The sequence below is a fragment of the Panthera pardus genome, unplaced genomic scaffold, assembly GCF_024362965.1.
Source record: "Panthera pardus isolate Hobbes unplaced genomic scaffold, ASM2436296v1 HiC_scaffold_15, whole genome shotgun sequence".
Classification (NCBI taxonomy): Eukaryota; Metazoa; Chordata; class Mammalia; order Carnivora; family Felidae; genus Panthera; species Panthera pardus.
The window spans coordinates 21,747,146-21,808,093 of record NW_026526710.1 but is presented as its reverse complement, the minus strand read 5'-3'; the positions used below and the strand labels follow the sequence as shown (position 1 = coordinate 21,808,093).

At 49.9% G+C, this 60,948-nt stretch overlaps 2 protein-coding genes and 3 long non-coding RNA genes across 13 annotated transcripts in view; 3 read left to right on the top strand and 2 right to left on the bottom strand.

Annotated features, from left to right (window-relative positions):
- Nucleotides 1-410: 410 nt before the first annotated feature.
- Nucleotides 411-54,133, top strand: PRODH (proline dehydrogenase 1). Of its 7 annotated transcripts, XM_053902245.1 has the most exons (15): nt 413-1,009; nt 5,368-5,576; nt 11,014-11,048; nt 11,545-11,694; nt 13,166-13,230; nt 13,435-13,551; nt 13,930-14,009; nt 14,749-14,830; nt 16,230-16,322; nt 16,418-16,564; nt 17,356-17,531; nt 18,597-18,695; nt 23,728-23,816; nt 53,109-53,193; nt 53,980-54,133. In XM_053902245.1, exons 1-14 carry the CDS (start codon nt 719-721, stop codon nt 53,180-53,182), a joined length of 1,707 nt encoding a protein of 568 aa, XP_053758220.1. In that variant the 5' UTR covers nt 413-718; the 3' UTR covers nt 53,183-53,193; nt 53,980-54,133. The 7 variants fall into 7 exon arrangements, 6 of the variants coding, with proteins under 6 accessions (XP_053758221.1, XP_053758220.1, XP_053758219.1 ...); XR_008422184.1 differs by lacking the exons at nt 53,109-53,193; nt 53,980-54,133 and adding an exon at nt 22,357-22,500 and having other exon boundaries at nt 414-1,009; nt 23,728-23,823; XM_053902243.1 differs by lacking the exons at nt 53,109-53,193; nt 53,980-54,133 and adding an exon at nt 23,893-24,475 and having other exon boundaries at nt 427-1,009.
- On the bottom strand, nt 25,157-31,393 carry DGCR6L (DiGeorge syndrome critical region gene 6 like). 3 transcript variants are annotated; one of them, XM_019435532.2, is made up of 5 exons: nt 31,209-31,342; nt 30,963-31,123; nt 27,170-27,270; nt 26,177-26,317; nt 25,157-25,712 (listed from the first exon to the last, which is right to left on the bottom strand). In XM_019435532.2, the coding sequence occupies exons 1-5, from the start codon at nt 31,316-31,318 to the stop codon at nt 25,629-25,631; spliced, it is 597 nt and encodes a 198-aa protein (XP_019291077.1). In that variant the 5' UTR covers nt 31,319-31,342; the 3' UTR covers nt 25,157-25,628. The 3 variants fall into 3 exon arrangements, with proteins under 3 accessions (XP_019291077.1, XP_019291078.1, XP_019291079.1); XM_019435533.2 differs by lacking the exons at nt 25,157-25,712; nt 26,177-26,317; nt 27,170-27,270 and adding exons at nt 28,409-28,621; nt 30,408-30,580 and having other exon boundaries at nt 31,209-31,393; XM_019435534.2 differs by lacking the exons at nt 25,157-25,712; nt 26,177-26,317; nt 27,170-27,270 and adding exons at nt 28,409-28,618; nt 30,408-30,580 and having other exon boundaries at nt 31,209-31,393.
- LOC128777032 (uncharacterized) lies at nt 31,557-45,463 on the top strand. The gene is made up of 2 exons (XR_008422185.1): nt 31,557-31,988; nt 36,827-45,463. It is a non-coding gene; the product is annotated as an uncharacterized LOC128777032 (long non-coding RNA).
- On the bottom strand, nt 39,112-41,271 carry LOC109258614 (uncharacterized). The gene is made up of 2 exons (XR_002076365.2): nt 41,056-41,271; nt 39,112-39,322 (listed from the first exon to the last, which is right to left on the bottom strand). It is a non-coding gene; the product is annotated as an uncharacterized LOC109258614 (long non-coding RNA).
- Nucleotides 54,134-58,128: 3,995 nt separating the features above from the next.
- The window catches only part of LOC128777031 (uncharacterized), a 14,043-nt gene continuing 11,223 nt past the window's right edge, over nt 58,129-60,948 (top strand). Inside the window, exon 1 of the long non-coding RNA XR_008422182.1 lies at nt 58,129-60,948. This exon is cut by the window's right edge and continues 1,732 nt beyond it. This is a non-coding gene — a long non-coding RNA (uncharacterized LOC128777031).

Genomic DNA, 60,948 nt, shown 5'->3' with positions numbered 1-60,948 from the left:
GAAATCGCACACTTGGTTGCGGATCCAGTCCCTGGAGGCGCGGAGTCTCTTACGGGAAAGATGAAGCTGGGAATAGGCATCCAAGAAGGCAGGGTCTTCTTTGAGGGTGTGGCCACAGGCTGAGAAGGAGGGTTTCAAGCGCGTTTGGCGCCATTGGGTGGCCGAGGCGGCCGCAGAACGTACCGGATGTGGGAACTCTCAATGGTCTGGCCTCCTAGGGGAGAGGACGCGGCGCGGAGTCCAGGGCGGGCTTTCCCTAGCAAGGTGGCTCAGATCCTAGGCTGGGGCGGGGCCTCCCAGGGGGAGGGCGCCACTCAGGGCCTCCCGACGTGGGGGTGTGGCTCAAGGGCGGGAGGCGGGGACCCCCAGGAGAGGGCGCGGCTCAGGGTGCGGAGCCGGGTTTCTAGGGCGGAAGGCGCGGGTCCTGGAGCGGGGCGGGACGGAACGGGACTTCACTAGGAGCCCACGCGGCGCGAGGCGCGGTGCGGGGCCTCCTGGCAAGGGGGCGTGGCTCAGGGCGCTGGGTGGCTGGGGGTCTATCGGAGAGGGCCTTGGCTCAGCATCAGGCGCGCATCCTAAGGCAGGGCGGGCGGGGCCTCCCGAAGAGAAAGCGCGGGTCCTGGGGCGGGGCCTCTAGAAGAGAGCGCGGCTGAGCTCGGGGCGAGGCGGGGCCGGCCGCGCGTACTTAAGCAGTCTTGGCGCTTGCGGACGCCCCGCCATGGCTCTGAGGTGCATCGTTTCTGTGCTGCGCTTCGGCACTCCCCGCGTCGCCCCACTGTCCACGGCGCCCGTGGCTCGCGAGCAGCCCGTGGCTCGCGAGCAGTCCGCCGCAGGCCGGGAGGCCACTTCAGGATGCCGGGCGGCCGAAGGTGCGCGACCGCCGTTGCCCGTCGTGGACTTCGGCAACACTCAGGAGGCGTACCGCAGCCGGCGCAGCTGGGAGCTGGCGCGCAGCCTGCTGGTGTTGCGCTTGTGCGCCTCACCTGCGCTGCTGGCGCACCACGAGCAGGTGCGCGGGTGGGCATGTGGGTGGGTAGGTGCGCAGCGGAGCGCGCTGGATCCTCTGCGTGTTCCGGGATCCGTTATGAAGTTTCACTGTAACGCGGGGGAGCGCCTTGAGCATTGCTTGTAGCCGGGAAGTCAGGAAGGGGAGGTGTTTCCTGCATTCTCTTTTGAGCTTCGTGAATTTTCCTAATACCAGTTACTACCAACTAAAAACAAAGACCAGTTTCTGAATTTTTAAGCTATATGCTCCTTGTGGTGATGCAAAGTTGTCACCTGAAAATTGAGTGTTTTAAATGTTGCCTAAAAGGGAGTCTTGGTGGTATTGAAGGGTCTTGGTTTCTCAGAAACTGTGACTCAGGAGCTCGCCAGACACAGCCACTCCGAACAGTGTTGAGGGAAAATGGGAAGCCCCTTGAACTACAGCTTTTATTACTTCAATATAGTAACTTGTGAAAAGTGTGTGGGCTTTGGGGAAGTAAAAAGCAGAACGCCGTCTTAGCCACTGTCAGTCTGGGTGTATGGTGATGACAGTTATGTCAGGGTGATCCTGGAAACAGTTTGCAAAGGTGCATGTTGGTGCTAAGTGTCTGGAAGGCTCTTTATGCAGGTGGTGTTGATTTCTCAAGCGAGGCTGTGCTGAGGGTATCATACTGCCTCCCTTGGTCCCTGAAGGAGGCGGAAGGGGCAGAAATGGAGTTATGGAGGCTTCTGGAAGTCATCTGTGTTTGCAGTAGATGTGGATGTACTGAGGCAAATTTGTGGCTGTGGAGAGCCCAGGCCAACTGGAGAGGAGGGCAGAAAGGAACACTTGGGGTTCAAGGAGCCTGGTGAGGGGTGGAGGTGTTGAGAACCCTTTGAGGAGCACCAGCGTCTGAAGGGCAGAAAGGAGCAGCGAGTTCTGGAGGTGCAGGGGTCAGGAGGGAGGAGGCATCTGGGGCGGGGGTGGTGGGTGGGAACGACTAGGGGAGAAAGTGGCTGGCCATGAAGTCTCCGTGGAGGACAAAGACAGGGACCTGGCTCCTGCTGTTGGGGCATCATGGGACTGCTGGGTGGGACTGGGATGCATGGGGCAGAAGTGGTGCAGGAGCTGTGCCTGCTGCCATGTGACTGGAAGGGAGAGAGTGAAGGCTGGAGCCATCTAGGCCATATTTCTCTGAGCTTTCTTCCTTTGGATCAAAGCCAGAGAGAAGCCAGCACAGCTGGAGACCGTGGGGGTGCTGTGGGTGACCACTGTCCAAGTGCCAGAAAGTGCTGGAGTGCAAGGACCACTATAGGTACCTGGAGGTGTGGGGAGGCTTATCCCAGGCTCCCCTCCTGTCCCACCTGTGTCCTGGGGGTGCCTTCAGGGAGCCCACTAACGGCACTCTGTCTGCCCCCTGTGGGACCTGTTCCATCACAACATTGCTAGGGGTCACACTGGTGCCAGTGGCCTCGGTGCCTGGTGCTGGAAGGAAATGGGGCAGAGACCAGGCTGCAGGGTTGTAGGCTGCTCTTCAGAACCAGCATTTACCTTGTCCTCTGGCCTGCAGTGAAAATTCTTCCTGCTGAGCAGTGTGGGTCTGTGTGGCACCTTCGGTGGGGCGGGGTGGGGGATCATCAAATCCGTTCCCAGGGAGTGTCAGCCTGCAGGAGCTCAGTTGGAGCTGCTGCATTGGTTTGGCACCCAGTTTGTCCCTTCCTTGCCAGAAGACAAGAGTTTAGAAAACCCAAGTCTTCCATGACAAAGCTTCTGTACTTGGGTATAAGCCAGTGCAGAAGAGGGTAACAGAAAGGGAAGGAGACAGGATGGATGGTGATGGTGGCCTTTGTGGGACAGAGAACTGGCTTTACCCCTTCTTGATCTGCACACATCTGTTTGAGTCTTTTACAGTGAAAGCGAGTATATGTGTTCCTGGTGTGAGTTTCTAAACCCATGAAGGATGCCCCTACCTGGAGAAGAGGGGACGCCACCCTCATCTCAGGCTGTGCCATCCAGGGATGCACCTGATGCCAGGATGGTTTTAAAGGGGCGGCTTTGCTCTGGAGATAGCTTTAAAACTGCCAGCCCTGTCCCATGTGGTTCCATAACCTTCTGTGGTAGGCTGGCCTCCCCTTTGGCAGAGTGAGAGGGTAAGTGACCGGCTCAGTGACCTGGCTGGCCTTCCCTGTCATTCCCTCTGAGCCCCGCCTATACCTGAGGAGCTGGTCAGTGCGAAGTGCAGGGTGTGCGGGAGGTTATCAGCCCAGGGCCCCCCCCCTCCCCGAGCCAAATTCCAGTGTCTGCCTTGCTCCTGCTTCTTCTATTAGCATTGGCTGTGGCTGCTTTTGTGCTTCGTCAGCAGAGCTGAATAGTTATGACTGAGACTGTGTGGCCCACACAGCCTATGTTATTTACCATGTGGCCCTGTATAGGAAAGTTTGCTGGGTCAAGAGTAGATGACTGGCCCATTTCTGCACATGGTGGTTTCTGACAGTTCTCAGAGCTGATATGTACAATGTCGGGGTTTCCCAGAGCCATATAATGATTTTGGGGTGTCAGATTCTGCCCCACCTGCCACTAGGGTGATTTTTGATATAATCAAGACCTGGCTTTTCCACTGGCGAGGCTGCTCTGGTCGATGGACTCCCTGACCACTGGCCCAGGCTGTATGGTGCCGAGACACCCTGTCCTGTTCTCCTGAGTTGGCGCTATAATTTTTTGTTTCTCATCCTCTTTATAAAAACAATGAGATGCAGGACACCTGGGTGGCTCAGTCGGTTGAGAGTGTCTGCCTCTTGATTTTGGCTCAGGTCATGATCCCAGGGTCGTGGGATGGAGCCCCACATTGCCCAGCACGGATCCTGCTTAAGATCCATTTTTTCTCTCTCTCTCTGCCCTGCTCCCCTTTTTTCTCTCTCTCTGTATCTCTTTCTAAAAAAAAAACAGACAAAATCCTAATGAGATGCAATAAAATCAGACACGACTGCAGAGAGGACGCAGCAAGGCAGAGGTGATGGCCTGGAAACCCTTGTCCTTGGGACGCCCTGTGGTGACCTCAGGTGTGGTCCTGAGGTATCTCCACCAAATGCCCGCCTGTGATTCAGGGTGTGTTTGACTTGGGCCAATGTGAGGCTGCTCAGGACTGGTTTGGGGATGAAGGTGTTTGATTTACTCATACTTCTGCTTAAACTAGAGATTGTTCCTTGAAGCCCTGAATCAAGAGATGTTCCTCACAAAAGGGGTTCTGTTATCCATTGGGTTTGACAGACCTCAGGCTTTTTCTGTCTTGGAGATAAGTGGAGGGGGATAGTGGACACATAGGAATTCCCAGACAGGTGGCAGACGTGCCCTCCAAGGAGCCATCCCTTCCAGGCTCAGGGGCCTCCATTGTCCTCACTCCTTCCTGCCCTGGCTGTTTTTACTGCAGGAACTCCGTTCCACCTCCAAGCCTTGGCAAGCCCCCCTCTCTGGGTCTAAGTTAGCAAACATTTCCCACCCGTGCTCTGGCAGTCACTCCCTCACCCCCTGTTCTGAATCACACCGTGAAGGTGCCTCGCTCCATCGAGGTCTCTTCCCGACTTGATGTGAGTTCCTTCTCTCTTTTGTTTAGCCTGGAATTGTACTGGGCACAAAGCAGTGACTCAGGACTTTGTTTAAAGGATGGCAGAAATTGAGGATATGGTGAAATGTGATTAGAGGAGCTGAGTGCTTTATGGGCAACTGTCTTCTTCAGGGGCATGTCCACTCTAGCTGTGGGTCTGCTGTGGCCCTGGATGACTGTGTACTTCGTAGAAGGCCACCTGGCTTATTATTCGCCTAATGTTTGCTCCAGTTGAAGTCGGACTCCTTCTGAATTTAGCATGTGTTCACCTGCTCAGTAACTACTAGAGGGCCGGCCCCTTGCCAGACACTGTTTTAGGGACTGGGAATAAGCAGTGAACAAAATATTAAAAAATCTGGGTGCTTGCCTGCTAGAAAGTTGCACCGAATCCTACCTGGCATAACCCACTGAGGTATGAAGACAGAGGATGTTATGAACACACCCACTGCTATTCCCAGAGAGACCTGCTATTCATTTCTTTATCCACCAAATGATAGTCTGGCACTGCTATGTGCTGCTTGGGTCACCCGTGAGTGTGCAGGGCAGAGAAGTGTGAGTGGCCGTGGGGGCGGTGCTGGGACCTCTGCCCTGCATGATGAGTAGATTGACAGTAGCTACAAGTGGAGAGGCAAGCTGCTTCCGGTGGTGTCCACAGTTACATCAAGGCCCTGAGTTGTGTTTGACTTTGGGAGATGTGTGTCAAGGCTTTATGGTTGGAGCAAAGTGGGTGGGGAAGCAGGGGTGTCCTGCTGGGATGGGGGAGGCCAGGCAGCCAGGACAGCCCTTTCCCTCTACCTTTCAGCTGCTCCATCTCACCAGGAGACTTCTGGGGCAAAGCCTGTTTGACAAGCTGATGAAGATGACCTTCTATGGGCAGTTTGTGGCTGGTGAGGACCAGGAGTCCATCCGGCCCCTGATCCAGCACAACAGGGCCTTTGGCGTGGGCTCCATCCTGGACTACGGGGTGGAGGAGGATCTGAGCCCCCAGGAGGCGGAGCACAAGGAGATGGAGTAAGGCCTGCCTAGGCATCGGGTTGTAACCCCAAAGCATCCTGGGGCCACCTGGGGCTGGGCTGGGAGGAGGTCCCCAAGGATAGGAGGGCTTGGTCAGTCTGCTTACCAGTGGCCCTCCTGTGTTCCGCCTGGGGTTCTTGTATTTTTTGCTCTGTGAGGATGACAGCTCTGGGCTTTCACAAAAGGTCTTGCGTTTACAAGCCTAGAGGAGGGGCAGGGATAGGGGTTGGCAAACCATGATCCACAGCCCAATGTGGCTGGCCTGCCTGGTTTTGTGTGATTTGCAAAGTGAGATTGGTTGTTGCTTTTTTAAATGGTTGGAAGAAAACAAGAATACTATTTTGTGACACTTAAAAAAAATTTTTTTTTTAATGTTTATTTGTTTTTGAGACAGACAGAGACAGAATGTGAGTGGGTTAGGGGCAGAGAGAGAGGGAGACACAGAATCCGAAGCAGGCTCCAGGCTTCAAGCTGTCAGCACAGAGCCTGACGCGGGGCTTGAACTCATGAGCTGTGAGATCATGACTTGAGCAGAAGTCGGATGGTCAACTGACTGAGCCACCCAGGCGCCCCTATTTTGTGACACTTTAAAGGTATGTGAAATTCGGGGCGCCTGGGTGGCTCAGTCGATTAAGCGTCCAGCTTCGGCTCAGGTCATGATCTCACAGTTCATGAGTTCAAGATCCGTGGCAGGCTCTGTGCTGACAGCTCAGAGCCTGGAGCTGCTTTGGATTCTGTGTCTTCCTCTCTCTCTGTTCCTTCCCTACTCATGCTCTGTCTCTCTCTCTTTCTCTCTCTGTCTCTCTCAAAAATAAACATTTGAAAAAAAGTATATGAAATTCAAATCACTTTTGACCTAGAGGAACAGAGTTGAGTAGCTGTGACAGATGCCATATGGCCCAGAAGGCTGAAGATAGAAGCTACCTGACCGTTTACAAAAACCGTTTTCTGACCCTGATGTAGGAGGTGCTCTGGCTTTCTGTTCTACTAAAGCATTTCTTCTGAGGCATTGCTAACCTGTTGGACAGGTACCACTGCCCAACCCTTGCCTAGCTCTTGGGAGGATTTTCTAATTAGCAGGTGGGCCCTGCCTGGTAAGTATGGAGCCTGTCAAGCCTGGTGCCTACCCAGGGGTCCAAGAAGGGAATGTGCAGCCAGGAGCAGTGTGACGGGCTGGCCTGGGGTCTCCTCCTGAGATCACCAACTTGCTGTAGGACCTGTTCTCTGGGCAGTGGGTATAGGGGCAGATGGGTACCTCCCTGACCTACATTTCTGGGCCACAGAAAAAAATTTAGAGGACAAGGTCACCCTCTGCTTCCGGGAGAGGTGGCCTCACAGTAGATCCCGGCAAGACCAGCCCTTTCTGTGCAAAATGACTGGTTCCTGTGCTGATACATGCACCCCTTCATGCCAGGCCCTTGCTTGCATTTGGGACCCTTAGTTCTGATAGCAGCTGTGCCTGACCACGTGAGGCTCGAGACAGGCCTGCTGAGTAACCTGCCCTGTCGCACGCTGGGGTGTTTGCTCTGGCATGGGGACAGGAGGGGAGGGGAGGGAAAGGCATCACATGAAGCTCCTGCCCTGGGAACGGAATGTCCAAGCCAAGCAGCAACAGCAGCAGAGGATTGGCCTGGGGAGCCCAGCCCCTGTCTAGCCATTTGCTGTCTTAAAGGCAGGGTTCTCCAGTTTGGCACCCCTCTGTGTGTTTCTCACTGTGGCCTGGGGCTGCAGCCTTCAGTGAGGCTGCCTGTTGAATAACTAAGGGACTCTGTGTTCCCGCTGTGTCTAAGTTGAGGGCAGAGTGATTTCACAATAGGATTTTCTCCCTCTGGTGTGAAAAGACTTCTTTCCTAGGGTGATCTGGCTGGCTTCCTTCCTGTCCTGCAGGGGGAGCATTGGGATGTGGGCTGGCCTTGCCCTGTCCTGGAGCCAAGGAACCTGTGCCCCTGGGCCATGCTGCTGTTGATACCCATCATGATGTAGCAGCCCTGCTTGGTGGGCTTTGGGATGTGAGTGGTGGTCCCTCCCATCCTAACATGGTGCCCACCATCTGATGCCAGTGGCAGGTGTCCACTCATGCCCAGGTCTGCTGCCAGGCATGTGCCTTTGGAGAGGCCTGGACCAGGGTGACAGAACCAGGCTTGTGGGTGCTGGTTGAACATCTATACTGTCAAGTTGCCTGCCTGGCTTCCTGGGTGTTTAGTCAAGAGTGACTCCTACCGTGCAGCCTTCATCCACGCAACCCCCCATGCAGAGAACTACTTCTGTGTCCTGGTGGGGCCCAGAGGTCTGTTTTGCTAATCCTGTCACGAGGCACATAGACCCTGCTCTGGGGAGTGATATAGAGGCCACTACCCCAAATTAAGCTCACAGGGGTTGGAGTAGGAAGGGTACAGGTGGTGCTGGGCCTGCTGTGGGCATAGCCATGTGAGGCACAGAAAGGATAGAAGTGTCTGAATGCACAGGAGGCCCAGCAGGCCTCCTGAAGTTCTGAAGAGGGGACCCTGGAAGGGATCCCTGGGCAAGAAGCAGGAGGTAGGAGGCTACAGGTGGCAGAGGGAGAGAGTAGCCACATAGGGCAGGGGTGGGACGGTGTTTCTCAGAACACCTGGTAGAAGGCAGGAGCCCCAGAGGGTCTCCCCAGTAGGCTGAGAGCTGTGGGGATAGGGAAAGTGTACCTCCTGATGATTGACTATGACGAGGACATCTGGGGATAGTGTGGATGGCAGGTGTGCCTGTCTTGCCTGTGCAGACACAGGACTGGCTGGCGGTGGAGCCCCAAGGTAGGGGCAGCTCTATAGGACTGGTGTGCGCAGAACACTCAGGTGCTGCCTGGAACCAGGGTCTGAGGGGCTAGGGATGTGGATGTGCAGGCAGGAATGAGCTCCACTGGGCTTGTCTGTGCTTCACTCCTTCCTGCTACCTTATTCCCCTCACTTTCTGCTTTTTTCTAAAAGGCGTCCAGTCAACACATCACCCAGTGTAGTGAGCTGAGCTTGGAGGTAGCCAAGAGATGGTCAGGGCCTCCCTACTGCCTCTTCAACCCCCTGGGCCACTTGTATTCATCTTCTTCTGCCCTCTGCCCCTCGGCGCATTCTCTTCCCTCCTTCACATCCTGGGCCATGCATGTGTGCATACGTGTGCGCGTGCTTGCACTGGGTGGTCTCTTCCGGTCCCTGCCAGTCACGTGACCCTCCTCCCTTCCACTGCACCTGGCAGCTGCCATCTTTGTCTTCTTGTGACCCACCCACCAGGTCTGGTTGACAGTGTGACCCTGATCCTTCTCAGTGCCATCTGCTCAGAGACAGGCCGCTGTCCCCCTGACCACATGGTTGTGCAGCTGACCCAGTTCCTCTTCTCAGTCCATTTCTAAAGTGCTTCCCCTCTGGTTTGTGCCCAGAAGGTTCATGGATGGAAATAGCACAGACTGACTGCTTTCCTGCCACTGAACCTACTGGCAGTGAGGATGGGAGTGGCCCACACCCTTTGGAGGCTGGCTGGGGCTTGGAGGGTGGGTAGGCCAGCTGTGGAAATGTTGAGTGGGCACCTTACACAGCGCTGGGTCCCTGGGGGCCCATGTGAAAGAATGCAGCCTACCTAGAATGCAGGGACCTTGAAGGTGAATACTTGTGTTTCCCTGAGCCATGGGCTGTGTGGTTACAGAGAAGGCCCGAGTCCCCAGCAGCCATCGTCCTTGCTGGTTAGACCCATGCCTTAGTGCAGATGGTGGGTCCTGAGTCATGCTATTTGCCTGGTTGTACCTGGACCACAGCTTGGGGCTGGTCTTACAGGTGCTCCTTATTCCCAGTGGGGATGTTGTGTGTGGGGCTGACCCCCTCCCTTATGTTACTGAGTCAGATATTGTCACACAGGCACACCTCACCCTCTTCTGTATGTCAAGCACATATGTCTAGTTGGCATGAAGTGGCTCTTGTCCCCTGTTCCCAGGTGGGGGTCTTATGGGCTGTGCAGCCATGTGCGCGGCCCCTGTGAACTGTCCCAGCTACTGGGACTCCTGGGTCCTGACCTGGGCATCCTGGCTCACAGTTGCCAGATATGGGCCCTGAGGTTACACAGGAACCAGGGTCTAAAGGGAGGGCTCCCTGGAAGGCGGCTGGCAGCCCTTGGGTGCAGGAGCAGGGAGGTCAAAAGCTGCCTTAGACCTTTGATTCAGCTTGAGGCTACCACAGGTGCAATTAGCTTTCTGTGGCTTCGCTGGCTTTACCTCTGTCTCAAGTGCCCCAGCGCAGGGGGTGGGGGTGGGGGACGGGGAAAACACTGTCCTTTTCCTGTGAAGTATGGGCAGAACCTCAGGAGCCCCCAGGGGTCTGAGCATTTAGGAGTTCACCAGATAAGCCACAGGGCTTCAGCTGCACTTTCTGTGGGAACTGATTTAAGAGGCTTTAAATACAAAGTCAGATGATGGACAAAGCTGCTCGAATGCCACTCCAGGACAGTAATGGTGAGCGGCTCCTTCATCTGAGTAGGCTTAGCCATGACATTTGCTGTCCCAGACGTCATAGCCACTGAGAGGGGGATGGTGTCTGTTGTGATTCTGGCAGGCATTCTGGGTGAGGGGGCACCTGGGTGGGGGCAGACCAGGCAGGGGTGGTGAGGGCATGGCCAAGGGACTGCAGGGAGGCCTGAGGGTGGGCAGAGGCAACCATGTTCTCAGACTGGCCTCACTGATCTGTCCTCATGAGAACTGGGGGGGTGTTATTCCCTTGTGATGGGAGGCCAGGGCAGGGCTTGCATCTTAAAAGAAAAATTCTGATTACTGGTTAGAAGATACACCTAAGGGGCAAGACTGAAGCAGGGTGCTGGCAGGCAGTGGCTGGAGGTGGGGCTAGCTGTGCACCTGGGCAGGAGCCCAGAGCCTGGCCTGGGGTTCCTGGTGGTTGGAGGTGCCTGGATGCAGGGGGCTTAGGGCAGAGCAAGCGGCCTCGTTCCTCAGCTTTGGGAATTTTGTACTTTGGTAGTTGTCGGCTCCGTTCCTTATCAGTCCTGGCTGGCCCTGAGGCTCTGTCTTCCCCTCAGAAGGAATGCCCCCATAGCTAGCTTTCATCAAGCACCTCCTCTTTGCCTTGGGCTATCAGCTAGTTTTATTCACTTCTCACCTACCCAGGAGGAATCTGAGCCTTCTCCAGGGTGTAGAGCCTGTAGGCCAAGTTGGTCTGTGAGGCTGCTGCCCTGCCCTGCTCAGGGGAGGTGACCCTGCAGGCCTGGGGTGGGTAAGGAGGTGGGTGGGGCACCTGAGTCACTCTTACCTGCCCAGGCTAACCCAGCTATTCCTGTACAGTCCGCCATGTCAGGTCAGGTTCAGGACTCCACCCCTGGCTTCCTCTCACCTCTGCTTGCTCAAAGGGAATACGTGCTTGTCACTTGCAGCCTGAGGTGGTGTGACCCACCCTCACCCTCTTGTTCCTTCCCACAGGTCCTGTACATCGGCTGTAGAGAGGGAGGGCAGTGGTGAGTATGAGGAGGCCATTCAGGAACAACTACTTTCACCACCTGCCCCCCTCACCCTCACCACCCCTACTTGGGAGACCTGGGTTCAAGGGCACAGGCAAGACTTGGGGCCAAGGCTCCTCCCTGTGCCTATGTGGCTTCTCCCTGTGTGCACCCAGGCCATTGCTCCAGATCTGCTGACATCCTCAGGGCCTTCCCAGGGGTCCTCATCCCCTTGTCCTAAGTGGGTCTGGGTTCTGCCTTTTGGCCTGAGTTTGCCATGTGACTAGGATTTGGCCAGGGGGAAGGAACACTGAGTGTAGGAGCAGGGAGTGGTGGGCAGCACAGTGGAGGGGGGCTGTGGCTGCTAAGGAGCCTGTCCTGAGGGAAGAGGGCTGTGGGCCATGGGCAGGTCCTGCTGGATGCAGGGGAAGCCCCATGTTTGCCTAGAGTGGGGTGGGAGCCAGAGCACAGCACAGAGCCTGTGTGTGCTCAGGCCATGTGCCCATCCCTCCAGGTACAAGTAAGAGGGAGAAGCAGTACCAGGCCCACCGGGCCTTTGGAGACCGCAGGGATGGTGTCATCAGTGCCCGCACCTACTTCTATGCCAATGAAGCCAAGTGTGACAGCCACATGGAGACGTTCTTGCGCTGCATTGAGGCTTCAGGTGGGGCCGGCTGTACACCTGCCAGGGAGGCTCAACCTCTTTGTGTAGAGATGCTGGTGGGTGAAAGCAAGGCCAGGCTAGAGCACTTGCCTGGGGCTTGGACAGTCGTGAGGGATGACCATGGGTGACACTGGGGAAGATAGGCTGGGCTTAGGTCACACTGGGGTCACGCCTGAGTACAGCTCCTACCCAAGGAGCCTAGCACCTCCTGCCCCTTCCTAGATACTAGTGCCCAGATGTGAACTTCAGTAAGGCTGTCAGTGGGCTGAGCAGCACCCCCATATAGGTCAGGGGCTTGAGCCTCACCACATGTGGCACTGGGGTTTGCCAATGGCTGTGCTGTTGCCACAGAGGACTCCTCCTGCCTGGCCTTATGTGGAGAGCCTGCCAAGGGAGGTGAGTTAAGTGGGCCTCTGAGTCCTTTACTCTTTAGGACATCCCCCCCAGCCACAGTGCGGCCCACCATGTGGCCCCAGCCACAGAGCCCCCTTCCATCAGTGGGCTCTGTACCTTCTGAACGCTAGAAGGAGCAGGAGTGAGTTGTACTCAGAAGCAGCCTTCTGAGATCAGCGCTGGGGAGATGCCAGGCAGAGAGGGTCCAGAGCATGGTGCGCCTCCTTACCTCTGTGCCTGCTCTGCCTGAAGCAAAGGTCACAGAAGCCAAGATGGGTCATGGGTTTCTGGAAGGGAGGAGAGAGGCAAGTGTGGTTGAGTGCCTTTGGTGCTCCACCCTGTGCTTCACTGGGCATTTCTGTGTTTTGTGAATCCCCCCACGGGCAGCCTGGGGTGCCAGTGGCATGGGAGAGGACATGGAGGCAGGGACAGAATGGGCCAGTCTCACTGGCTCCTTTGCCCAGTGCATTCCTGGGCCCATGTGGCCAACAAACCTTGCCAAGTTGCCTGTTCCCGCCTCCAAGGTGGGGTATCTGAGCAGCTGTGTACATGGGCATTTATGTGCTTGGTAGAGACATGGTCCTTCTGCCTATAAATGGTTAGCCAGCAGCCCAGGATATCTGACTCTTTGCTGGGCTCTCTCCTCCTGTTGGGGGCAGGGGCAGCAGGGATCCTTGGTGCCACCCACCTTAGCCTGAGATTGCTGAGCTGTCACTAGAACTACTTCTAGGGAGGGTAAGGCATGCATGCTGGGGAGCAGGCAGCCCACCCAGACATTGCTGCAGCCCCTGCTAGGCTTGGGTGGGGGAGGGGGGAGAGATCTGCTGGTCCCACTGCACTGTCATCAGTTTTGGCAACTGGATCATTCAAGGCTCCCTGGTGGTCTTGGGGGCCCATCTGTCAGGGGGACCCAGTACCATGTATGTTGTAGGTAACTGATAAGAAGAGGGGCCACGCCAGCCATTTGCAGTCTGTCACGTGTCTGTCACTCTTGAGTGGTATACGCTCTGGGCACAGGCTTCTGGTCCTCCTCATCCCCCTATGGAGCCCTAATGGTTATTCCTGTGGCTTCTGACAGGCAGAGCCAGTGATGATGGCTTCTCAGCCATCAAGCTCACCGCACTGGGGAGACCCCAGTTTCTGGTAAGTGCCAGAACCTTCCACCTGCAGAGAGAGTCTGTGAGAACTTGGGGGTGCTATGAGCATTAAGTGAAAGCTCATGTATTGGTACCTTGGTGCTGGGAGCCAGGCACACAGGAAAGACTGGGAGGGGGCCTGGAGCTATGCTCCCTGGGGGCAGGGAGCTGGGCATGTGCCAGAGCCGGTGCCTCAGGCCTGCACTTGCAGCTGCAGTTCTCAGACGTGCTGACCAAGTGGAGACGATTCTTTCACCAAATGGCTGCAGAGCAAGGGAAGGCTGGGCTGGCTGCCATGGACATGAAGCTGGAGGTGGCAGTGCTACAGGTGGGACAGCCCTGCCCTCGTGGGTATGAGTGGGTGGACACAGTGGGGGCTTGGGAAGGAGCCCTGCCTGGGGGGGACCTCGCCAGGCAGTGTTTGAGGTGGGTTCCCAGAGGTTGAGGACATGCTGGGCAGCAGGATTTAGGGAGGGGAGTACTTGCCCTGCACATGGCTGAGTGCTGGCTTTGGGTTTGGGAAGGGGCATCAGGGACAGGTAGGAATAGACCTGTCTATGGAACAGAAACACAGGCCAAAACTATCTTGTTCTCGCTAATTGTGTAATAAAGTCAAAAGAGCAACACAAATGTTCAGGGAAACAGGAAATGTTAGTGAATGGGGCTGGGGCACGTCCATGGGAATGCCACCTTCTCACTTCTCAAGGAAAGTGTGGCAAAGATGGGCATCGCATCCAGGACGGAGATTGAGAGCTGGTTCACTGCGGAGACCTTGGGCGTGTCTGGGTAAGAGTAGCCCCCTAGCTGGGAATTTGGGAGTGTATGCTCTGGTTCAGCCATGGTTCCAGCTGAGCCGCAACGGCTTCTCCCAGTCCTGATTGCCCTCCTGAAGAGCATGGGCCTGGGGTGACAATGCTGAAGGACCTGTTCCCTGACACATACAGCAGGAGTTGACAGGGAGTCTGGAGTCCTGGGGGCTGGGGCTGCAGCTAGCCCAGGGCTAGCTTAGACAACAACCGGCAGGGTTGCTCACAGAATTATTCAGGTCCTAGCATGAGGGTGCCACACTCAGCCCTTCCTGGGACCCACACGGCAGGTAGGTGGAGGGTCAGGGCAGCTGAGATCCTGGAGGGGCCCATGCCTCATCCTGAGAGACCTGGGGGCTGGACCTGAGGTCACCAGTTTCCCCGGACTGGCAGAGGGTGTCCCCTTACGTGCAGGGTCTGCCTCCTTCCTGGCCTCCCGTGTTTGGCTCTTTCCCAAGCCTGACATGGCTCGTGGTGTTCTTGGTGTTCTCCCTGGGTTTTTATAGCTGCCACCACCCTGACGCAAGAATGTTCTGGTTTTGGTTTCCATTTTGTAAACAGAGGATGATGTTAACATTTTGTCTGTCCTTTGAAACTGAAAGCTGAGGTAAGTTTTGTGTGGGTTGGGCTTGGGATGCTCTTTTAAGGAATGGGCTGGTTGGGGCCTAGGCCCCCCCACAGATCCTAGCACCCATGTGCTGATGCAGCTTCTTCCACAGCACTCTGGACCTACTGGACTGGAGCAGCCTCATCGACAGCAGGACTGAGCTCTCTAAGCACCTTGTGGTCCCTAACATGCAGGTGATGACCCCTCGCCCCCTCACCCTGTCTCACAGGGGCACAAGGCTGAGAAGGGAAATGTTCCCTGTTGCTTTCCCTGAGGCAGCAGCTGGGGTCGCAGCTGGATGAAACCAGAGTCCTTCCTGGCTGCGTAACACCCCTGTGGTCTGGAGGAAGAGGACAGACCCATGAGTGCCCCACAGAAGGGGAGAGAGACCTGTGTCCTCTCTCCTTGCATGTCAGGTCACCCCAAACCTAATATGATTACTGGCCTGAAATGGCAGTAATCATATTATCCCACGTCACAGTTCTGGAAGGACAGGGCTCAGCTTGGGTGGTTCTAGCTCAAGGTCTCCCTTGCGGTTCTCAGAGGGTGGTGGGAGCTGGGGTCATTGTGGGTCCCCACTCACACAGTCAGCAGTTGACTCTGGCTGTGGGCCAGGGCTTCCTTACCATGTGGTGGCTGGGTTCCTAGGTTGAGTGTCCCCTGAGAGCCAGGCGGAAGCATTATTACCTAGCTCCAGATGTCCCACAGCATCACTTATGCCCAGTTCTGTTTGTTAAAAGCGAGTTACTAGGCCAGCCTGTGTTCAGGGGGAGAGGAATGAGACACACCCCCCCCCCCCCCCCCCCCCCCCCGCCCAGCCGCCCCATCCTGCCTGTGGGAGGTGCCTGGAATTTGTGCCCTGTTTGAAACCACCCCTGAGCTGGGATGGAAAGCAGCAGAAGTCCCTTGGGAAAACATCCCACAGATACTGCCTTCCACGAGTATCCAGCCCCAGCTGATGGAGGGCTCAGTCCCCAAGCTAGGACACCGAGGGCCAATGGAAGGGCATGCTTGAGGCCCCATGAGAGCGCCCCAGGCAGTGTTAGTGGGCATTTGGGGCTAGCAGAGGGCCCAGGGCTGCACAGGCCTCCAGGGTAGGTGCTCCCCACCCGCAAACCCACCCCCACCCCCACCCCCACCCCAGCTGCTGAGCACCAGCTTTCTGCTGACCTGCCAGCTCCCTGAAGGCCACCACTGTCTGGAGATGGTGCCTCTGTCCCTGCTCTGTGTTGTCTGTCTACTGCAACTTTTCCCTCCTGCTTGTAGCCACCACTCTTTCTCCGATCCCTCTCTCTGCTAGGGGCTGAGTCCTTCTGGGTGATCGGATGGACCCTCACCCTTGTGTGGGAGCAGACACCTTGGGTGTAGGTGTGACCTGGGGCAGCTAGCTCTGTGAGTCAGAGGGTGCTGGCTGGCAGCAAGGTTCTGGGGTACCATGTGACCAAGGCAGGGGATGGGATAGCCTTTGCTGGTCCTGGGGTATTGGTAGGACCTGCACATGGGGGCAGGTGGGTGCCCTCAGGCAGAGGGAGCTGTGGCTTTGAGAGGTGGGAGCTTGGAGCCCTGCTGTGGCCTGACCATATGCTGCCCCAGACAGGACAGCTGGAGCCTCTCCTGTCACAGTTCACTGAGGAGGAAGAGCGGCAGATGACGAGGATGCTGCAAAGAATGGACATCCTGGCCAAGGTCGAGGACCCTGGGATGTGCCCAGAGAGGGTGGGGGGGGGCACCTGTCTCACTTGATCCCAGTCAAACCTTCTGTCCCACCCTGTACTTCTCAGAAAGCCACCGAGGTGGGCGTGCGGCTGATGGTGGATGCCGAGCAGACCTACTTCCAGCCAGCCATCAGCCGCCTGACACTGGAAATGCAGCGCAAGTTCAACATAGAGAAGCCGCTCATCTTCAACACATACCAGTGCTACCTCAAGGTATGGCCCCTGCCTACTGCCCCCCACCTCCGCCACCGGTCTGCAGGTGATGCCCCTCACTTGAGTCCTGTGCTGGTGCTGGGAGAGGCCGCTGCCTGAGTGTGCCAGCCTCTGAGTGGGAGGAAAGGCCCCAGGACTCTGTTACCGGCTGTGTGCTGGCCCTTCTCTGGGCCTCAGATCCCAGACAGGGTTTTGAAGGGGTAGAAGGAAGATGAAGGAGGCTTTTTGCAGTCTGCTTCATGTGCCTTAATCCCTAAAATTTGAAGGCCTCATGAGTAAGTTTTTTCCTGCTATTTTTATTTCCTGCCATTTTTTAGTTTGGGTCCCTCTGAGGATCAGATGAAATCTCTGGTCCCCTTCCCACAAAGAGACTTGCATGTACCTCAGGGAGCCCAGGGTGCTTGAGGGTGGGGTCGCTGAGCACAGACCTGGGCTGGGCTGCTCTGGGACCAGCCAGGTATTTGGAGGAGACGGTGTGGGATGGGTGTCAAGGCTCTAGGGCTGGGGGAAGTGGGTGGGTGGGTGGGTGGGTGGATGGGGCAGCATCCCTTGCCCCTGAGTCAGCTTGAGAAGACTCCGGAGAATACCGTGGCTGCTGGCACCTAGTCTGTCCCCCAACAAAGTTGTCCTCAGGCCACACTGAGGAGTCACCATTTCTTAGAGATGGAGGTTGGAGGGCCTTCCTCACTCACACTTGTCTCCCTGCTTCCCTGGGCACCTGGGCCTCAGGGGACACAGGCTGGAGAGGGCCCCATCCTGGTCAGCAGCAACTTTTGGCCCTGGTCCCACAGGACGCCTATGACAACATCACCCTGGATGTGGAGCTGGCTCGCCGTGAGGGCTGGTGCTTTGGGGCCAAGCTGGTGCGGGGTGCATATATGGCCCAGGAACGCGCCCGTGCCGCGGAGATTGGCTATGAGGACCCCATTAACCCTACGTACGAAGCCACTCATGCCATGTATCACAGGTGCGCCAGCCCTTCTTGGCCCCTGGGGGCCTCGTGGCTTCCTGGGGAGGGGAATGACAAAATAGGGCAGGGGTGGTGGAAGTGACCTGATGTGACCCCTATCTGACTGTGGAGCAGCCCAGTGTGTCAGAAGCCTCTGTAGGAGCAAGACTTCTGTCCTGAGACCAGAGCTGATTATCTTCTCTGCTTTTTATTTATTTTTTGAATCCTCAGCTTTTGTTTTACCCTTTCTAAAAACTTTTAAGGTGGATTTTTAGTACAGAAAAGTCTACTGAATAAAACTAAACTGGCCCAGGTCCCCCAGCCAGCTCTTGTTGACACTTAGGACAAGAGATCCCTGAGCAGCCCTCCTGCCTTGCATGCAGATCCCATGCTTTTTCTTTGTGAGGTTGTGTGTGTGTGTGTGTGTGTGTGTGTGTGTGTGTGTGTCACAAATAGACCCTGAGTGCCTTGGCTCCTGCTCCCTCCCTGGCAGTGCCCTGGTTTCTGGGAGTATCCAAGTGTGCCATGGGTATACCCACATCTGCTTTGGCATTGTGCATTCAGTCCTGTGCCCTTGCTTTTCCATGTAACACGTATTTGGATCCTCCTGTGTCAGCGTGCCAGCCCACAGTGTTAACCCAACAGCCAGCAGAGTGCCCATCTTTGTGAGCTTTTGGTGGTTTGCGGTCAGGCCATTACAGTAGTGACTCATAGCACACTTTGCCCCTGTCTCCTGTACTCACGGGCAAAGACATAGTTGTCACATGTTCCTGGAAACACACCATCACTGCCAGATGGCAGAACCCTCACACTCTCTATGCTCAGGGAGGCTTCAGTTTCCTTATGGACCCCTTCTGGAAGCAAAGCTCCATCTGTCCTGAGTGCACTGTGTCCCAGGTAGTCTCCTTTTGAATGTCTAGCCCCAGGTACTGCTCACGTTTTCTTTCTTACCTACGAGGTGTTGAGGAATGACAAGTACAGCCTTGGTCCCATTACCATGGCCACACTTGGAGTGGGCTCGCTGGACAGCCATGGGCCTGCTTGTGGCCTCTACAGGCTGGGGCTTACGTGCACTCCCTTTAGGTGCCTCAGTTATGTCCTGGAGGAGCTGAAGCACAATGCCAAGGCCAAAGTGATGGTGGCTTCTCACAATGAGGACACAGTTCGCTTCACGCTGCGCAGGTAGGCACCCCCTTCAGCTGTCTGGTGTTCTTAGTGAGGGAGGGCTTGGGATGAGTGGTGTGGAAGCTATGCAGAGTGGTGGCATTTAGGGGTGATGTATGTGGGATGAGCTAGAGTGGCACCTTTAGTGTCCTGCCAGCTTCCTGTCTCCCCAGGTCCAGCTGGCCATTGGCACTGCAGTAGCAAAAAGGCTATTTGCAGTGACTTGGGTTTTTTTTTTTTTTTAATTTTTTTTTTCAACGTTTTTATTTATTTTTGGGACAGAGAGAGACAGAGCATGAACGGGGGAGGGGCAGAGAGAGAGGGAGACACAGAATCGGAAACAGGCTCCAGGCTCCGAGCCATCAGCCCAGAGCCTGACGCGGGGCTCGAACTCACGGACCGCGAGATCGTGACCTGGCTGAAGTCGGACGCTTAACCGACTGCGCCACCCAGGCGCCCCGTGACTTGGGTTTTTAAAAATTAATACCTGACTTATTGAAATTTCAAATCAGAAATTAAATTTCATTAGGTGATTTAAATAGCTTGCTGAAATGCACAAATACAGTGTGCAATGTCAGATCCCCTCAGGAGGCCTCCAGCATATCATCTTATTTATAAATAGTTACTCTTAACATTTTAAACTGCATTTGGAACTTAATATAGTCTGTTTTCTCTTTAAGTGTGTGTCTTGTGGGGCAAAACTTTGGTAGAATCCATGCAAGTCTGATATAGGAATAAGGTGAAGTAAGTTAAAAAAAATTTTTTTTAATGTTTTTAAATTTTTGAGAGAGACAGAGAGAGCATGAGAGGGGGGAGGGGCATAGAAAGAGGGAGACACACAGACTGTGAATCAGGCTCCAGGTTCTGAGGTGTCAGCACAGAGCCGGACACGGGGCTCGAACTTGTGAACCACAGAAATCATGACCTGAGCCAAAGTCGGACACTCAACCAAGTCACCCAGGTGCCCCATGAAGTAAATTCTTAAATATTCCAGTGTTATCACCATGTTTTTGTGTTTTCTATCTTAACCCAAGGAGCACCACATGAGGGGTCCTAGCCACTCCTCCTGCTCCCCAGTCTCCACCTTCCTGGGCTTGAGGCCCGACAGGAAGCACGGTGGCAGTGGTCTTGGTGGCTCTCGCCTTTTCCAAGAGCAAAGCAGGGCAGCCAAATTGTGGCCAAGCAGGGCTTCCAGAAGAAGCAGTGAATGAACAGCCAAGGCACGGCACAGCCAGCTGCCTGACAAGCTGACTCTGGTCACTCTACACCCATTTGGTGAAGCAGTGCTTATTCTCTGCTTGTGATGGTACTGCTTTTTCACAGCCTAAAATTGCAGCTGAAAACTATTATTTTTTAAAAATTTTATTTAAATCCAAGTGATTTAACATATAATACTCGTTTCAGGAGAATTTAGTGATTCATCACTTACATAGGACACCCAGGGCTCATCACAAGTGTCCTCCTTAATGCCCATCATCCATTTAGCCCATTCCCCCAACCCACTCCCCTCCAGCAACCCTCAGTTTGTTCTCTGTATTTAAGAGTCTCTTACGGACTGTCTCCCTCTGTTTTTCTTATTTTTTCTTACCTTCCACTATGTTCATCTGTTACTTAAATTCCACTTATGAGTGAAATCATGATATGTCTTTCTCTGACTTATTTTGCTTAGCATAATATATTCTAGTTCTATCCACATTGTTGCAAATGGCAAGATTTCATTCTTTTTGGTAGCCAATATTCCATTGTGTGTGTATGTATGTGTATACATATAATATACATACATACATACATACATACACACACACCATATCTTCTTTATCCATTCGTCAGTTGGACATTTGGGCTTTTTCAATAATTTGGCTATTGTTGATAGTGCTGCCATAAACATTGGGGTGCATGTTCCCCTTCAAATCTGAATTTTTGTATCCTTTGGATAAATACATAGTAGTGTAATTGCTGGATTGTAGGTCTAGCTCTATTTTTTAAATGTTTGTTTGAGATTGAGGGGGGAGAGAGGGAGAGAGAATCTCAAGCAGGCTCGATCCCACGAACGCTGAGATCATGACCTCAGCTGAAATCAAGAGTCAGATGCTCAACCTACTGAGTCACCCAGGCATCCCTAGGGTAGTTCTATTTTTAATTTTTTGAGACACCTGCATACTGTCTTCCAGAGTGGCTGCACCACTTTGCATTCCCACTGGCAGTGCAAGAGGGTTCCCCTTTCTCCACATCCTCACCAACATCTGTTGTTTTCTGAGTTGTTAATTTTAGCCATTCTGACAGGTGTGAGGTGGTGCCTCATTGTGGTTTTGATTTATATTTCCCTGATGATGAGTGATGCTGAGCATGTTTTCCCGTTAGTGAAAACCATGATTTCTAATGCACAGCAGTTGCAGCTATCAGGGTGGGGATGTGAGTGCTGAGGCCACCAGTGCCACCCAGGCCGAGTATAGACTGTGGTAAGTCTCCCTCCTGAGAGTCCCTGACAGGATCAGGGTCTGGCTGTTTCTGTGGGATCGGTGAGGGGCTGAGTGGAGTCCTAGCTGGACAGGACTGCTCCACCTTCTTCCCTCCATCCCTGGGGACTTCCCAGCTGCTCATTTACTGCCTTGGATGCCCCAGCCTTGTGACTGGATGTCAGAGAGCCAGGGGTACCTTTTGTGCTTGGTGAAAAAAAAAAAAAAAAATTCTGGTTTGACTTTTAAAACAGATGGTTTAAGTTGCAAATATTAAAACCTGGTTTTCCCTTAGACTTAAAAAATATTCTGTTACTCCGTGATGGAAACTTGATCATCCACTAGATGATGTATATACAAAGAGCCTCCCTGTGCCCCTGGCCTGGCACTTGGGAACCTGCACCCCTACACAAGTGGCAGGCCCACAGGGTCAGTGATGTACAAGTGGCATCTTCTTAGGTTTCAGTTATGAGCTCAGCAGGCTTTGCCTGACCACTCCCATTTTAGGTAGGGGTCACAGGTAGGCCACTCACCAGCTAGACAGAAAAGAGTGAAAGTTCTAAAGGTATAACCTGCCCTCAGAAGGGCTTCCTCTCTTCTGCTTTCTGAATCTTCCCGCCGAGAATAAGCCTGTTCTCGGCATCTTAGCCAGGGAGGCTCCTGCCCTGGACGTGGCTTCCTTTGTCTGAAGTGCCAGCTGAGTGCGCTCTCCTTTCTCATAGCCCCCAGGGCCCGTGCCACACTCCACAAATACTATCATGGAGAAGGCTTGGCTCCTGCAGGACATGGTTCTGTGTTCCTGCACTGGGAGCTGGGGAGCCCATGGCAGCTTGGGCTTACTTTCCCTGATGAAGTAGTGTGGGTCTCTGATGCCACATCAGGGAGCTCAGACAGCCTGTGTAAGCTTTGGCTGAGTGGCAAGCCAACCCAGAACTCAAGAGGCCTGGACAACAGCATGTTCTGTGGGCCAGCAGTGTTGGCTGGGTTCAGCCGGGGACTGCTTCTGCTGGCCCTGCCCTGAGATCTGACTTGTATCTGTGGTCAGCTAAGGCCTGACTGGACCTAAATGGCTTCATTCATGGCTGGGGCAGCAAAGGGACTGCATCACATCTAGTTTCCTATAGGCCAGTGCAGGCTTTGCCACATGGTGGTCTCAGGCTTCCAGAAGCCCTGAGAGGGCAAGCCTTTGCCCACATCACATTTGCTCTTCTCTTTTTGGCCAGAGGAAGTCAGGAGGCCTAGCTCAGAAGCCAGGTGGAGAACCTTGCCTGCTGGGAGAAGCTGCAGTCACATGGCCTAGCGGGTGGAGAGGGGTCAGCAGCCACTTCTGCAGGAACCACATGAATGTCCCCACCACTGCCAGTCAGGTGGGCAGCAACGTGGTGGCAGCCCTGCTCTCACAGGGTTCATGCTCCAGTGAGGGACAGAGATACTTAAGCTGGAGACCGGGGCCACATGGTAGAGACCATGGCCTGCTTTAGAGTAGGTGGCCCCCACATTGGAGCCACTCTGACAGAAAGAGGGAGAGGACCTCTGGAGGATGATCCTCATGTGGAGGGCCGGGGTGAGATGTCCTCAATGCTCTAGGAGTGAGGGGCCTGAGACAGTGAGAAGAGGGGGACCCTGGAGACAGGGAAGCACACTGCTGGCCTGCAGCCTGGGTGCGTGTGAGGAGGACCCAGGCTAAACATGCCCTTGGAGGGAGGTGGAAGGATGAGGGCAGATTCCAGAGCGCTGGTAATTGAGTCTGGACATGTGGATACAGCAAGCTGGAGGTAAAAATATAAGAATCCTCAGTAAGTAGACATTGCAAACCTTGGAAATTTTTCTAAGACCATACAAGGGAGGTGTGAAGTCAGGAAAGGGTGCTGGACACAGTTGGGGGCCGGATGTTGGGCAGCACTAATAGAAATGTGAGCCACATCTACTCTAAATGTTCTACTAGCCACATAAGAGATGACGTTAATTTCCATAATACCTTTCAATTAGCCCAACATATCCAAAATATTACCTATATTCAGTATTTCAGAAAAACAATATATTCTTTTTTCCAGTTTTCAAAATCCCATGTGTGTTAGATACTTCTAGCACGTCTCAGTTTAGACCAGTTGACTTTCAGAGACTCAGTGGGCACCAGTGGCTGGTGCTGCTGTATGGGACAGAGCAGCCAGTAAGGGGAGGACAAGAGACCGGGTGGGGTGGAGGGATGTGTGGGACGGAGGGGATGTGGCACTGAAGGAGAGGGGCTCAAAAAGGGGTTGGACGAGGGTCTCTTGAGAGCTTACCCAGGCCAGGCTTTGGGGCAGGCCTGCCTCACTAGGTTAGGGCAGACGAGAGGGGAGAGGGAAGGGGCCATGGGGAGCAAGCATAGTGGGAGGGGGAGGCTGGCTGGGAGAGGAGGGAACTTGGTGGCCATGACCTGAGGTCGGATTTGCAGGGCAGATGCTTGGTCTGGGCAGCACAGAGCCTAAACCTATGCCCCACCCTGCAGGGGATGGAAACTAAAGTGTATGAAGATCTGGGAGTGGAAATGGAGGGTTCAGAGCTAGCTCAAGTTGCCCTGGGGGCTCACCTGCCATCTTGTCTGTCTACAGGATGGAGGAGCTGGGCCTGCACCCTGCTGACCGTCAGGTGTACTTTGGACAGCTACTGGGCATGTGTGATCAGATCAGCTTCCCACTAGGTGAGCTGAGTCTCCCAGGGGAGCAGGGGTGGGGAAGTCTAGGACTGGGACTCACTGCTTCTGCCTGTGTGTACAGGTCAGGCGGGCTTTCCCGTGTACAAGTATGTACCCTATGGCCCTGTGATGGAAGTGCTGCCCTACCTGTCCCGCCGTGCCCTGGAGAACAGTGGTGTCATGAAGGGTGCCTGGCGGGAGAGGCAGCTGCTGTGGCAGGAGCTCAAGCGGAGGCTCCGCACAGGCAACCTCTTTCACCGTCCAGCCTAGTGCTCGTGGGGCACCACCACCCACCTTCAGACTTGGCCTTCAGACGCTCCCTTGCCTGGGCTATGGCCTCCTAGGCCAATGCCACATTTATAGCCCAACCAAAACTTCACGTGGATTCACCTTTTTATGCCCCAAGACTATGAGATCCACTGGAAGTCGGGCCTCGGTGCCCCTCTGGCCTCTGCCTAGGACATGGGCACCCAGACCATGTCTGCTGCTTGCCAGAGCCACTGGGAACTGTCAGGGACTGCCCTTCAATAAGTGGGCACAACCCCATGACCTTGGACCCAAAGGACCACCTTCTGACAGAGTTCATCCAGCCCATACCCTGAGCCCCTCAGGTGGGTAGTCACCAGTGGGGAAGCTGGCCTGGTCAATAAACCACTATTCCTGCAGCCCTCAACTTCTTTCTTGCAACGCTTTTCCCCCTCAAGTCCTCCTGTGGGGTCAGTATCAAAGACAGAGTGTTCTGATGGCTCTGCCTCTCTGTCACCATGTGTCCCTGGGAGTGAGGCCCACCATGCGTGGAGTGGACCCACCAATCCTTCCTTCAGGCTGTATCACAGATTTGGCTATGTAGGGTGCTAGACACTCCCACCCCAAGATGACAGATAGCAGCGCCCCTGGGCACAGACCAATGCAGACAGGATGCTCCTGGGGTGGGCTTGCTGCTTCCCCACCCTGGACTCTCTTCCCCCTCCCCCCCCCCCCAGACAGGATGCTCCTGGGGTGGGCTTGCTGCTTCCCCACCTTGGACTCTCTCTCCCCCACCCCCCCCCCCCGACACTTGCTGCTCGGTGCCCTTCACCCCAGTTGTCCTAATGACCCATCATGCTCCTAGTGTTGTGACCAGAGCTGACTCATAGCTGCCTCCTCCCTCTAGTCCTCAGCCCCAGAGCAGACTAGATGTAGTCTTAGTGCCCTGGGGGAAAGGTGGTATGGCTGGGCCTGGAGCTCCAGAGGGGGTGCCCCTGGGAGGAACCTCTGTGACATGGGGAGTGGGGGCATCTGCTGGCTCCTCCATAGGCCATGGAGCTACCAGGTGAGGGCCCCAGTCATGGCAGATACCACAGAGCTGTCATATAAGCCACGTGCAGGCCACACTGTGGCACCTTTATTTCTCTGGGCCTCAGAGGGCTTGGGCCTTGGAGCCTCTCCCACTGACTTGGGCTGCATCTGCCAAGGGAAGGGCTGAGACCAGAACAAGCATGAAGCCTGAAGCATGGCAGAGATTGGGTGCGCCCAGTGGAGTGAGAAGGTGCTAGGACCTCCAGCCCTACTGTGCTCAGCTCTGAGGCATCCGATTAGCAGGATGGGCCCACTCTTCCCTTTACCATACCATCCTAGCTTTGGACAAAAGCAAAGGTGGATGGCAGGTGCAGCCAGAGTCCCATCTGGCCTCTCCTCAGAGGGTTGACTCCTCCTGCAGGCAGCTGGGAAGGTGGTGGCCAGGTTCCATTCAGCTTTCTGCTGCCTGTAGCAACTGAGGAACAGGGCTGTCTTCTCAGCTATGATGGGCAGCAGGTAACTGGCAGGGACCCCATCTGGTCATAGAGCTGTCTTCCCCGCCTGGCAGCCCCTCTGCTGCAGCTTCCGGATGAGTTCCAATAGGTTCATCTGCAGTGTCAGCTCCTGAGATGCAGAAGGGCTGCTGTGAGGTCAGCATGACACCTAGACTCTCCTGCACTGGCAAGAGCCCCAGGCAGAAGCCTCCTTTTCCCAAAGGCCCACAGGCAGCTACCAGGGCCTAAGAGTGCCAAGCAATGAACCCATGGGACTGACTTCCAGTGAATCCTGCCCATGGCTTGCCAGAAAGGGGAAAAAGTGGGGATGCCAACCCCAACAAGGCTGCAGTTGTCCAGGCTTGGTGCACACGGAGATGTATGTAGGGAGGAGATGAGGGTCCTGTGAGTAGCAGGCCTGGGGAAGGGGAGGCAGAGGCAGTGGGACTTGCCTTACTAATTTCTCCCTTCTCCCCTCTGTCTACACACCCTGGGCCTGGCTCCCCAGTGACCAATGATAAAACCCCAGAGGGAATTGGACCTTTGGGAACCAGCATCCCCTGGGCTGCGCCAGGGCAGACCTGAGGCACTGACCTGTGGGTTGGTGGTCACATAGAAGCCAGCAACCCCTGCCTTCTCCAGTGTGCTCTGCTGGTCTGCCACCTTCCGGTCTAGCTCTAGGACAATCTTCTGGTCCATTGCCCGCTGCTCCTCACGAATCCGGTGTTCCACTGCCTGCACGGTGAGGGCGGCTCAGGGGGTTAGCCCCCTGCCCATCGATGCCTCAAACATACACTGGTGGCTTGCCACTTCCTTTAGCCCTCCCCCCCCCCCCCCCCCCCCACCTTCCCAATCATTCCAAGGCCACTGATGGTGCCCTTATTGCACCAGGTTGCTCCCTCCTCGGCCACACTGAACCCTGGAGAAAAGTTCAGCTGCCTCACCCCAAATGTTCTCCCTTCCAGGACCTCCGGCCAGGTGTCCCTCCTTTGCTGTGCCAGACTTTGCTCAGCAATGACCGCTCAGGACCACCATGAGCTGGCCAGATGCCAGATCCACCTCTGCTTACTATCAAGTTGCCAACCACCTCTGTGCCTTTGCATATGTTCCCTCCCCATTGGGACTGCCAGTCAACCCCAGCTCAGCACCTCTTCCCTGTATGCCCTGGCTTGGGGCCGTCTGGGACCCTGTACAAATCCCTCCATGCACTCCTACCACCCATGGCTTCTCAGTTACATATGGGTCTCTTGGTTGTCCTGAGCAATCTGGGAACAGGACAGGCCTCTGGGGCTGGCCTCATAATCCCACCATTGCCCTTGCACCTCTAAAGCCTTGGGGCACAACGGCCTCCCACTCAGCACCTGCCCTGCACAGGCCCGGCCCACGAGCAGCTGCAGCCCCAGGGAGCAGGGAATCATACCCTTTTACCCAGTTCTGCCACATCCCAACCCCCACAGTGAAGAGCCATACTGGGGGCTCATCAGGTCTCTAGTGGACCACCCAAGCTGAGGCCCAGAGCAGACAGCAGCTCCCATTCCACCCTGGGCCCCCTCCACCATGGCCCAGTCACCCTGCCCACACCCCTACCTCCAGCTCACGCTGCTGAGTTGCCTGGAGCACGGGCAAGTTGTGGGGTCGGCAGGCCTGCTGGGCTTCCTGGTGCTTTTGCCGCAGCGCCTGCCTGAGCACTAGGAGGAGATGAGACCAGAGAAGTCAGGTAGGTGGTGGGAGGTGAGATGGGAGGGGGTCAGGGAACACCTCTTGCCTCAGCACCTGCCCTGGCTGTCCCACCATGGGGCAGCCAGGACAAGGCGCAGACATGAAGCCCTGCCTGATGACCCAGCCTGCCCGAAGCCCTGCACTAGCAGCTGGGTGGAGTTCTGGGGGATGCCCAATCCCCTAGCTCACTCAGTCTTTCCCTCAGCCAGGGCAGGGCCATTCTCTAGCAGCGAGGATCGAGGGGACTCGGTGCAAGAATGCAACAGAGGAGGGTGAGCGAGGGCAGGCTGGTGTAGGGGTGGGGCCAGGGCTATAGCCCGGGGTCAGAAGACCAACAGGAGTGGGAGACTGCGGTCTGGAGGCTTCTAGGTTCAGATGGCCACAGGCCAGCATTCCTGGGTGTGAGCTGCCCATCACCCATGTGATATATACAGAGATGTCCAGGAGACCACCCAGGCAAAGGTCTGGGAGAAGGAGGATGAGGAGTCATTGTGCCAAAGCATGGCATGGTCTCTGCTTCCAGAGGCATGGTTGTGTCACTCCCTCAGAGCTGCCCTTCAGGGTGGGCAGACCTGCCCCACCCCATCCACCACTCCCAGAGGGAGTAGGATGGGCCCAAGGATGAGATGAGCCATTAGAGGTCCTCTGCTGGGGGTGGGGGGGGGGTGTCTATGTTACTTGGAGAGGAGTTCACCAAGGCCACTGAGGAAAGCTCCTACAGTTGCCACTAAATCATACCATAAACATAAGCAAAGTTGTCTAGTCTGATAGGACTGGACTGAGGAGAAAGGTATCATGGGATGGAAAGAAACCAATCACAAAACAGAATATACAAAACTCTACAGCATAGATCCTAGACCCATGTCAAATGGCTAGATCTCTCCTGTAAGGAGGGGTCCTCAGCCATAAGGAAACAAACCCAACACTAGGTCTTAGGCAGATACCTCTTAGCCAGTGGTTTGGCACCTGCTGTGCCCTGAACCTTACCAATCTCCTGTTTCTTGGCATTCTGTGTACACCTCAACAATGGCATTTATCACATTAAATGAGTGTGAAACCAAGAACCACCCTTGAGACACCTGCATACACACAGGGACAAGGAAGATGCTCCCTGGTAAATGTTTACACCACGTGGAGGCAGGATGGGAGGAAATAAATAGATAAATGCAGGAACACGTTATCTCCTTCACTTTGTTTATCAAACATTGCTGCAAATCTCAGGACAACATCCAGCTTCCACTGGGTGAGACGAGAGCTGTGGCCACTGCCTGGCTTTAGCAGTGACCAAGGAAAGCAATGGCAGCCAATCACCACCACCTGCTGAGTCGGAAGGAAAAGCAGAAAGTCACAGGGTACTCACCCATTGCTGGTGACATCAAAACCTGTCCAAAACTTCTGAAGCACAAGTAGCAAGGTGTCTAGAGGATTATCAAAACATCTTCACTAAAAGGAACCAGGACTCTGGAGTAACTGCTGCCCTCCCTGCCCGCCCCCCTTTATTATTCGGAGTGCTTTATTCACTCCCTGAACTAGTAATCTCTGTGGATAAACAAAGGCCACCAACATGAGAATGAGAACTACTTATTGACAGCAAGAGTAAGTGACCATCACTGCCTGCATTTGGTAGAGACTCAACCACAGGCAGGACGAGTGGGAAAGCTTTTTGGTGGCCAAAGGGAAAGGTCCATCCTGATGGGAGGCTGCTGAAGCTGGAAACAGACTGAGGCAGGGGAAGACAAGAAAAGATGAGCCTAAACACCTTCCTGTACCAGAAAGCAAGGAAGTGCTCCAAGAATGATGGGGACACATCAAAAGAACACAGGAGCCAGCCCAAGAGCTCTCCCACTGACCATATGTGGCCCAATTTGAGCATTATAAAGAATAATGAGCTATGTACTTTGGATTTTTGACTGTATGCATTTTACGCCTCAATGGAAAGGTTTACAAAGACAACCACTCCAACAGCAGGGAAAATGTAACACCAATTCTATAAAAACTTAAAAACCTGAAGAGAACGCTTCCCAACTCATCCTATGAAGCCAGCCTTACCCTAATAACCCATGCAAAGGCATTATAAAAAACTACAGATCAATGTTCATTATGAACACAGAAGCAAAAATTCTTAACAAGATTTTAGTAAATCAAATCCAACATAGACAAAAAGGATAATACATCCTGACCAACTAGGATTTATCCCAGGAATTAAAAACATCAGTGTAATTCACCATAGTAACCAAAAAGCCGCATGATCATGTCAATAGATCTAGAAAAAGGGATTCAACAAAATCCAATGTCGGTTTCTGAGAGAAATGCTAATTTCTGCCATAAACGTTTAAGTTGCATATCATTGGGTCTGCAACTGCTGTCCAGTTTACAGGAAACAGGGTGGAGAAATGGTTAAATGACAGCATGAGGAAGCAATGTGACAGACCCAGCATGGGGACATTCTCTTCAAAAAGTCAATGCCATAGTAAATGTTTGAGACTATTCCAGGAGCAGAGACCAAAGTAACCAAATGCAATGCATAAACCTACACTGTCCTTACAGAGACAGTTTGTGACAAGTTGGGTAATGCGACTGTGGACTGAAGGTCAGAAGACACCCTGGAATGATTAAATTCTCAGGATGCTGTCCCTGGTCACATTGGAGTGTTCTTGTTCTAGGGCACTGGTTCTCAATCCTGGGCCAAGGTTGACTCCCAATGATGTCTGGAGACATTTTTGGCTGTCACTGGAGGAATATGCCACTGTCATCTAATGGGTAAAAGCCACGGATGCTGCTAAACATCCTGCAATGCACAAGACACTGTCTCACCATTAAGACTTGTTCAGCCACAAATAACAGTGCTGTGTTAGAAAACCCCAGTCTAGAGGAATGCTGAAGACCCAGGGTGAAACCCTATGGTGTTACATATATATATTTAGAGGTATTAAGAACTTCGGCAAAATGTTAATTATTGAATCTACCTGGAGGGGATACAGGTATACATTATTCTTCCAACTTTACTAAATATTTTAACCTTTTTTTTTTTTTTAAATAAGTTTGGTAAAAATACAATAACAAAGGTAGGAAATCTCATGGGGGCAGGGAGAACTGCCCAGCATACCTTGCAGGAAGGGGCTCCGGAGACCCCCGAGTGGGTACGCCTGGGAGGAGCCAAGGGCTGAGGGTGTGGCTCGAGTGAAGAAATTTTTGGTTCCAAAGGGTGACACAGGGCATAGTGCGGGTGAGGGGGCAGGGGTGGTGTGGGGCTCTGCGCCGCTGGAAGGGGAATTGACCCTAAAGCACGGAAGAACTGTCAACACTTTGGAGCATCACCGAAGGTAGTCAGCCGCTACCGCTGACCGCCAGCACCAGGATCCGCCCACGGAATGACCACACAGGAAGGCCTTGGGCCATCTTGCGTGGACGAGGGTGGAGACAAGGCTAAGTCTGGGCAGGGAGTGTCGATGTTATGTTGATGCGGGGTCGTGCAACTGACAAAATTAAACTGCCTTGACCTTTTTGTCACCAAAAAAGCGCTAGCAGTCTCCACGCGCTTGACCTGGTCAATTTTAGGGTCTTCATCCGAGCGACACCCAGGGAAGGACTCGGCCTACACAGACACCGAGAGCTAAACTCCCGGAGGAGAAGCGTGCGTCGTCCCGCCTCCCCCGCGCACCTCGGTGCTCATTCTGTAGCCGCAGGCGCTGATTGTACAGGCTCTTCTCGGTGAGGTGCTGGATCTCCAGCAGCCCCTGCACGATCTCGAACACGGTGCCGTCAAGAAGCGCCAGAGCCAGGTCGCTGAGCGTGGTGTAGGACAGGCGCTGCTGGAAAGAGCTGCGGGCAGAGGGACGCGGTGAGCGCGGGCGGGACCCAGGGCCGCCTCAGCTTGCCCGCTCCGCCCCACCCCGCGGCCGCGCACCTGGGAAGCTCTTTAACTAGGCTCTGTAGTGCAGATAGCAGCTGGTAGTGCCGCTCCTGCTGTCGGGCCCCATCTACCGCCTCTTCGAAGGCGCCACCGTAGCGCTCCATGGTGGTCGCGCCCAGTCAGCCGCCGGCCGGAGCAACCGGCGCCTCCTCTGCGTCAGGTCCGAGTGAGACGCATTCCGCCCATTTTACGACCATCTCGAACGCGGCGCGTCCCGCCCCTTTTACGACAGTTGAGGCGGTGCGGCCCACCTCCTGCGCCCTCCCGTACGAGGCTCGCTCCGCTCTTACGCAGAGGTTCCTAGGAGGGTCCCTCATTGTCCCCGCCCCTTATCCTGCCATTTGGCCCACGCGACCTAAGGCATAACACCACAGCCTCGAAATCGCGAGATTTCGAAGAAGCCCACCCTGCCCGCCCCGAGTCGGCGCGGACCGAGGCCCCGCCCCACTGGGCTAACTCAGCGAGGGTGTGGGTGTGGTCCAACGCATGCGCCTGTTGGGATGCCGTGTGGTTGCTGCTGTCGCAACGTGTTTGCTCCTCTTTGCTCCCCGCAAAAGCGCTTGAGTCACTGAGTCCCGAGCTCCACCAATACTAGCGGCGTGACCTTGGGCCATTTTTGTCACCTTCAGGCCTCAGTCTCCTTGTCTTCCACTCATGGGGCGTTTGTCCGGGTTACCTGTCAAGCGAGACCCCTCTCTCCCTCTCTGACACGGGGTCTGGGAGCTCCAGCAGCGGTGGTGCAGGAAGGGTCTGCGCGCTGGAGGAAGGATGGCGGTGAGTCCCTCGCCCTCCCCAGCCCCAACACCTTCGTGGGAGAGCTCTGTTCCCACCCCCTATCTGCCTCCACCAGCGTCGTCAACGTGTCGAAGAAAACCTGGCCCAATGCTTCAATCCAACATTGAGAATAAAAGTCCTGGAATCCACAATTACACTCTTCATAAGCCACAAAAATATACAAAACAAAGTTTGGATTGCTGAATATCCTGCTGGACTCATGGGGGCAGGGGATTCCCGCCATGGAGAACTAGCATCATGTTTTCTTCATCTCAGTGGGAGAGTATTCAGTGCTGCCAAAAACTGGGAAGAGGCTGCTGTATAGCAAAATGCAAAAGTAGGTAGATTCATGAAGAAGACAACCAGAAAGAAGGCTTGTGTGGCCAACTTGAGCAGACAAATCCAACTGACTATGGATAGAATGCCCAGACTTTGGAGGAGAAACGCATGCTGACGCCCTGGGGGCTATGTAGGATCAGCCCCAAGGAGAGGAGGCAGCTTAACTAGGGCGTTTCCTGGGGTGATTGATTCCTTGAAGAAGACTCCTTAACCAAACTTTGGTCAGGCTCCCTTTAGCTCTCTTTTTAACTAGGCCTCATGCTTGGGCGCTGTCTTAAGCCTGCCTAGTCTAGTTGCAGCAAGAATCCTGGTAAGTCAGTTTAGAGAGAATTCCCTACCTTTGACATCTGATTGTCCTTGAAACCGATCAGATTCCTTGTCCCCTACTCTCCTATTCTCAAGAGGACCCATGTGGCTGGGCTGCAGCAACCAAAGGGAGAGTGCAGCGGGGACATGTTACAGAGGCTCCTGAGGGATTGTGCTAAGAGCAGTAGGGAGATCTGAAGGTTTGGGGGCACAGACATGATCAGATTTGCCTTTCACAAGCCACTCAGTAGCCACCATGCTGGTGAGATGACAGGGCTTCACCTGGGTCAGAGTCAGGGGAAGGCAACACAGGGAGGTGGGGTTCTAGAGCCATCTGGGGTTGTACTGAAGTCCCCACTTAGTCCTCACAGTTTTCTCCACGATGTTTCCTCAGTCCTGGCAGGAGTGGCTCTCCCTTCCCCACATATGCTCTGAGTCTGGGGCCAGGAATGAATACAATGAATGAATGACAAGCACTCAGGCCAGTGCTGTAGAGTATGGAGGACAGGCAAAACCCATAGCTGGAGGTGCACACTGGCACCTTGCACCACACTCCTAGCTGGTGGCAGGAGCAGGAGCTGTGACTTGGGCACTGAGCGGCTGTGAGTGGCTGGAGGAATGGGCTGGTTTAGGCCAGGATGCTGTCACCTCCCTGGAGGTCATGGTTAGAGGGTGATAGCAGCATCTGGGTGAGGGTGCCCACCCAAGTTCTGAAGGAGACCTGGGTGATGGAAAGTGATGGGGATTCAGTCTGGGCCCACCTCTCAGTTCCCCATCTGTGAAGGGTACCTGCATGAAGCCTGGAGTCTAAGATAGGGATTTGTGCTGTGTCATCTGGGTGACCATAAGGCCCCTCTGCCCATACAAGCTCAGTGTATCTGGTTGTTCCAAGTCCTGGGAAGGCCAGGTCGGCAAAGTCTGGCAGACCTGGTTTGGAGGCTGCTCCACAGTCTTGTTCTGCTGCTGGAGCAGGAAGGCCCTCTCTGGCAACCCTACTCTGACCTGCATTAGGGGCCCTTCTCCCCAGTGTGGACATAGACAGTGGGTCACTCAGGCACAGGGACTCCTGGGCTACCTCAGGGTCATCACAAGGGCCCAGTCTGGAGGGAGGTGTTCTGACCGCCAGATCCCCAGGGCTGATGGTTTTGGCACCACTGGGAGCTTTGTCTGCAGGAACAGGGGACTGGCATGTAGCTGGGACATGCAGTGGGGGTACACATCCCCTGTGTATCTGGACTCAGTGGAGCCACATAACACTCACACACTGGGTAGTGTCTACCATGGACTTTCACTCTGTAGTCACTATCTGTCCACTCCACTTGACCTTCCAAGCCTAAGAACATGGCTGGTAGCACTTCGGTGACTGGAGCACACTGGGCTGACTCTTCAGTATCAGGCGGGTACGGTTGATTGTATTGTGTGCTGGGGAGCTACAGTCCCTGTCTCTGATTGTGTGCCTGAACAGGCACAGCTGAGTCTGTGGCGTGAGGGGGTGTGTATCTATGTGTGTGGGGCTAAAAGCTTCACTGTGAGGTTTTTATAGGGGTTGGTGCTTGAGTGTTGTGTGTGCTTTGAGTTTTTGTGTGTGAGTGTCTTATTGTGTACTTAGAGACATGGTTCTGCTCTGGTGTCCTGGCACCCTGCACACATCCACATAGGCCATGCAAACAAAGGCATGAACCACAGCTGATGGAAGTCTTGGCAGAACATCTGTGAACCTTCTAGAATGCTGGGGGAGGCCTGTGGAGCCTCTTTTGAGGTCACTTTTTACTCACAACCTGACTCCTGAGGAGCTCTGCTGAGGTGTGGGCTCCTTAATGGGCTTCTCAGTGATGGGGCATACCACAGCCCCTGCTGCAGTTCTGGCCCTTTTGTTTCTTTGTCATCCTTTTTGGTGTGTGAGGCAAGGACAAACACATGATGGGTTTGTCAGTGTGCGCTGCAGATATCTATGAAGTTAGTACGTGAAGTCAGGTCATGTTATTATGGAGGCTGAAAAGTCCCATGATTGGCCATCTGCAAGCTGGAGACCCAGAAAAGCTGATGGTGTAATTTGGTGTGAGTCTGAAGGCCTGAGAACAGGGGAGCCAATGATAAAAATCCCAGTCTGAGAGCAGGAGATGTGATGAGATGTTCCAGCTCAGACAGCAAGGCAAAGAAAAAGGGTTGAATTCTTCCTTCCTCTGCTTTCTGTTGTTTCTATTCAGGCCCTCAGTGGGTTGGATGATGCCCACACACAGGGTGGGTACAATATGCTTTGGAAGCCACTGATTCAGTGGAAATGCTGCTCTGACCTGGAAATTTCTTTACAGACATACCCAGAAATAATGTTTAATATAGACTCCCGATGATTAGTCAGGCTGACACATAAAATTAACCATCCTAAGCCCACCCCTTGTCAATTTGGCACCCATATACATCTTTAAGCCATAAATAAATGCCAAATAAGGACAGTAACAAGGTCATGATTCTGTCTAGCATGATACAACCTTTGTAAGACCAAAAAGGCACTAACTCCTTCCCTAGAAGAGGAGGGAAGTCCTTGAGTGATGTTTACTTTTCTCCTTGAAACCATGTAACTTAAACACTATGATGTAGAATTGGCCATACTTAAATCCTATAACAAAAATTGGTACATCTTATGTTACATGATAATAATGTAAGGGAGGAAAGAAAACAAAGACAGACACAAATGTATTCATAGTAAAATAAGGAGGAAATATTCATGACTATTATAGTCCTCATATAACTGATCATGTGGTCGTAGCTAGTATTTATAGTTACCTTCTTCCACTACTCCTCTGTATCCCTGTGCCTTTACCAAGCGCTTCAGCTAATTTTTGTTCTTTACCTGGTGGGTAAACCTAACCCTTTATTCCCGAAGGGTCTGGGCCATTAATAATCCTGCCTATTAATTGGGTCATTATAGTTTTACATTAACCTTGATCACAAGGCATGGTAACACTAGGAGAGGCCCTAAGGGATCTCCTGTATATTCTTCCTTACTTCCATTGTGGAGTAGTAGTCCAATTTGCCCTTGGTAGTCAGGGTAAATCACCCCAACCAGCCTTCTTTGCTTATTGATTCAGAGGCATGAAGAGACCAAAGTGGCTGAGTGGCAGTCTTAACCTCCAGTTCAATAGAATCATTGTGTCTCCTAGTGGAAGCCTTTCTCCCTCTGTGTTTCAAGACCTTCAGGCCAGCAAAGCATGAGGTTGTGGGAGTAGGAATCAGAAATTTTGCTAGTGGGTGACTAAGGTAATGGGAGTGGTGCTATTTCAGTTTACATCCCTCAGTTCCTGGACCTATGGCTTCTGGCTATTGGAAAAATAGCACCATGCATTGGATGCTGATTCAGAGAGTATACAATCTTCTGGAGAATCTTGCCTCAGCCCTGCAAGATACTGCCACTTAGGTGACACTGTAATTGAGTCTTCAAAAGTCTATTCTATCATTCTGTCCAGGCGCCTGGGTGGTTCAGTCAGTTAAGCATCTGATTAAGTGTCCGACTCTTGATTTCGGCTCAGGTCATGATCTCACAGTTGTGAGACTGAGCCCTGCATCAGGCCCTGTACTGGGCATTGAACCTGCTTAAGATTCTCTCTCTCTCCCTCTCTCTCCCTCTCTCTCTATCAAGAAAAAAAAATTCTGTGAAGCTAGTTGTTTCAGGATGATGGGATACATGGTAAGATCAGTGAATTCCATGAGCATGGACTCATTGCTGTAGTTCTTTTGCTGTAAAGTGAGTTTCTTTTTTTTTTTTATTTAAAAAATTTTTTTTAACGTTTATTTATTTTTGAGACAGGGAGAGACAGCATGAACAGGGGAGGGTCAGAGAGAGAGAGGGAGACGCAGAATCTGAAACAGGCTCCAGGCTCTGAGCTGTCAGCACAGAGCCCGGCACGGGGCTCGAACTCACAGACCGCGAGATCATGACCTGAGCCGAAGTCGGATGCTTAACCGACTGAGCCACCCAGGCGCCCCTATAAAGTGAGTTTCTTAATCAGAAGCAATGCTGTGTAGAATACATGACAGTGGATAAGACATTCTGTAATTCCACGGATGGTAATTTTGGCAGAAGCATTGTGTGCAGGGAAGGCAATCTGTATCCAGAGTAAGTGTCTATTCCAGTAAGGACTAGACAGTACCCCTTCTACGGTAGAAGGAGTCCAGTGGAATCAATCTGCCTCCAGGTAGCTGGACATTACTCCTGTATAGTGGTGCAATATTGGCATTCCATGTTGGCCTCAGCTGCTGGCAGATTGGGCACTCAGTGATGACCATCTCCAAGTCAGTTTGGTGAGAAGTCCATTTTGCTGAATCTATATGTAACCTTCACCCCTGCCACCATGGCCACTTTGTTCATGAGTCCATTGGTCAGTGACAGGGGTGGCTGGGCAAAGAGGCTGACTGGTATCCAGAGAATGGATCATCCTATCCACTTGATGATTGAAATCCTCCTCTGCTGAGGTCACCCTTTTGTGAGCGTTCACATTGGACACACGTTTCTTCTCCTTCCCCTTCTTCTCCTTCTTCTTTTGCTTATTCAGGAAGGTCTGTCCACACACCTCTTTCCCCAAGTTTGTTACCAATTTTTCAGTCATGTTCCTTCCAAGTCCCTGACCATCCAGCCAAGCCTATGAATTGGTAATGGCACATCTGGCCATTTCTCTTTCTGAGCAAAGTGCACAACCAGGTGCTCTGCTAGGAGTTCCACACACTCGAAGGGTTTCCTTTCACCATTGTCTTTCAGGGATGCCCCAGACAGGACCTTTCGTGCTCTTGCTGTCCATTTTCAGGTGGTCATGCAGACCCATCTGTAAACCAGGCCCACATCTTCTCTTTCTCTGTCATAGGAAACTCCCCATGTTAGGCCATAGGTGCAGGCTGGGAGAGAAGGCAGTGTAGTAGGAGTGGGAACCGTGGGCATTTGGGCCACTTCTTCATGTAACTTACTTGTCTTCAGGGCCTGATCAGGCCCAATGACATCATCCATTTGATGATGAAGTGCTGCTGTGCATGCCCGGTGTTGTGGCTTGGTGGGTCAGATGGCACCCAGTTCATGATGGGCAGCTCAGGTGATGGGCAGATCATGGTACTTTGGTGGCCATAGTTCAGTGTTCAGTCTCTCCTAAGACTCAGTAGTGGGCTAAGAGCTGTTTCTCAAAAGGAGTGTAATTATCTGTAGATGATGGCAGGCCTTACTCCCAAATCCCGAAGGCTTGCACTGTAGTTCACCAATAGGGGCCTGCCAAAGGCTGCAAACAGCACCTCTGCCATTGACCCTTCAAGCACACTTGGATCTGCATGGGCACTGGAATCAGAGGTGAACACACCTTAAGTGATAGTCACTGTACCTCCTGAAGCTCTTTGGGTGACTGCCAGCCTCAAGGCATAGTCTCCTTGTTCTGGCCAGCCCATGCATGGCCATGGTCCTGTGGGGAAGCTGCCAACCTCCCCAGAACCTCTCTTTGTCTCTCCCCTTTAATAGCATTCCTTTTGGATACTCTTTGGGATGCCCACCCATGAAATTCTAGTCCAGGTAGATGGGTGCAGTAGAGCATTCTGAGTCAGGGCAACTGGGCTGGAATGGTGTCCACTGGGCATGCCAGTGGCTCCAGGTATGTGGGGCAGGTTGGGTCTGGGGAGGAGGGTGACACTTAATGCCACTGTAGTTAAGGTTAAAATGATTAAAAATCTAAATGTAATGTGATGGGCATTTTACTACCTTTTTTTTTAAGGGACTTGTTAACATGCAGAAAAAAAAAATGTCCCAATGGCTTCAAGTGTAAATATATTAGGTCAAAGAAATGAATCACCGATATATGATAAAGCATAGATGAGTCTCAAAAACATGATACTGAGTGTAAGAAGCCAGACATAAAGGCCACATAATGTATGGTTTCATTTTCATGAAATATCCAGAATACAGAGATGCAGATAAATCCATAGATCCAGATAAAAAAGCAGATTGGTGGTTGCCAGGGTCTGGGGAGAGGGTGGAATGGAAAGAAACTATTTAATGGGAAGGAATGTCTTTTTTAGGGCAATGAAATATTCTGGAATTAGGCAGTGGTGACATTTACATAACTTTGTGAATAGAGTATAAATCACTGAATTGTTCATTCTTATAAGGGTGAATTTCATGGTACATGAATTATATCTCAATTAAAAAATTATATGATAAATACATACATATATATTTTTTTAAGAGTTAACATGGGGAACAGTATGATTCTCTGAGCGCTTTGTTTGGTTCCCCCACTACTGAGATAAAGGAAGACCTTCCAAATGAGAACAAGCACCATGTAGTCAGAGCTTGCTCTACATGGCGAGGGAATCAGCCACCAGCAGTTGCAGAGACTCCAAGGCAGGTGGAGGAGTGGGAGAAGTTTCTGGTGGAAACAAAAGGAAGACACGTCCTGATGGGAGGGTCAGGCTGACTCAAGGTCAGACAAGATTGGTGAGGGGGAGAAAATTTGGCTTTCTTCCATTTTCTATTTTGGAAGCTTTTTGAGGAAAAGGGACATTGAGGGGAAAATGTCAGATATTGATCAGGTCCTGATTGCTTGGGTCCAGTTGTGGAGGCTGTGGTTTGTCCTTCCAGGCTGGGTCTTGCAGCTCTCAGGGCAGGGCCTCACTGGTTGGAGCAAGCAAGCTCCCGGGCTTCTGAGGGGATTTAGAAAATTCTGTGGGACAAATGGAATATTACTCAGCCACAAAAAGAATGAAAATTTGCCTTTGCAACAACATGGATGGACCTTGAGGGCATTATGCTAAGTGAAATAAGTCAGACAGAAACAGAAACATATGATCTTACTATATGTGGAATCTAGGGAAAAAACACAAACAAGCTCAGAGATATGGAGAACAGAATGGTGGTTACTTGAGGAGGGAATGGAGGGCCTGAGGGGGGCCAAATGGGTGAAGGGAGTCAAAAGGTACAAGTTAACAGTTATAAAATGAATGCCATGGGGATGCACAGCATGGTGACTATAGTTGATCATATCATACTACATATTTGAAAGTAGCTAGGAGTGTGGATCTTGAAAGTTCTCATCACAAGAAAACATTTTTCTAACTATGTATGGTGACAGATATTAACTGGACCGTGGTGATCATTTTGCAAGATATACAAATATCAAATCATTACGTTGTACACCTATAACTAATATACATTGTTATGCCAATTGTATTTCAATATTTAAAAATTTTGTGGACCGAAACCCATGCTTCATCATTTTAAGTCAACCAGACACTCTTCTTGGGTAGAGTAGAAACTTCAGTGTTTTTACAACAACTACAATTAGCCAGAAAAAAAAAAAAACAGTAATAATTACGATAATGATGAATAATAGTAACATCAATAGTAGCAATCATTATTCCTAAAAATCTCAGGATTTTCATTTTCTATTCCAGCAAACCCCTTCAATAACTTATCTTCATAGATACTATTTTCCCTCCTGACCCCTCCGTGTGTACAGCCTCCTCCCAGTTAGTATTTCCCAGCAAGGGGTGTCCTCCTCAGCTACCCCGCCTGCAGGGGCTGGTCCGTGTCCCAGAGTGAGACTTGGAAACATTCCCCAGAAGGTGCCTCCGAAGACTGGACCCCAAGAGGGACGGCAGCCTAGCTAGGGACCCCCTTCCAAGGGCTCAAGGCGGCCCGTGCTGGTCCCTGACTATAAATGGGGACTTGGAAAATTTTCTGAGCTACACCTCCAATGAGTGAAGCCCATGCAGGACGCGATCCAGTCTGTGAACCACCCACGCCTCCTTTTGCTGGTCGACCCTTAAGCGCCACGTTAGCCAGCCGCTTGGGAGGATGGCGGGAAGGACGCTGCTCCCCGGCCCCCCAACCCTCCCGGGATTTCGGTCCGATCTCTGGGATCGCTCCCCATGGGCTCGGGAGGCCACTGGAAGGATCCTGCCCTTGTTTGTGGCCACTCTCTGGGCTTTGCCTCCGCACTTATTCCTAGCGCTTTTCAAGTTGAGCTCTGGGAGAAAACGATATAAAAGGGGCCGCCAGGTGGCGTAGTACCACCCTCGCTGACCGCACCAGGACGGATTTGGGTCACGAAGCAGGAGGGCGCATCCCCCCGCCTCGTGGGCCTGGCCTGGCCTTGTCGCGGTCCGTCAGGGTGAGATGACGGAGGACTGGGAGGCCCAGGAGAGCCTTTCGCAGGCCTCCTCGCATCCGCCGTCCTGTCCAGGCCACAGCTCCGGAGAAGGGACTTGGAATATGTGGGGGCGTTCCGAAGGCCGCGTTCCACACAGACAGGCACCTGGAATGAAGGGCCCCTACCTAGACTTAACCCATGGGGCTCAAGCTGGTCTCCACTTCCAGAGCGGGACTCGGAAAAGCTGATGGGAAAGTCCAGCAACCGATACCCACGCAGGGCCGATTCCAGGCCCGGACACACACCTTCCCGGGCCATCTGTGCGGGAATAGCAGGTCCGTGTCTCTGGAGTGGAACTCGGGAAATCTTGGAGGCACCTCCGATCACCGGACCCCACGAAGGAATTGAGCCCAGCCAGAGCCCCGTTCTGTCCCTCACAGACGGCTCGTGCCGGCCTACCATTTTGAATGGGGGCTTGGAAAACAATTTCAGGAGGCGCTGCTGACAGCTGGGACACACGCGGGCTGATGTCTGACCCTGCGATGTGCAAGCCTGTCCTCCCATTATGACCCAGTCCCACCTCGGGCGGGAGTGGGAAAAAACGGATAGCACAAAGACCCGATGGCGGAGCCACGTGTGTGGAAGTGCCTGGGCGCCGAACACTTTTTTCCCGTTACACCATAGCGACTTTGGTTGGTTCCCGCGTGTGAAGGGGCACCCTCAGGTTGTGGTCCACATCTGGCAGGACAGCGACGGTCACTCCTCAAAACGCTGCCTGTTTATTTTCCAGCAAATGGATAGGCGTCAATTCTCCGACTCCCAGTGGGACCCGGAAGATTGCCGCAGGTGCCACAGGCCTCCTGGAGTTCTGCCTGGCGCACAGAGGCCAAACACCACACTTGCAGATTTCGCCTGAAGGCCGGTGGAAAAGTATATAAAAGTGGCCACCAGATGGCGCCATAGAACAGTTATTAGCCTTCGAGGGGACGACACAGTCTAGGCGCTGGAGAGGGTGCACCTTGGCAGTCTAATAGGGTAATTTCCTCCCAGCCCACCTCGCAAGGCATCTGTCCTCCTGGGGGTGGGAAGTAGGCGTCCAGGGCGTCCCGGGGCCTCCTCCTGAGAGCTGCTGGCCGGCAAGGCACGACACTGCTGCGCACTGGGTTCTTGGAACATTTCCCTGAGAGGCTGGCGGCCAGGGTGCGCTGCGTGGGCTTCCCCAGAGCAGCCCAGGCGGTTCTGGTCTCCAGGGAGACTTGGTCAGTTCTGAGGGGGCTCAGCGGGACAAGGACTGGGAAACTGAAACCGTGAAAGTACCCCAAGAGAACATGGATGAATCATTGTTATTTACAATTTTGGAGTGGGGAAGTTCTTTCTAAAGCATAACACAAAGCCCAGAAGCCATTAGGCAAATGATCAATAAACTTGACCTCACAACGTTTATACAAAATGGATCTTTGCACAAAGCCCAAACAAAGTCAAATGGCAACAAACAGATTTGGGGAACATTTGTGCAAACACATGTAGAATATGATATTGATTTCAACATTACTTAATATAGCAGGAAATTGAGGGGAAATGATTGCTGTTAAGAAGGACCAGCTTAAATAAATTCTAGTACATCAATGCCATGATGTACTAGATGTATTTTACTTTATTTTGATTTTTGCTTTTTAATTGAGATAGATCCGGGGGCCCCTTGTTGGCTCAGTTGGTTAAGCATTTGACTCTTGATCTTAGCTCAGGTCATGAGCTCAGGTTGGTGGGGAGCCCTGTGCACTATCAGTGTAGAGCCTGCTTGGGATACTCTCTCTCTCCCTCTCTCTCTGCCCTGCCCTGATTCTCACTCTCTCAAAATAAATAAATAAACTTAAAATAAATGAGGTAGATCTACAGGTACTGACATGGAAAGAGGTTGATGATGAGCTGATAATGAAAATAGAAAGTTTCAGAGCTTCTCTTGGAAAAAAAAATGCACATTAAATAAATACCCCCATGTAAAGGCAATGGAATTAGAATAGCTAAAGCAATTTAGGATAAAATCTCCCCTATTTTAACAGTTATTACATAGCTAGTAAATTATGTGTGGTACTGGCGGAGGGATAGGCATGTTGATCAATGGCAATGAAAAGAAACCCAAACAAATATGCTGAACTGAGTTTTGGCAAACATGCCCAAGTAATTAATGGGATGAAAGATGGTGTCTCCATCAAATGGAAGTAGGGCAAGTGGACATCAGGGCAAAATTAAACTATACTAAAAGCCTAAAACTCACACCCCATACAATCGTTAACTCTAAATGGATCACACACTTATTTGTAGAATGTAAAACATTAGGGAAAAAAGTCTATGAGAAAAGTCGGGGGTCTAGGGTTGGCAAAGAGATTTTAGACTTGACACCAAAAGTGCGATCCATAAAAAGAAATGGATGAACTGAAATTTATTAAAATTAACAACCTAGGCTCTGTGAAAGACCATTTTAAGAAGATGAAACAACAAAATACATCCTGAAAGGAAGTATTTACAAACCACACACTCAGCCAAGGCCAGGTGTCTGAAGCTACAAAACTCTCTAAATGCAGTGGTGAAAAACAAATGGTCTGATTACAAAATCTGCAAAAGACATGAAGAGGCATGTCATTGAATTTTAAATCCACCAATTCCATGTACACAGGAGCTTGACCTCTCAGATAACCTATCACTAAAGGCCTGTAGTCAAATTAAATAATCATCTTGCGATTAAAAATTTCTTGAACAACAATTGTTGGTGAGGATGTGGAGAAAAAGTAACCCTCTTGCATTGTTGGTGGGAATGCAAACTGGTGCAGCCACCGTGGAGAACAGTATGGAGGATCATCAGAAAGGTGAGAATAGAAATACCCTACAATCCAGTAATCGTACCACTGGATATTTACCCAAAGAACACAAAAACACTAATTCGAAGGCATACACGGACCCTTGTGTTTATAGCAGCATTATTTACAGTAGCCAAATTATGGCCCAAGTGTCCATCGATACAAGAATGGATAAAGATGTAGTATATGTATACAATGGAATATTATTCAGTCATAGAAAACTGTGGGCTTAGAAGCTTAAAAATTCCCTGGGCTTGCACCAGTGGGTTAACAAGGCATAAAGAATTATAAAACCATAGGATTTGAGTGGAAGTTCTTTGTCACTGCATTTCTTGTGTGATTGTTAGGGAAAACTTCTATTCCTGCTCCTGAGATAATAATGACCATATTAAGAGGAAAACAAATGAACAAACAAAGGAAGGTAGATCCTATTTCCCCTGGAGCTGAAGCTTTACAGCACTCTACGATCAGTAGATTTGGTGGGAGCATGGGTTTTGTGCTAGTCTATGGCTGCGGCTTGCTGTGCTGATTCTCAGGTGGACTTGTCCTAGTGATGATGCATTTGCAGGGCACAGGGGTGTGAGACTTGGTGTAAATGGCTCCAGCCTCCACTCCATGGTGCTGTTTTGCTCACTGAAGTCTGCCAGTGCTGATGGGAGGGAGGGGAAAGGAGACATTAGCCATTCATATAGAAATCCTCTCTGGCAAAGTCACTTCCCATTGAGATAAAATTCACACACAAGTCACACTAGATGGTGTGCAATTCTGCTTTTTAGTGTATTCACAAAATAGTGCCAAGTTACCACAATAAATTCTAGATGCTTTACATCATGTCCCCAATGAAATTCCATACTCATTAGCAGACAATCTTCATTTCCCCTAATCCCTAAGTCCCCAGCTAATTTATCTTCTATTTCTACTGATATGTTTATTATGAACATTTAATATAAATGGAATAATTCCATGTATGACCTTTGTTGTCTGGCTCCTTCACTTGGTATGATGTTTTCAAAGTCAACCCATGCTGTAGCATAGATCAGCACTTCATTTCTTCTATTATTGCTGAACAATCTTTCATTGTATAGATACAAGACAGTTTATTCATTCCTCAGTTGATGGATGTTTGTTGTTACTACTTGGGGGTTATTATGAATAATGCTGCTGTGAACATTTATATATAAGTTTTTGTGTGGATATGTCTTTCATTTGTTTTGGCTGTAAAATTAGGAGTGGAATTGCTGGGTAATAAGGTAAGTCCCTGTGTCACTATTTGAATAGCTGCAAGACTGTTTTCCAGAGTGACTACCACTTTCCATTCTTGCCAGCCATGTGTGAGGCTTCAAATTTCTCTGTCATTTCACTGGCAATCACCTATCTGTCTTTATGGCTATAACTATCTTGTGTCTATGAAAGGATATACTGTGGTTTTGATTTGTAGTTTTTTAAAAATTTTTAAAAAATGTTTTATTTATTTTTGAGACAGAGAGAGACAGAGCATGAGCAGGGGAGGGGCAGAGAGAGAGGGAGACACAGAATCCAAAGCAAGCTCCAGGCTCTGAGCTGTCAGCACAGAGCCCAATGCGAGGCTTGAACTCACAAACCACGAGATCATGACCTGAGCTGAAGTCAGACGCTTAACCGACTGAGCCACAAAGGCGCCCCTTGATTTGTAGCTTTTTGATGGCTAGTGATGTTGGACACCTTTTCATGTGCTTAATGGTCATCTGAAAAGCCTCTTTAGAGAATATTCTTTTGAAATCATTTGTCCATTTTAAAATTGAGTTCTTTGTCTTTTTATAACTGAGTTGTAATATATGCTAACTATGTTTCTCATTATATATATGAATTGCAAAATTTTCTCTATAATGTGGGTTGTCTTTTTACTTTTTTTTATTTTACTTTTGAGAGAGAGACAGAGTGTGAGCTGGGGAGAGGCAGAGAGAGTGGGAGACACAGAATCCGAAGTAGGCTCCAGGTTCTGGGCTGTCAGCCCAGAGCCCGATGCAGGGCTTGAACTCAGGAACCATGAGATCATGGCCTGAGCCGAAGTCGGACACTTAACCAACTGAGCCACCCAGGCACCCTGTCTTTTTATTTTCTTAATGGTGTCCTTTGAGTCACTAAAATTTTACATTTTAGTGAGGTCTAATTTATACATATTGGAGTCTTACTAGTTGGAAGTTATTTAAACATTATAACACATAAACCACAATTTCTTTATCCATTCATCAGTTGATGGACATTTAGTCTCTTTCCATAATTTAGCTATTGTTGAGAGTGCTGCTATAAACATTGGGGTACAAGTGCCCCTATGCATCAGCACTCCTGTATCCCTTGGGTAAATTCCTAGCAGTGTTATTCCTGGGTCATAGGGTAGATCTATCTTTAATTTTTTGAGGAACCTCCACACTGTTTTCCAGAGTGGCTGCACCTGTTTGCATTCCCACCAACAGTGCAAGAGGATTCCCATTTCTCCACACCCTCTCCAGCACCTATAGTCTCCGGATGTGTTCACTTTAGCCATTCTGACTGTTGTGAGGTGGTATCTCAGTGTGGTTTTGATTTGTATTTCCCTGATGAGGAGTGACGTTGAGCATCTTTTCATGTGTCTGTTGGCCATCTGGATGTCTTCTTTGGAAAAGTGTCTATTCATGTCTTCTGCCCATTTCTTCACTGGATTATTTGTTTTTCGGGTGTGGAGTTTGGTGAGTTCTTTATAGATTTTGGAAACTAGCCCTTTGTCTGATATGTCATTTGCAAATATCTTTTCCATTACGTTGGTTGCCTTTTAGTTTTGTTGATTGTTTCCTTTGCAGTGTAGAAGATTTCATCTTGATGAGGTCCCAATAGTTCATTTTTGCTTTTAATTCCCTTGCCTTTGGAGATGTGTCAAGTAAGAAATTGCTGTGGCTGAGTTCAGAGTGGTTTTTTCCTGCTTTCTCTTCTAGGGTTTTGATGGTTTCCTTTCTCACATTCAGGTCCTTTATCCGTTTTGAGTTTATTTTTGTGAATGGTGTAAGACAGTTCTCTAGTTTCATTCTTCTGCATGTTGCTGTCCAGTTCTCCCAGCACCATTTGTTAAAGAGACTGTCTTTTTTCCATTGGATATTCTTTCCTGCTTTGTCAAAGATGAGTTGGCCATACATTTGTGGGTCCAATTCTGGAGTCTATTCTATTCCATTCATCTATGTGTCTGTTTTCGTGCCAATACCATGCTGTCTTGATGATTACAGCTTTGTAGTAGAGGCTAAAGTCTGGGATTGTGATGCCTCCCACTTTGGTTTTCTTCTTCAATATTACTTTGGTTATTCGGGGTCTTTTGTGGTTCCATACAAATTTTAGGATTGCTTGTTCTAGCTTGGAGAAGAATGCTGGTGCAATTTTGATTGGAATTGCATTGAATATGTAGATTGCTTTGGGTAGTATTGACATTTTAACAATTTTATTCTTCCAATCCATGAGCATGGAATGTTTTTCCATTTCTTTGTATCATCTTCAATTTCCTTCATAAGCTTTCTATAGTTTTCAGCATACAGATCTTTGACATCTTTGGTTAGGTTTATTCCTATGTATTTTATGATTCTTGGTGCAATTGTGAATGAGATCAGTTTCTTTCTTTGTCTTTCTGTTGCTTCATTATTAGTGTATAACAATGCAACTGATTTCTGTACATTAATTTTGTGTCCTGCGACTTTGCTGAATTCATGTATCAGTTCTAGCAGACTTTTGGTGGAGTCTATTGGGTTTTCCATGTATAATATCATGTCATCTGCAAGAAGTGAAAGCTTGACTTCATCTTTGCCAATTTTGATGTCTTTGATTTCCTTTTGTTGTCTGATTGCTGATGCTAGCACTTCCAACACTATGTTAAACAACAGAGGTGAGAGTGGACATCCCTGTGGTGTTCCTGATCTCAGGGGGAAAGCTCTCAGTTTTTCCCCATTGAGGATGATATTAGCTGTGGGCTTTTCATAAATGGCTTTTATGAGTTTAAGTACGTTCCTTCTGTCCCGACTTTCTCGAGGGTTTTTATTAAGAAAAGATGCTGAATTGTGTCAAATAATTTTTCTGCGTCAATTGACAGGATCATATGGTTCGTACCTTTTCTTTTATTAATGTGATGTATCCCATTGATTGATTTGCGAATGTTGAACCAGCCCTGCAGCCCAGGAATGAATCCCACTTTATCATGGTGAATAATTATTTTTATAGGCTGTTGAATTCGATATGCTAGTATCTTGTTGAGAATTTTTGCATCCATATTCATCAGGGATATTGGCCTGTAGTTCTCTTTGTCTGCTGCGTCTCTGTCTGGTTTGGGAATCAAAGTGATGCTGGCTTCATAGAATGAGTCTGGAAGCTTTCCTTCCCTTTCTATATTTTGGGACAGCTTGAGAAGAATAGGTATTTTCTCTGCTTTAAATGTCTGGTAGAATTCCCCAGGGAAGCCATCTGGTCCTGGACTCTTATTTGTTGGGAGATTTTTGATAACTGATTCAATTTCTTCGCTGGTTATGGGTCTGTTCAAGTTTTCTATTTCTTCCTGTTTGAGTTTTGGAAGTGTGTGGGTGCTTAGGAGTTTGTCCATTTCTTCCAGGTTGTCCCATTTGTGGGCATATAATTTTTCATAGTATTCCCTGATGATTGCTTGTATTTCTGAGGGAATGGTTGTAATACTGCCATTTTCATACATGATTTTATCTATTTGGGTCATCTCCCTTTTCTTTTTGAGACGCATGGCTACAGGTTTATCAATTTTGTTTATTTTTTTAAAAAACCACATCTCGGTTTCCTTGATCTGCTCTACAGGTTTTTTTAGATTCTATATTGTTTATTTCTGCTCTGATCTTTATTATTTCTCTTCTTCTGCTGGGTTTGGGGGTGTCTTTGCTGTTCTGCTTCTATTTCCTTTAGGTGTGATGTTAGATTTTGTATTTGGGATTTTTCTTGTTTCTTGAGATAGGCCTGGATTGCAATATATTTTCCTCTCAGTACTGCCTTCGCTGCATCCCAAAGTGTTTGGATTGTTGTATTTTCATTTTCATTTGTTTCTGTATATTTTTAAATTTCTTCTCTAATTGCCTGGTTGACCCATTCATTCTTTACTAGGGTGTTCTTTAACCTCCATGCTTTTGGAGGTTTTCCAGACTTTTTCCTGTGGTGGATTTTAAGCTTCATAGCATTGTGGTCTGAAAGTGTGCATGGTATGATCCCAATTCTTGTATACTTTTGAAGGGCTGTTTTGTGACCCAGTATGTGATCTATCTTGGGGACTGTTCCATGTGCACTCGAGAATAAAGTATATTCTGTTGCTTTGGGATGCAGAGTTCTAAATATATCTGTCAAGTCCATCTGATCCAATGTATCATTCAGAGCCCTTGTTTCTTTATTGATCCTGTGTCTAGATGATCTATCCATTACTGTCAGTGGAATATTAAAGTCCCCTGCAATTACCACATTCTTATCAATAAAGTTACTTATGTTTGTGGTTAATTGTTGTTTATATTTGGGGGCTCCCGTATTCGGTGCATAGATACTTATAATTGTTAGCTCTTCCTGATGGATAGACCCTGTAATTATTATATAATGCCCTTCTTCATCTCTTGTTACAGCCTTTAATTTGAAGTCTAGTTTGTCTGATATAAGTATGGCTACTCCAGCTTTCTTTTGATTTCCAGTAGCATGAGAGATAGTTCTCCATCCCCTCACTTTCAATCTGAAGGTGTCCTCAGGTCTAAAATGAGTCTCTTGTAGACAGCAAATAGATGGGTCTCATTTTTTTATCCATTCTGATACCCTATGTCTTTTGGTTGGAGCATCTAGTCCACTTACATTCAGTGTTATTATTGAAAGAGATGGGTTTAGAATCATTGTGATGTCTGTAGGTTTCATGCTTGTAGTGATGTGTCTGGTACTTTGTGGTCCTTGCAACATTTCACTCACAGAATCCCCCTTAGGATCTCTTGTAGAGCTGGTTTAGTGGTGATGAATTCCTTCAGTTTTTGTTTGTTTGGGAAGACCTTTATCTCTCCTTCTATTCTGAATGACAGACTTGCTGGGTAAAGGATTCTTGGCTGCATATTTTTTCTGTTCATCACATTGAAGATTTCCTGCCACTCCTTTCTGGCCTGCCAAATTTCAGTAGATAGGTCTACTACTATTCTTATGTGTGTACTTTTGTAAGTTAGAGCCTGTTTATCCCTAGCTGCTTTCAGAAATTTCTCTTTATCCTTGTATTTTGCCAGTTTCACTATAATATGTCATGCAGAAGACTGATTCAAGTTACATCTGAAGGGAGTTCTCTGTGCTTCTTGGATTTCAATGCCTTTTTCCTTCTCCAGATCAGGGAAGTTCTCAGCTATGATTTGTTCAAGTACACCTTCAGCCCCTTTCTCTCTCTTCTTCTTCTTCTGGAATTCCTATGATACAGATATTGTTCCGTTTGATTGCATCCCTTAGTTCTCTAATTCTCCCCTCGTACTCCTGGATTTTTTTCTCTCTCTTTTTCTCAGCTTCCTCTTTTTCCATAGTTTTATCTTCTAATTCACCATTCTCTCCTCTGCCTCTTCAGTCCGTGCAATGGCCGCCTCCATTTTATTTTGCACCTCATTCATAGCATTTTTATTTCATCATTACTATTTCTTAGTCCTTTGATCTCTGTAGCAATAGATTCTCTGCTGTCCTCTATGCTTTTTTCAAGCCCAGCGATTAATTTTATGACTATTATTCAAAATTCTTGTTCCATTATATTGCCTAAATCATTTTTGATCCATTTGTTAGCTATCGCTACTTCCTGGAGTTTCTTTTGAGGAGAATTCTTCCGTTTCATCATTTTGGGTAGTCCCTGAGGTAGCTCCAAACTGCAAGGCACTTCCCCTGTGCTGTCGGGAGTAACTTGTGTTGGTGGGCGGGGCCACAGTTAGACCTGATGTCTTCCCCCAGCTCACCGCTGGGGCCACACTCAGACTGTTGTGTACCTTAGTTTCCCCTCTCCCAGGGGCAGGACTCACTGTGGAGTAGTGTGGGCTACTTGTCTGGGCTACTTGCACACTGCCAGGCTTGTGGTGCTGCTTCGATGGGATCTGGCCAAGGGCATATTAGCTGGGGTGGATCCGCAAGGTGCACAGGGGTGGGAGGGGCAGACTTAGGTCACTTAGCCCTCGGTCTTCCCCTGCTCGAGGGGCCCTGCAGCACCTGGAGGGAGGCAGGCCTGTCGGAAGGATGGATCCTCAGAAGCACAGCCTTGGGCATTTGCGCAGTGCAAGTTCGGTGACGGGAACTGGTTCCCTTTGGAATTTCGGCTGGGGGATGGGAGAGGGAAATAGCACTTGCCAGTGCCTTTGTTTCCCCGCTGAGCTGAGCTCTGTCATCCGGGGCTCAACAGCTCTCCCTCCTGGCATCCTCTTGCCCTCCCCACTCTCCAAGAACAGAGCTGTTCACCTTTAACATTCCAGATGTTAAGTCCTGCTGGCTGTCAGAACTCATGGAGTCTGGCCCCTCCACCTTTGCAAGCCAGACTCTGGGGGCTGTGCCTTGCCAGGCGATCTGCCCCTCCCCCACCCCAGCTCCCTCCCACCAGTCTGTGTAGCACGCACCACCTTTCCACCCTTCCTACCCTCTTCCATGGGCCTCTTGTTTACGAAGAGACCATTCTGCTAGTCTTCTGGTGGTTTTCTGGGTTATTTAGGCAGATGTGGGTGGAATCTAAGTGATCAGCAGGATGAGGTGTGCCCAGCATCCTCCTACGCCGCCATCTTCCCAGGTCTCTCATTTGGTGGAGTCTTTTGGGTTTTCACATAGAGTATCATGTTGTCTGCGAAGAGTGAAAGTTTGACTTCTTCCTTGCCAATGTGTAAGCCTTTTATTTCTTTCTGTTGTCTCACTGCTGTCATTGAACAACAGTGGTGTAATCATTTTTTTTGTTTGTTTGGTATTTAAGATGATTTTTCCCAGAAGACCAGTTCAGGGTACCCTTGCCATTGCCAAGCGTCAAAGTCTTTGGTTATGTTTGATTAGAATCTCTTGGGAATAGAGCATGAGAGATTTTGGTTTGGGTTGTTGGCATTGACCTAATATTGAGGCCATTTCATGAGACACACTCTGTCACGCACACTCGAACTGGACACAAAGTGCTTCCTTGTGAGTCCGGTGCTGGGGAGCTGGGACCCTCTCCCTTTGCCCTTCAGGTCACAGAGCAACACCTGCATGGGACACCCTCAGGTTTACCCCTGGGTGAAAGGGCACTTCTGGGGTGGGCATCACAGATAATGTTCACTCTCAGCTTCCTGCAAGTTGTCCTGGGACCTTTGGCAGAATTGAGGTGGGAGGCAACCCCTGGATCACATTTCTCTCCTCCTCTCCTCACCCAAATCCCAGTCCCAGGACCAGAATGAATCCTGCACTTGCCTCCAGGTGACAGAGGCCTGTGTGCAGGTGCCCTGAGACCCTCCCTGGTTGGGGGAATTCTAGAAGCCTGTGTGAAGGCTGCTGGGCCGGATGCACACACTGGCTCTTGCAGCCCCACTGAGATGACTCCTGGGACTGACCAGGCCCAGGACAGGTGCTCCCTGAAGTGGGGCCAGGGTCTCTGCCCTTGCAAGTACCTGCTGCTCCAGCCACACAGTGATGGACTTGCTCCCAACACCACGGTCATGGTCCACCCTGTGACCTTCCTTCAGGCCTGCCTGGGGCTTCATCCCAGTCCTTTCAGTTTTGGGCTAAATGCAGGCAGGCACTGATGTTTATGTGGCCACACCTGCTTTAGAAATTCCATCATCCCATTTTCAGACTATAGGAAATTTAGACTGTAGGAAATTGGACAAGTTACTTTACCTCTACTCTCATGTTTATCCCCACAATGGGCTTGGAAACTTAGGAGCTGTTATGAAGAATAAGTGTGTCTCAAGTACCTAAGATCCCTCAGGCACAGGACAGTCACTTGATATGCTGAGTTAGTGGTCACTCTGACAGGGCCCAGAGCAACCCCAGGCCCATGGCAGGTGCTCTTGTGTTGGCTGGATTGGTTAATTGATCAACTAATTGATTGATTAGGGAAGGTGGCAGTAAACCCATGATTGTTTCTCCACTGTTCCCTTATTACAGGACAATCTGGCTGTAGGAGGTGACAAGGAGAAGGGAAATGAGAAATAAATGAGTAGGAGAAAGAAGAAGAAGGAAGACAGGGAGGAAGTGGAAGGAGGTGGGAGGCAAGGAATACCACGCATAAAAGTCATGGGGACAGTGACTGCTTCCTGGAGGAACAGGGTGATAGGCATTGCTCCCTGGTCCCAGGTATGGAGTCTGAGACCTGAGAAGGGCCCAAAGATCCTAGAAAACCTCCCCATCACAGAGAAGAAGGGATCATGGCCCCAGGAGGGGCAGGGGGAGGGGGAAGGGGACTGCAGTGCTGAGGACAGAATTGAGGTCTGGGGTCAGCAAACTAATCCCAGGAGCACCAGCTCAAGTTCTCACCTCACCCTGACTGTCCCCTTTCCTTACCCAAGGACAACCCATCCCCATTCCTGTCCTTGTACACAAGGAAGATGTCTCTGGTGATTTGGAAGATTCTGATACATAGATCAACAATAGGTAGGTACTTTTTTTTCCTATTTCATCTGTTTTACCCTCACTCTTTCTTCTTGTTCAGCTCCTTTATGTAGCTTTGACTAATTTCCTCTTTCCCACATTTTGTGACTCTCGTCCTGAAGGACCGGTCCCATCTAGGCACTTGATGTCCTTGGATCTTCAAATCTATACCCTCTGCCTTCAGCCGTGCTCAACAACTTCCCTAGCATTTCCCTGGTTTCTGACCCCCTCCCCCACATCCACACCAAAGGTTGAATACACCACTGGGCCATAGCCAGACCATATGTAAAAATAGGTTTCTGACCCACAACTAATTCAGGAACCGACCCATTATCTTGTTTTCTGCTGAGGAAGCAGGTCTACTATATATAAGTCAGACTTGTAGGAAATCTGGCTGCTGTATCTAGCAACTTGCTCAGGACTCTACACCACAACCTTGTAACAATTGGCCCCAAATGGCCATATTTATAACAGAGACATTCCTGAATTTTGGTCCCCATTTCCAACAGAGGGCCAACGAACCAGAGAAAAGACAAATATGCATCCCTAAGAATCACATAGGATACCTCGCTTCTTGACAGCTCACTATAGGCTCCCCATGCTAATAGCCTTCCATTAGCGCATAGCTAAAGCCTTTGCTTTGCCCCACTCAAATGAATTCCCAGTCTCCTCCATGATGTTGAGTCTCTGCCAAAACACAAGTAATGGTGGCTGACTCCCTTGTTCTAGTAAGCTCTGACAAATATTCTTTGCTTGTGCTCATTTTGTTGGCCTTTGTTTATTGGGCAGTTCATCACAGAGGCCCCACTGAGACCCAGTCTGAGCTGCCTGTTGCTGCAAGACCCCAACCTTCAAGCAAGTGTGGTGCCCACAGAAGCCCCTTGTGCCTTGCTGCTTGCAGCTTGTCGAGTCCCTGATGCCATGGTGAGTGAACACTGCATCTGAAATTTGCTCTGTTGGAGTGAGTTTCTAGGCTATTGACACTCATTCTGGTGCCTGGGTCTTATTCTTGGTTCCTGTTTGTTTGGTTTCCTTGGTGGAATCTGGCCCCTTGTTGTCCCCTTATGCTGTCTTTTGTGTCACTATTTTGTGCTGTGCTGTGTAAAAGTGTTGTGCGTTATAAGAAGAATCTGAGCATAGAGCCACAAACAGGCCCTTGTGAGTCTAGACCCTTTGAGCCAGCCTCACAGAACCGTGACTTTGATGATCTCACCGGACTGGTATCAACCCGGATGAACTGTGCTGAAAGTCACCAATCAAGCCAGCTGAGGTTCTCTCACCACCTTGATTGTTGTGTCCTGAGAGTATTCCCTCTGGTTTCCCACAGGCTGGGGAGTACAGATTGTTGGGTCTGTGTTCAGGCAGTTGGCCAACTGTCACTTTGGGGGCCCAAGGCATGAGGTCCACAAATGTTCTATTTCTAACAAATGTCACCAGCTCTCTTGGGATCCTCTAAACCTAAACTCTTTCCCCTGCCAGAAAAAAAAAAATTACTGCTTTTCACATATACTTCATTACAATCTTTTAAAAAAATGATTATTTAGTTTTGAAAGCGATGGTCAGTTGGGGGGGGGGCAGGGAGGAACGGGGCAGAGAGAGAGAATCCCAAGTAGGCTCTGTGCTGTCATCGCAGAACCTGATGTGGTGCTTGAACTCACTTACTGTGAGATCATGATCTGAGCCCAAATCCAGAGTTGGACGCTTAACTGACTGAGCCACCCAGGCACTCCTCATTATAATCTTAATTCTTGTTCCCCACGACTTCACAGATGATGATTTGGATCTCCACGGCCAACTCTGGACTAGCTGATTTGAACAAAATCATTCATTTGAGAAGCATCTTAGAAAAAGGAAGGACCCTAATTGGCAATACGTTTTGGTTGCTATGTTGAGACCTCCAAGGGAAATTCTGAATCAAAAACGGTCTCACTGAAAGATTGTTTGGACAAAGCTAATGAACAATTTGACACATCTAAACAAGAATAAAGTAGAAAAACCTCTTTAGTAAATCCTCCCCTCCTCATGCCCCAGTTGTGTCCCTGTATCTGCTTCTCCTCTTATGCATCTGGTCTCTCTCCTGCACCTGCTCCCTGTCCCTCCCCTTCTATAGATCCCTCACTTTGCCCTCCAAATTCACCTAAAACACCAAAGTGCCCCTGGCCTCTAAAGATCTGTCCCTCCCATAGCGAGGTGTGAAGGCAACAGCACACCGTGTAAATCTTAAAACTGAACTTATGTAAGAGCTTATACTTCAAGATGTTTCTAACCCAAAGAGGACCAGAAAATATTCACAGAAGCATTTAAAATTCTTTTAGGTGCATATATGACCCAGGATTAACGGACATATATCAACCGATACACATATTGGTTGGGCTCTCAAATGATAAATCTTGAACGGAAAAAGCTGATTGGACTGACCTAGAAAGACACCTACAAGACCCCCTTTTCTACCGTAAACTAAAGGGTCAAAAAAGGGGTGGTGATGGTTATAAAAAAGCCAAATACCAAATGCCAATTCAGGTATTTTTAGGAAATATTTTTCATTCTCATTCGTGAGTTTAAAAAGGTGCTGTTGTAACAGTAACCCTTTCATCTCATTCTGTCAGTGGAGTTACACCTGAAATTGGAGACCTAACTTTAAAACATAAATTAAAAGGGAAAAGAACCCCTTTAGCTGAACGACAGTGACCTGGGAGAACATTTGGAAAGGGCTTTACAACAAAAACAAGACAAGGAGAAGTGGTGGCCATGCGGGTGACACAGCTAAGTGGCCCACTCCCTAAACCAACTACCTATGGAGAAGGACATTTGTAGATATTGTCAACAGATTCAGCACTGGGAATTAGATGGTCCCTTGTGCTGAAAGGAAACCAAGACCCAAGAAACATCCCTCCAATGAGATAAGTGAGGGTGTTCCAAGGAAAAGAAACTTTCACAATCTTGCTACATGCTTAAGCATGCAAGACTTAAATATAAATAGACAGGATCGTCTTCATCAATACCTAGCAGATAAGGGTGCTACTATTTGGATGTTAAATGCTGCCATTGCTGCTTATCCTCTTCCTTGGAGTAAACATGCTATGCATGTGATTGGCCTCAAATAACCCAAAGATTTTCCTTGTCTCCCCACCCTTAACCACAACCTGAGACCCCTTAGCTGAAAAAATTAACCTCCGCTTCTCTAGGATTCCACCCAGGCAGATTTAATAGGGAGAGACTGCACGTGGAATTGTAATTTCTTGACAATTTCTTGAGATCCTACACGTCTGTGTATAATCAAGTTGTATCTGCTCTGGATGTACCTTTGCCTCTTCCATGATATGTAAGGCATACCCTAGATAAGGATATTGTTGCTGTACCTGACACTCCATGTGCTAAAAATCCCATTGACATAGGCACAACAATTGGATCAGAACCTATAAAAGTTTAGGTAGAGCCTACCAAACCACTACTTGAACTTCCCCAATATCCCTTCAAGCCAGAAAAAAAAAATCAAACTTGCAGCTTAAAGCCTTTTATCTGAAAGTCCTCCTACACCCTCTACTAGTGTTTGTAATATCCCTGTTATGCCAGTAAAGACACCAAATGAATGAGGATACTGATTTGTTCATGATCTCAGGGTCATCAACAAAATTGTTATTTCTTGCTTCCCTGGAGTACCTAACCCAAATGCCATCCTGTTGTCAATTCTTCAAAGCTACTTGCTTCAGCATCATGGATCTTTGCTCTGCCTTTTTCAATGTCTCCCTAGACCAGGCGAGTCAATACTTTTTGCTCTCTCCTGGAAAGAACAGTAGCATAGTGGAGGGCCATGGCCCAGGAACTTCGATGCCCCATGTACTTTTCCCATGTGCTCCACCAACACTTAAAAAAAAAACCCTAAGTTTCCCTTGTAATTCAGTTCTCATACAATATGTAAATGATCTCCCACTTTGTCGAGAGAACAAAAAAATCCTATAAAAAGGCTTCCATTTACTTGCTCTCAACCTTAGCAAGAGAGAAATAATTGAGTTTCCAAAGAAATTACATTTTTGCCAGACACAGTTCATTATTTCAGACATAACCTATTTAAAGAGGGGGAAACACTTCCATCCTTCCATTAAGATTAGCAAAAACTCTCAGAAACCTGTGAGCTCCCTTGGTGTAAATACACACAAGCAGTTATGGCTACCCAGTCACTTCCCTTGGGAACACAGTGGATAACCCACTATACCTTAGTAGCTGGAAGACCCATGTATCTGCAAATTTCACCACCCAGACAAGACTGCCCTACTGCATACAGACAAGGCAAAAGATTGCAAAGAACTGTTGTACTAATACCCAAGTTTTTCACCAACAACTTAAGGCTGCCTTCCTTCAACATCTTCCTAGAAGCTTCTTCATGATCTTCAACTGGAGATTTTTCTGTGGGAACAGACATCAGAGCAAAACTGCTCTTACACGGCATTGGAATGGGCCCTATCAGGTACTGTTTAAATTAAATAAAGCAGTGAAACTCCTGGGATTCACCCTTGGCATCATATTTCACCGTGTGTGTGTGTATCTGTGTGTGTGTGTGTGTGTGTAATTATATATGCATATATATTTGTATATTCAGAATTAGAAAGCTATTCAAACTGGGAGGCCTCAAACAGGTTTCTTGGAGATCTTCTGTAAGCAGACAGCTGACCCAAGGTTTTCAGAACAGACAAATGGGGACGCCCAGATGACTTAGTTTTGTAAGTGTCCGAGTCTTGTTTTCAGCTCAGGTGATGATCTCACAGGTCTGTGGGTTTGAACCCTACATCAGGTTCTGTGCTGACAGTGCAGAGCCTCCTTGGAATTATCTTTGTTCCTTTCTCTCTGTCCCTCCCATGATCTCTCTCTCTCTCTCAAAATAAATAAATAAACGTAAAATATTTTTTAAAATCAGGTGACGGATTTTAATGGTCCGCAAATGGTGACGGATAGTGAGCAGCTTCCACCCAAGATGTTGGGCAAAACCTCCCATCTAATTCTTTTTCTGTTTTGCATCTGCTTAGTTAAAACAATTCTGCTCATTTTCCAGAAATTCTTTGTTGACATCCACCCATCATTACCCCTTTACTCCTTTTCTCTTTCTCGTTTTTAAAAGATTTTCTTTTTTCGGGGTGCCTGGGTGGCTCAGTCGGCTAAGCGTCCGACTTCGGCTCAGGTCATGACCTTGCGGTCCGTGAGTTCAAGCCCCGAGTCTGGCTCTGTGCTGACAGCTCAGAGCCTGGAGCCTGTTTCAAATTCTGTGTCTCCCTCTCTCTCTGACCCTCCCCCATTCATGCTCTGTCTCTCTCTGTGGGCCCCCAGCCCATTTTTAAAAAAAAAAAAAAAAAAAAAGATTTTCTTTTTAAGTAATATCTCCACCCAACCTGGGGCTCGAACTTGCAACCTGAGATCAAGAGTCATGTGTTCTACTGACTGAGTCAGTCAGGCGCCCCTCCTTTTTTCTTACTATAATCCTTATGCTAGTTATAAACATTGTTGGCCAGAAGAGACCCAAACAGTTGCCATTACCCTCAGTCTTCCTGAATGCTGGATATGCCATCTATCATCAGACCCCATGGTAAATACTTCTGGGAAATTTGGGTTTCATCAAATGAAATGAATCACCAAGGCTTTAAATTCCAATTCATATATGAGCTCCAAAATGAGGCCACATTTCATTTCTCATATTTTTTAATATTTCAGTTTTTCAATATTTCAATTTTCATTATTATATGTGCACTACTGGAGGAATTAGTTCTTATGAAAAACATTAGGACAATGCTCCCTTTGGTGGAAATTGCATAGAAGTCTATAGGGGCACCTGGGTGGTTCAGTCAGTTAAGGGTCCAAGTCTTGATCTCAGCTCAGACCTTGATCTCAGGGTTGTGAGTTTAAGCCCCATGCTGGGTTCCATGATGGGGGTGAAGTCTACTTAAAAACAAACAAAAAAACACATACCTGTAAGAAACCTACCTCTAAAGGGCATCTGAGTGGTTGAGTCGGTAAAGTGTCAACTTTGGCTCAGGTCATGATCTCATGGTTTGTGAGTTCAAACCCTGTGTCAGGATCATTGCTGACAGCGTGAAGCCTGCTTCAGATCCTCTGTCCCCCTGTATCTCTGCACTCCCCCACTCTCACGTGCTCTGTCTCTTTCCTCAAAAATAAATAAACATTAAAAAAAGAAACCTATCTTGAATTTTGCAAAATTTAGATAAAAAAATCTATGCCCTGTTTGGAATACACAGCAGTCTCAACCAATTGGCATGAGTAGTAATGGAGAGTTACGTTGCCCTAGATTTCTTGTTGGTTAGTCATGGTGGCATCTGTGCCATTGCTAACACTTTTTGTGCTTGGACCAATAAAGTCAGGTAGGCAAAATAGGGTATAAAGTGCTTGAGAAAAAAGCTGTTTGGATTCAAGGCTGACCCTCGGGGCTTATGGGATTTGTTCTCTTGGCCTGGATTAGGCAATTGGAGTTCCTGGTTTTGAAGCACCTAACATGGAGTATTAATTGTTCTAGTTTTTTTGTTTGTTTGTTTCATAGAGGTTATGATTTTGTCCCTAACATGGACTGTTATTTGTTCTTGCTTGTTTGTTTCTTTGTTTCATAGCAGTCATGTTGCTGGTCCATTGCATTCTATCTGGAGTCTTAAATGCATTTATGTAAAATGATCTCGAATCAGGTGGCTGCTGTGATGAGAACAAACTGGTCATGAAGGTCATCCTCCAAGACAGTTAACTATGAAGATGGCTGACAGTGTCCAGCAGCAAAGTATGGGATCTCAGGTTTTCTCTGAATGGGCCAACCTCTCAAAAGTGAGATCATAACCAAAATGGGGGACTGAGAATGGAAGATACAAAAGAACAGTGGCCTGGCCATATATAAAAATAGGACTCTGATATGAGGTCTGCAGCAACCAGCCCAGGAAATCAACCCATTTTCTTCAGTTTTGGCATATTACCTAGAAGTCAGACGTGTAGGTGTCAGACCGCTCTCTCGAGCACACAGCCCCGGAAGCTAAATAATAACCTCTGTATTGAATTGACTGGGCCAAATGGCCAAGACTTGATTTGCCACTGCGAGTATCCCTGAATTTTGTCCTCACTTGCAACTTAAGACCAGCAGATAAAACCACAGATGCACCCCTAACAATGATATAGGATGCCCTTCTTCTAGAACACTCACCATAGCTTCCTTATGCCAATAGTTTCCTGCATCACTGAGGCCTTGTATTATTCTGTCTCTACAAAGTTTCTCTAACTTCTGTCCATCTCTGAGTCTGCCCAAAGGCAAGGGATAGTGGCTGACTCCCTTGCTCTAGCAAATTTTGAAGAAATCACCTGTACTTATTATCATTTGTTTCGTCTTTATTTGTATCCACAGCAACACTGAGTAGTGTCAAAAAACACTGAATGGTCCAGGTAGGGAGCTGGGCTAAGTCAAGAGTGCTGGGCCCACCCTGCTGGGGACCCACTGAAGTCTGCTTCTAGCTCAAGTATTCCTTACACTGGTATTTTCCTGATTTGGGTGGTTCTGGAAATGCATAACTTTCCCATTCCCTTCAACTCCCTAGACTTCTCCAGCAAGCATCTGGTTACAGAAGTTCTGTGGTCTTGGTGTTCAGCTTTGGAAACATTGAGACCAAGTTCTGAAACAACCATGTGGAACTGCTGAGTAAGAAAGTCGAGATGGTGAGATGGTGTGGGCTAGAGATTTTAAAATTGAATCGAGGCCATCCTAGGTCAGAAAGATTGGAAATT

What these genes read in the sequence shown, in the direction of transcription:
- DGCR6L (XM_019435533.2), bottom strand. Translation starts at nt 31,318, where the DNA reads ATGGAGCGCTACGGTGGCGCCTTCGAAGAGGCGGTAGATGGGGCCCGA. An exon ending in CTAGTTAAAGAGCTTCCCAG is followed by an intron (nt 31,124 to 31,208) that starts GTGCGCGGCCGC and finishes CTCTGCCCGCAG; the next exon opens with CTCTTTCCAGCAGCGCCTGT. An exon ending in GCTACAGAATGAGCACCGAG is followed by an intron (nt 30,581 to 30,962) that starts GTGCGCGGGGGA and finishes TCCGTGCTTTAG; the next exon opens with GGTCAATTCCCCTTCCAGCG.
- PRODH (XM_053902242.1), top strand. Translation starts at nt 719, where the DNA reads ATGGCTCTGAGGTGCATCGTTTCTGTGCTGCGCTTCGGCACTCCCCGC. An exon ending in GCGCTGCATTGAGGCTTCAG is followed by an intron (nt 11,695 to 13,165) that starts GTGGGGCCGGCT and finishes GGCTTCTGACAG; the next exon opens with GCAGAGCCAGTGATGATGGC. An exon ending in CATACCAGTGCTACCTCAAG is followed by an intron (nt 16,565 to 17,355) that starts GTATGGCCCCTG and finishes CTGGTCCCACAG; the next exon opens with GACGCCTATGACAACATCAC.